This window comes from Pituophis catenifer, unplaced genomic scaffold, assembly GCF_029215685.1.
Source record: "Pituophis catenifer annectens isolate HBS135680 unplaced genomic scaffold, rPitCat1.0.hap2 SCAF_3, whole genome shotgun sequence".
Classification (NCBI taxonomy): domain Eukaryota; kingdom Metazoa; phylum Chordata; class Lepidosauria; order Squamata; family Colubridae; genus Pituophis; species Pituophis catenifer.
The window spans coordinates 177,114,256-177,186,344 of record NW_027256883.1 but is presented as its reverse complement, the minus strand read 5'-3'; the positions used below and the strand labels follow the sequence as shown (position 1 = coordinate 177,186,344).

General features: G+C 37.9%; 1 protein-coding gene across 1 annotated transcript; it reads right to left on the bottom strand.

Annotated features, from left to right (window-relative positions):
- Positions 1 to 16,978: 16,978 nt before the first annotated feature.
- LRIG2 (leucine rich repeats and immunoglobulin like domains 2) lies at positions 16,979 to 45,625 on the bottom strand. The gene is made up of 16 exons (XM_070941575.1): positions 45,551 to 45,625; positions 44,937 to 45,071; positions 42,867 to 43,010; positions 41,267 to 41,410; positions 40,681 to 40,824; positions 40,350 to 40,493; positions 34,606 to 34,686; positions 32,588 to 32,659; positions 32,385 to 32,453; positions 30,870 to 31,033; positions 29,266 to 29,586; positions 26,983 to 27,264; positions 26,094 to 26,543; positions 25,384 to 25,533; positions 23,686 to 23,970; positions 16,979 to 21,232 (listed from the first exon to the last, which is right to left on the bottom strand). The coding sequence occupies exons 1-16, from the start codon at positions 45,619 to 45,621 to the stop codon at positions 21,003 to 21,005; spliced, it is 2,886 nt and encodes a 961-aa protein (XP_070797676.1). The 5' UTR covers positions 45,622 to 45,625; the 3' UTR covers positions 16,979 to 21,002.
- Between the last annotated feature and the right edge of the window lie 26,464 nt (positions 45,626 to 72,089).

Here is a 72,089-nt window from a genome sequence, read left to right as displayed (position 1 = left end):
GAAGCAACTTTATATAACAGGATGCTTTGAGTCATAATAAGCAAATACTGTATTCCTTAATGTTAAAGAATTAGCTTTATGCCAAACTTTCAAGTACTTCAAGGATAATATAAATCAGGTAACAATGGAATAGAACAACAGCAAATATTTTAAAATTGCACATACAGCCTCCCCTCAAAATAAAAATTGGAAATCTAATGCTGTCATAATGTCCTTAGACAATCTAGGTTACATGGCAGGACAAACAAGGCCTATTTGCTGAAGAAAAATTAATTGACCTAGTCCTAATCAGAAACTACCCAATTAACAATTATGAAGTCACAATTTTTGGCTCAGTCCCTGGGATTGTTATGATCTAATTACCTATGCAAATAGGTAGTCAGGATGTAACAGTACCAGGGATGGAATCCCCAGGAAGAACTCTTGACTTTCCATATAATAAACACAAACCTGTGTATAAGCAGAATATTATAGCGTTACAAGCAGAACCAGCAGAAAAAGCCTCAAGCCTTCCTCAAAATGTTTAGCATATCTAAAATCAATAAAATCAAAACCAAACAAACCATATTATAGTCTGCTGTGATATGTGAACCAGGCAACAGCTGAAAAGAACTGACACAGGCTCCATGAACGATGGTCACTCTATACAAAAAGGAAATGAAACTATACTTTGAACTTTCCAAATTTGCACCGCAGATAACTTGCTTTTTTTCCCCTATAAAATATGATTTCTGAACCCAAAGTAGCATCTCATGGGAATTGTTAAAATAAACCTTCCTTGTGATCTTCTGATTTTGTAAGGTACTGTTTTTCTCTATTGAAAGGCACCAAATCATTTTCAGTATATTGTGAAACTTTTTTTAACCACTCTATGAATTAAAGATAATGGCCTAATTAGAGAATCACAAGTCGTAGGTGCATTTTTAAAATAACTATCAAGCAGTATAAAGTCTGAGCACTTCAAAGATAAAAATACATATGGAATTTTTATATTGCAATGCATTTTATATAAAAGTACTGTGCTGATTTATTGATCTACTTGAATAGTATTCAAAGGCATCCACAAGAACCTGAGATTTTGACAAAATTATAAAATGTGATGTTATAATGTCAAGACACAAACTCTCTCCTTCTTCCCTTATGTACTTACATATAATGTCGCCATGCAAATATGAAAGGGGAGAAGTTTGTGTCATAACATTGCAATGCACATTATGTCTTTTGCACATGTATACAGCTGCTACACAGATGTCCATGGTGACATTACACTGGAATAACTAGGACAGAGGTAGGGAAATCTTACTTCACAACATCAAAAGTATTCAAATTAACCTAAATCATATGTATATGCCTACCCCCAAAGAAAGGAAGCAGGCTTGGACTATACCGTAGTAGCATTTTACCGGAGGATGACTGGCATCTGTTAATATCATAGTTCTCCTTTGCCACCAAAAGAACAGATAACCAATTCTTTTTAATTATAAAGACATACAAATAGCATTTACATGTCAAAGTAATAATATGTATTCTTAGATTTGACATTGGTATGTATCAGGCAGGTATCACGAAGGAGATCACACTGGTTTATATAGCTTCTTTAAAACATATTCACTATCAGAGTTGTGGAAAATAGGTGGGGGGGGATTGCCTCAGAATTTGTGAAAGCATAAATGAAGACTGACTTTGCTCTGGATCATTAAAGCTTATCCAGCTGCTCAAAATCTGCTCCTGGCTGTCTACTTGCACGGGAGGAATGCTGAGACATGACATTTTACTGGGAACTAAGAACTGGTCTTAGATCTTGGGGCATGTAATTCCACGTATTTATTTCCAGCCTCGTGGCTTCAGAAAGACCTCAGAATTGTCCCTGAAGAGACAAAAGAGCACCAGAACAGCCCTGGATGTCTGTATTAAAGTAAGAAAAAGTTTCTGGATACATGTCCAAGAATTATTAATGATTTAAACTGCTCTTAGGTCAAAATATAAAGCAGAATAAACTGCATTTGTAACAAGGAGCATCACTGTTCCTGAGCTGTTAGGAGAATGATATAGTAAATTCTCTTTGCTCTTCTATAGCAGAGTTCCTGGAACTTTAGGAATCATTAAAAGGAACTCATTCTTTTAAGCAATATTTGCTTGATAGTACAGTATTGTACAGATGTAATCTGTTCAACTCTTGTCTCACAACTCCGTTTGCTTCTTCTGTTATGGATGATTCTACAACAATAAAATAAAATCAGCAAATATTGTTCATTATGAAAGTTCCAGGAATCCTTGCAGCTTACAGAAGTTTACATACAGTGGCATCCTGGAAAGGGGGAGTGGGGAGAGGGAAGGACTGAAGAAGGGGTTCTGGTTATTCTGAAGTTCTGTGCAAGTCTGACAGCACAAATCAGTGCTCATGATGGACCATGACAGTGAGTTTCAAAGGGATGCTTTGGAAAGCCTTCATAAAGCTTCTGAGGCCTTCTAACGCACTGTGGGAATAGAGTGCACTATTTGGAGAATGGTGCAAGTGCACTCAGGAAGAAGGCCTAGCAGGGCCAGCAGCTGCTTTGTATAGGCGGGCCAACTGGCAGAGCAGTATGGGCAGTATGGGCTTTGTGCTGTGTCACTAAGATGGCTGACCACAGTGTGGGTCTTAAGATGGCATTCGTTGGCAGTTGCAGGGCTGGGATGAAATTGAGACCTGGGGTGGTGGCAGCCAGCTGAGAATGCTGAGGGTCCCAGACCTCTACAGCTCATTGCCACTGAGAAGTTCTGGTATGTAGAGTGGCCAAAAGGCAGAAATAGGGAAGAGGATATACCAGTAGGGGTGTGTGTGTGTGTGTGTGTGTGTGTGTGTGTGTGTGTGTGTGTAGGGGGTAGAATTCAAGAGAAGGTAGAGAAGATAGTCCCTTAATTTACTGAGGGTCTGGGACAAATCAAGTCAGGAATGACTTGGATAAGTGCCTAATAAGCACTGGGATTCTGTTAATGATAGCAAAAGCAGTGCTGGTATTGCCATTGCTAAACAGTCTGGCATTGTGATATTTCACTTAATGACCACATTGCTTAGTGACAGAAATTCTGGTTCCAAGTTCCATCTTAACTTGAGGATCACCTATATGCCTTAACAATATAGACTAGGGATGTCAAACTCGATTTCATTGAAGGCCGCATCAGCATTATGCTTGACCTCAGGGGGCTGGGGTGGGTGGTGGCCTGCTCAATGTCACTCATGTCGGAGGCGCCTGTGGTGACCTGAGTGCTCTGCCAGTGAAAACGGGCATCCCTAACTCCATTTCTGGCTGCGACGGCCTCCTTCAGTGAAAACAGAGCTTGGGAGGGCCGCTTCGCTGGAAGAGGCACCGCGGACTAGTCCTTCACTATTTCCAGGGTGGCCCTGTGGGCCAGATCCAGTCTGCGGGCCTTGAATTTGACACCTCTGATATAGATGATATAAATTCTTGTATGTTCATGTCTTTCCCTCCCTCCCTGTTTTTGCCTGCTAATATCCTGCTTTTGCCAGTTAACTTTCTTGCTATTTGCTAAGTTTAATATCTAAACATCAAGCTATATATTTTGTTAGCTGTAGCGAACAGTATATGTGCTTGCTTTGCTTTGGAGATAGAAATTGTTTGGGAGTTTGCTGGATGCAAACTCACAGTAATTTTTCCACTTTGCCTTCATGAAAGTTATTGCTAAGGGAAAAGTTATCAAACCAGCTGCTCTCTATCTATCTCACATTTACCTGGTGTGGTGTCTTTGGCTGGGAAGAAAGAGTAAATTGCAAAAAAGATTGCTTCAGTCTAACAGCTGTGGTGTTCTACCAGGAAGAAGGAAAATGAAGAAGGCTGGTATCTCTAGCCCACGTTGCTTAGGCCTGCAGAATTTATGTAGGCAAGGAAGATTTCAGTCTTCCTTCACATGCAACCTTGTTGGCCTAATGCTATAGGCCAATGTTTCATATAGTTTGGTCTGAGGATCCCTGGGGGGTCCCCAAGAACATTTTGTGGATCTATTAAATCAACATTATTTGCCAGATACTGAAGCTATTTTCAAAGATTTGAAACAATTTCACTCTTCTCTTTTTTTATTTGTTTAAAATAGTGTTTTTTTTTCATGAAAAATATTGTATCTATGTTAATATCTAATGAGTTTAGTATTGTTATTACTAAATTAATAAATATTCTAGAAATGCATCAATTTTACTTTTTAATATGGTAAATATTGATAAATAAAACTCATACAAACAAAAGCTCCTTTAGGGTCCTTCAAATTTATAAAAGCGGGAAGGGGTCCCGATAGCAAAAACTTTAAGAAATGTTGGTATAAACCAAAATATATAGCAAATCACTCTATAGTAACTCTCCACTGAGTTACCTGATCCACCCATAAGCCTCTTTGTTTTCTCCAGATAGCATAAGCAGGAGGCTTTGTTGCTCAGAATCTGCTACATTGATCAGTAAAGAGATAACATTTTTTTTCTCCTCGGTTTGGACAAAGTGGCTGTCAGCCAGTGAAATAAACACAGTGTGAAATGTTATTGGGAGAAAAGAGAAACAGCCTTCTACTAGCTGTAATTCAGGATCCCTGTGGTAGTGAGAGCAAAGCATGGAATGCAGATGAGGGCTAAAAGTGGCATTGCTTGGCTGACCCTTTAACAGAACCCCATCAATATATATTTATGGTTTAATCAGCAAGCGTCCTTTTAAGGAAGAAAATCAATGGCAGCTCACCAGAAAGAAAATGAGATAAACAAGAAACGCTTGTTGTGTCCCTTTTCCTTCAAGTTACCAATTCCAGAATGTAAGTGAACAACAAGGCAACTCTCATGAATGAAATGAGAAATATTGTGATTCAAAATTTCAGCCCTGCATAGGCTAGATATTGATTCTTATAACAAAATCCTGTTATAAGCCTAACAAGCTGAGGGGTATGAATAGAGCTTGAGATAGACAGCACTTCAATTTTCATAATTATTATGTTTATATATTTTATATTAATTTTACTAAAAATTACAATTAATTTTTTTTAAAAAATAATATAAACAAAAATAAAAGAATAAGAAAAACAATGTATAGAAAGAAAAAACAGAAAAGAAAGAAAAATGAGAATATATTAAAGAAAAAGAATATATATATATATATATATATATATATATATATATATATATATATATATATATATGACTTTATAATCCATCTTCATTGTAACAATAATAAATAACCTCAAGTAATGATCTAGAACCATGATGCGTGCCAGAGGTGGCAGGCAGAGCCTTCTCTGTGGGTACGTGCGTGGCGGCCAGCTGCACTTCTGGGTTCCGGTGCGTGGATGCGTACCTGCCAGCTGGTCTTTGCGTGAAGACCAGCTGCCTGGCACACATACACCTGCCGGAACCTGGAGTGCGCATGCGTTCCGGACCAGCTGTCTGGTACACATGCGTACAATGGAACCCAGAAGTGCAGCTGGCTACTCTGTGGACATATGCACACCGGCCAGCTGCTGTCCTCCAGGTTCCGGTGCACACATGTGTGCCAGACAACTGGTCTTCGAACAAAGACCAGCTGGGTGTCGCACATGCGCACGACAGAACCCGGAAGTGCAGCTGGCCACGGCATGCATGTGCACCAGCCAGCTGCTCTCTTCCTGGTTCTGGTGCTCTGGTGTGCGCTCGCTCCAGTTTCTCCACTCGGTGCCGAAAAGATTAACCATCACTGATCTAAAACTTAATTTCTTTTAATTTTTTTGTTGCCTTCTTACAAAATTCTTCAAAGCTTTAACAAACCTCTTTTGTAAATCCAATATAGGAAAATTATCCATGGCACTATGTTTGTTATTTTAATTTTAATTTTAATAATTAACACAGCTTTTTATTAAGCTTGATGGGTGTGAAGCTGATTGTCACTGATCAGGAAAATGTTATTGGGTATATAGGAATAGCCAATCTATGGCTGCCTGTTACAAAAGAAATGTGAATATTATATTGACTATATTTAGGGAACAAATAAAAACAAACTGACAACATAACACTCTTAAATAAATCAATGTGTCAGACCTGCTTCAGCCTGAACCTCTAAATAAGAATGATCCTTAACTCTTTGTTGAGAAAATATAGTTTAATAGAGGTCAAGTGAATTACAATAATGCAAAACTGGAAATGAAATTTTCATGCCAAAATCACTAAGTTTTACTCCCCCCCTCCTTGTCTCTCGCCGCCCACCAATCAAGTTCTTGAAGGTTGTTCTATAACAGCCAGTCTGAGCCCACGTTGGTATGCAGCTCCCTCTTTCTAGCTGGGTGACCTTGGAGCAGCATCTCAAGGTGGCTTCTATTTCATTTTCCCCAAGCACCCCCATCATTCCCCCTTCCCACAGTTTGATGGTTACCACATAATAGTGAGGCACAAGCAAGCATAGGTGGCAGCTGACTCAGTGTTATGAGCACTTTTAGAATAATGTGCAGGGTATTGAACCCCCTAAACTTTATTGAAATATTGAAAAGCTAAAATAATGAGTTCCAAAAATGATAAAAAAAAGCTGAAAACAAATCCTTAATAAAGAAAAATGTAGAACACTGAATTTTTCAATCTCAAAAAAAGCCCAAATAAATAAATAGCAATTTACATATAACATTATACAGCATGGAAAAGTGCAGTGGGACTTTTCCTCCCATTTTATAATGCTAGATTTGATGAAACAGAATGTGACACTTATGCTAGACAAAATGTTTTTCATATACATTTATATACATAGTGAAGATACTGAGTTGACTATAATAAAATATGTAATAGCCCCCACGTCAAAGGCCATTAATAAAAAAATGTGAATAAGAAAGGGTATTGAATTTATGTCCTACTTGAGGGCTTCTTATTAGGAAAATCTGGTTGATCACTTTGAGAACAGAAAGCTAGATTAGGTAAGATTTTGGTTTATCCAGATGAATTTATCTTAAGCTTTTAAGAATCAACTCTCGTAGTCTCTGCAGTGTGTTACACAGTTCTGTCTCAGGCATAATGGAAACACTGCCAACTGTTAATTGCACAGGAAAGCCTAAGAATACACAGAAGTCCCAGCTTTGAGATTTTAGAGTCTTACATTTCATTAAAGGAGAAGCAATAGAAAAAGAGAAATGGCTACAATAATTAGCAGGAGGAATATGGACTTGATTCACATTTTAGAAAAGAGAAGATTAATTTAGAGATTAGGCCAGAAGTTAATGAAAAGGGTGGGCTAGAGAAGAGAATTAATTACATTAAACGTATCATTAATTGTTCCCAGTAATGGCCTAATAACAATATTTTTACTTCAAACATGCAGAATGAGCCTTAAAATGGCATTTAAAGCTAAGCAATAGTTACTCAAATTCATTTTCTTGATGAAAAAAGAGGACGGACAAAACATCTATTAATATAATTTCATATTGTGGGAAAAAGAAAACCGTATTTGAGTATTCAATATGATCAGAAAAATTAAAATTGCTGTACCATCTACAATCTAAACTAACAAGTCAAGGTAGGGAAAGTACACAGAGCATGGCCTCTGGAATTGTTTCCAACTTGTTAACAGTTGGAAGGAACCTTGGAAGTCTTCTAGTCCAACCCTCTGCTCAAGCAGGAGACCCTATACCATTTCAAACAAATGACTGTCCAATCTCTTTTTAAAAACCTCCAGTGATGGTACATCCACACTTCTAAGGGCAACTCAGAGAGGGCTCGCAACTTGGGCGTCCTCTTGGACGCACAGCTGTCTTTAGAAGAGCATATGACGGCCGTGGCTAGGAGGGCTTTTTATCAGGTTCGCCTGATTCACCAGTTGCGTCCCTTTCTAGATCAGGACTCCTTACGCACGGTCACTCAGGCACTCGTCACTTCTCGCCTAGACTACTGTAATGCTCCCTACATGGGGCTCCCCTTGAGGAGCACCCGGAGGCTCCAACTGGTGCAGAATGCGGCCACGCGGGGGATTATGGGAGCGATGGGGCGCTCCCATGTGACACCTCTCCTGCGCGAGCTGCATTGGCTCCCGGTGGTCTTCCGGGTGTGCTTCAAGGTGTTGGTTACCACCTTTAAAGCGCTCCATGGCTTAGGGCCTGGGTACTTACAGGGCCGCCTTCTGCCACCGATAGCCTCCCACCGGCCAATACACTCCCACAGAGAGGGACTCCTCAGGGTGCCGTCAGGCAGGCAATATCAGCTGGCGACCCCCAGGGGGAGGGCCTTCTCTGTGGCAGCACCTGTCCTTTGGAACAACCTGCCCCCAGAGATACGTAGGATCCCAGATCTCGGTGCTTTTCGCCGTGCCCTTAAAACTTTTTTATTTCATCAAGCTGGCCTGGCTTGACCCCCCCCCCCTTAGATATTTTTAAATATTTTTAATTATAAATTGATTTTAGTTGGGGTGTTTAAAATTTTATATTGAGCCAAAACTTGTTTAATTCTTTTAAAATTAATCTTAAATGTTACATATGATGTTTTTATTCTTGGCTGTTCACCGTCCAGAAGTCCAGTAGGAGAAGGGCGGTATAAAAATCAAATTAAATAAATAAATAAATAAATAAATAAATAAATAAATAAATAAATAAAATAAACTCAGGCTACTGATTAATCTCACTGTCAGGAAATTTCTTCTTATTTCTAGGTAGGTTTTGATAGGTTTCCATCTGTTATTTCTTGTCTTGCCCTCAGGATGTTTTGGAGAATAAGCTGTAAATTGCAATGGCAATGGATTCCTGAAAACAGTGTTTAGATTTGGTGACTGGAAGGAAAAGGCTGAGGAAAAATGCATTTGTGGCATTTAGCTAATGCTCTCTAGGATTGGCTTAATAGCAATAGCAGGTAGCTGAAAGATGTAACACTTATAAGACTTTCCTGGCTGGCTGCATAGAGTACTACTACTACATGTGCAGAGAAGTGTTAGAATGGAAGAAAAATAAATTTTTACAAGACTATAAACATCAGAACAGAATGTAGATGTGTGATTCAGTCTTTTGCACACTCAGTTAAAAGCTTGACATTGACAGCTAAAATAAAATATGGCAAAAGACTGTGGTGTTGGGCGCAAAAATGAAGCGCAAAATCTTTGAAACCACCACATATGTTTAGCTGTAAAGCTACGAAAAGCAAACCAGTTTTGTGGGGAGTGCCAGGAATGTAAAGCTATGCTGATAATAAATCCAAAGTTTGAAAGGAATATTTTGATCCTGTTTGGGGTTCAGTCTTTAGTACCCAGTCATCTTTCAAATGACTAAAATAGAAGAAAAAAAAAGATGCCATATAAAATATTTGTGCTTTCACATTAGTGTTACAGATATAACCAAGTAATTGCTGATTTTTATAAATTCACCCAAGCCACAGTACTGTTGAGAAAGAAGGAAGTTCTTTTTTTTTTTTTGTATACATAACCCTCTTCAAAATGTTTTTCAGTATGTTGATAATTCTCAAGCAAATACCTAAACTAGGATGCCTTAACAATAGTAGCTAAGATCACCTCATAATTAAATTATTGCAACCCGTCTCGGAAACTACAATTTGTGCATAATGCAATGGTTAGAATACTAGTTTGGGAAACACAGTGTTGCAGTATTCACCTCCATCTTGAAAACTCTGTACTGACTCCATATAGGTTTCTGGACCCAGTTCACAATTCTGGGTATCACCTCTGAAGCTCTATATAGTCTGGCAGTACAATATATTAGGGCCACATATAATTCTGCCTACCTAGTCCAATCAGTAAGGAAAGACCTGCTAAGGATTCCCTCTCCCACTGCCTCCTCCGCCACCCCAGAAATGAAGGGGCATAGCCTAGGAGGCAGGCTTTCTCAGTAGTAGCCCCACATTCGTGAAAACATCCCCACTGTGATTGGCGCCTTGGATTTCATTTACGAAAGACCTTAAAACCACCCTGCTTTAGGGGTGGGTCCTCAAATCCGAGATAATTGGAGTTGTTGTTTAGATTGTATTGCTTTTAATTGCTCAGATAATCTGGTCGGATGGAAGGAGTTTAGATTTTTTGGGTTTGCTTATGGGCACTGCCCAAGCTTGCCTTATAATGGGACAGTATAACTTTTGTAATATAAATATAAAAATACAATGCTAAACATAAACATCTGTCATTTTCCAGAGGCAATAATTAATATGTGTTGACTGATCTGCCACAGCATGTAGTAAATTCAGCTGTTTGTTTAATCGGAAACATTCCATTAAAGAGATGATAGCCAATAGGATCACTCCGGAGGTACAAGTGTTGAATTATGATATTACGTTTATGTTTCCAAGGACAAATGTTTGTTGACGTATCTGTTTGATCTTGGTAATGTTATGTATGTTTTAATTTGCAGTACTCATTCTTGACATGTTTTCGCATTGAATGAGCTTTGCTAGTCATAGCTACTACAGGAATGGAAATCATAAACTAGATGACAGCAGGTTGGAAAAGGTTGCTTTAGAAATTGGCAATCTCTGCCTCCAAGATCACAACAAAATTGTAGAGAAAATATAAAATAAACTGCTATTGTGCTTGTTCTGGACCATGTCTACTAGGCTTCATATAGCATGATAGTGACTGGTGGCAAAATACAACCTCACTTCAGCACAAATGTCAACTTGTAATCAGGTAGCTAGATCCTTCGTTTCCATTATTATACAAAGTAGCTCTTGATTACAAAGCCTGCAACTCTTCAGGATGGATGAAAGTGTAATATTTTGGAGACAGGAGATGAATGAATTCATTATATAAATTTTATTAGCTAAAGCCAAAGAACGAGGAGGGAAAGGTGGAGATAACAGACATGAAAAGCCCAGAGTCATTAGGATAAGTAACTAATACTGCTCTAATTTAGGATTTCATCAGTGCCGGCAATTTAGATTAGATTAGATTAGAATTCTTTATTGGCCAAGTGTGATTGGACACACAAGGAATTTGTCTTGGTGTATATGCTCTCAGTGTACATAAAAGAAAAGATACATTCATCAAAAATCATAAGGTACAAGACTTAATGGTAGTCATAGGGAACAAATAAGCAATCAAATCATATTAGGAAACAGTCAATATAAATCGTAAGGATACCAGCAACAAGGTTACAGTCATACAGTCATAAGTGGGAAGAGATAGGTGATAGGAATGATGAGAAGAGTAATAGTAATGCAGACTTAGTAACTAGTTTACAGTGTTGAGGGAATTATTTGTTTAGCAGAGGGATGGCGTTCAGGAAAAAACTGTTCTTATGTCTAGTTGTTCTGGTGGGCAGTGCTCTATAGCGTCGTTTTGAGGCTGAAGAGTTGAAACAGTTTATGTCCAGGATGTAGGGATCTGTAAATATTTTCACAGCCCTCTTTTTGACTTGCGGTATACAGTGGAAGGCAGGTTGGTAGTAATTGTTTTTTCTGCAGTTCTAATTATCTTCTGAAGTCTGTGTCTGTCTTGTTGGGTTGCAGAACCAAACCAGACAGTTATAGAGGTGCAGATGACAGACTCAATAATTCCTCTGTAGAACTGTATCAGCAATTACAATTATTACTATTCTGTGGAAATGGCCTACTGGATATTCAATATGTGTTTATGTTCTTGTTATTTTGCCTTCCAGCTGCATTTGCCAAAACAGAGCAAGCCACTGTAGCCTTTTTTTTTTTTTTTGACAGCTATTTCAGCAGTGCTGTGCTGCCATCTAGGGACCTATGCATATAATATGCAATCTACATACTCAGGAGAAAAATAAACCCTTTTGCTGGAAGATAGACTTCCTCCACCTGTAGCTACTCATTAATATTTAAAGATTGGTGTTTGATGAAGATTGCAAAGAGGCCGCAAACTGTTTAGGGAGGCAGCATTTGATTCCAGCAGTCGGAAATTAAGGATAAGAGAAATGCTTCCAACACAGTATCTAATTATCTTTCAACTCTCAAATGATTAAGGCAGTAATCACATAAAGATAAAGCTACCAAAAGGAGGTAAGTTATTAAGGAAACCACAGGGAAGAAGCATTTGTTTTCTATCACCATGTTTATCTCCCCTGAAAACTCATATCCTTCTTACTGGCCACCCAAGACAGCAGAATTAATTTTTAAATATGCTTGGAGCTGAGACTCAAATATTCATAATTTTATCTTCGGTAGAATAAGAATTCATCCTTATTCCTTGCTTAAGTTAACCAATAGTTTAGCTTTGCTTTTCTATCTGTGGGGTTTTTTTAATATTCAAAACAAGGAGGGAAATTTACTGACTACTTAGAGTCGCATGCAAACAATTAAAATCTTGCTTCTGTTCAAATATTTTCATAAATCCCTAAAGCAGTACATGCACTTAAAATTTCTCCATGAGTACAAAATTTAAGGCAATGTCTTGATACAAATTTAAATGCATGCTTACTATTTACCTGCAGTTATGTACTGATTCAATAAAAAAAGAAAATCAGTATGGCAGGTGCAGAAATTCAGACAAACTTCCAAATGATTCCTTGCTTAACAAAAGGTCATAAAATCAGGTGCGACTTACTTAACAACGCCTTGCTTAGCAATGGAAATTGTGCTCCCATGTCAAAGGCTACCAATATATCCTAAAATTAAATACATTTTAAGTTTTTTTTGTTATTTACTATGTGATAAGTCACTCCTATGGAATAAATCCAGAACATACGTTTATAACATCCAGAATATTGTTATAATGAATGCTTATGAAGATGCATCTATTTCAGGTCTATAAGAGTCTTACTGTAGCTATGGGCCAAAAAATGACTGACTCATTAGGTCTATACTTAGCCAAATGAAAACAATTCCCATGGTGCACAAATAACTCTGACCTTTCTAACTCTTCTAGTTGTAATTGTTCTTTTTATTTTAAATAACAAAAGGATCCTCTAAGCAGCACTCTGAACATTTGGAAATGAAAATAGTTCACTCTTATGACTACAGGAGCAGTCTGTGAAAAATTCTCTAAACACTTTCACTTACAGGTTCAGCTGTAAGAAACACAAAATGGAACTCATGAGTAACTGAAGGAGTCAAGGCAAGATCTGGAAGACCAAGAATTATCTTTTGCTAGAATTGCCTCAAAATTCTATTTTAAGGGTCATATAAGCCCCCTCCCAAAAGAAAAACAACCCTTCCCCCAAAAAACCACAACCCACAAACTATTGAAAATTCTGAGAAGTGGAGTTAACTGACTTTGGACTCCAAACACCATTGCTCATACAATATTGGGACAGTTGTCAGAAGCAAACCTTTTCTCTGATCTCATCCCAAAAGTCATCAACTACTCTATGAAAAAGAAAATTTTGATAAAATTGAAACATTTTGGAAGAAAATTCTTTGGACTAATGGGAAAAAAAATCAGACGGTTTAGGAACATACAAGAGAAAACAAAGGTGACACTTTTGAAGAAAAGAACATTTTGGTAACTGCTAAATATGGAGATTTTCTATTATGCTTCACAGTTGTGTGGCAGCAAAGCTGCAAGAAATATTATGTGGATGGAAGAAATAATGGATTCAAATCAATATCAACATACCCTAGAAGTAATATCCTGCAGTCAATGTAGGAATTAAAGCTGAAAGGAGGTATATTTTAGTAAGATGATCCAAAAACACTTCCAAAATCAATTCTGAAGTTCCTAAAGGAAAGAAAGCTGAAGTTATGAACTAGCCTTCTTAGGCACCAGATAGGGGTCAGAACCCACTCCCCAATTTTTCCACACTGTTTGCTAAATTACAACACAGTGCAGGGCAGAATGAAAAGGATAGGATTGTCAGAAAAATACTGAATACTTACAACTTATATAGTGCCTGTAACATTTTCAAAATGTATCTAAAGAATTATTTCAATAGGCCTTACAATGGCTAACCTGAAAGGAGAAGCTTGTATTTCTAACATATTGCAGATGAAAAAGAGAAGGAGAAGGATAATGCTTGTGCTTCTACTTGTTAAAATCCTATATTTGATTAATGGTTGCTGCCATTTGAACTGGAATTTCTTAGCTCAGTGTTTCTCAACCTTGACAACTTTAAGATGGGTGGACTTCAACTCCCAGAATTCCCCAGCCAGCACAGGAAATTCAGTTAACATAATATTGATGCTCTTGCATGCATGTCAGTGTGTGGGTTTCCTTGCTGATTTTAATATTCTGTCACATCACCGGTTGTAAGTTCTTGGAAGAAATTATTCTGAAAACAAATTGAATTTTCTCCTTTTTAGAAGTTATTCCCTTTGTCACTCTGTGGAAGGAAAAGTTGGATTTTGAAGAAGTAGGATAAGAACAGTACTGATGCTTTTGAGCTCGGGAGAGAATACCTGATGCTTTTGAGCTCCTGAGAATACTATGGTCAGTCAAGAAAACAAACAAATGGATTATCAAACCAATCAACCAAAGCTATCACTTGAGACACAAATGACCAGTCTCAAATTATCCTGCTTTGGACCTACCTCTATGGAGAAAGCTCTGATACTGAGAAAGATGAAAGGAAAGAGAATGACTAGCAGCAAAGTGTTGCTTACAACAGGGATGGTAAGAAGAGCTAAAAGTCCAGGTTAGGGACCGATCACCATGGAGCAAAATCTATGTGGTTGCTAAGGTTCAATTACTTGATAGCATATAATTAAATTAAATTAGTGTGTAATTTGAACCCGACAGTAAATAATTTGGTGTTCTAATCAGGAAGCATGAAGCTGAGCAAAGCTTTGACTGGTCACATTAGTACGAGAAACTTCTGAGAATTTTCTAAAGCTTCCCTAACCTTGAAGGGTCCAAATACTAATTGGCAATCTTTAGAATGTAAATTCCATTTAATTTGCTTTTATAAATGCAGTATTTCCTAAAAGGGAAGCTGAATATGAAAATTGAACTATTGTAGTTTATTCTTGAACTTTTTTTAAAAAAAAAAGATTATTGCTTTACTTAATATCCTATTACGCTACATACCATCACACTTCCACCAGTGCATAATCATGCACACTGTTTTGCCTTCCTCAAAGCACCCTGACCACATTTAATACACTTTTATACAGGCAATGAACTGCCTGCTGAAGTTTGTAATCTATGCATTCAAATTGGTTAGGTGGGAATATACTGCATGATAGGAATTGAGTGCAAGATCATTACTTAAACTATGTACTCAATTCCTGAGGAACTTGCAGAGATGGCTTCTGAATTAGATATATTAAAGTGAATATGGGACAAAGATTTTTATTATTTCTTATATTTTGAACAATTCATTTTAGATAAGCTATAATCTTGTCCAAAGCTATTACGGATGTCTGCGTGTGTCTGCTTTCTTTATAAGGATAAGGAACTGACTTTTTAAAGTATCCAGTGGTTTGAGTGCTATGCCAGCAAATCCTTTAATACTCAGATTCATGTATTGTTATATAAAAAAAGCTTTTTAAGTACTTATACTTGCTCACGTGGAAAGAAGATTGACACACATCTTAGTTTCATCATACTTTCTCTATTACATGGATTAGCCAGTTTCTATCTATGGCAGTTCTCTTAATCTAATGTACAGTATAACCGTATGCCCATAAAATTTGTAGCCAATACTTCTCATGAAAATCAGTAATTTAACAGATGAAAGAACTATAAATCTAACCCTAATAGAATTAGGTCAAAATAGTAATATTTATTCATTTCTGCATGATATGAAAAATAAGAAAATAAGAGTAAGAGTTGGAAGAGACCTTGGAGGTCTTCTAGTCCAATCCTCTGTTCAGGTAGAAAACCCTATACCTGTGATCAGTGCTGGGTTCCTCCCGGTTCGGCCCGGTTCGGCCGAGCTGGTAGCGGTGACGATATGACGTCACCGAACCGGTTCTCTTTGTTCAGGAGCTGGGCCCTCCTGCCCCCCCCCGTGTTATTCTTACCTTTTATTTGGCCCCGCCCCCAATCTATTCGCTGCCTCCTGAATCCCAGCTGATCGGCTAGAAGGAAAAAAACTGTTTAAACTCTTGCCGCGGGCCTTCAAAGGGCCGCCCTACAGCTGATCAGTGTTAAAAGGCAGTGTGGTAGTAGACCAGTGCGCTTGAAAAACAAATGGGTAGATCTGTGCCTCCAAAAATAAATGGGTAGACCGGTGCCTCCAAAAACAAATGGGTAGACTGGAACGCTCCAAGAACAAATGAGTAGACCGGTACAGCTCTGCAAGCAGTTAAAAGCCTGGTAGACCAGTAGCTCTGCTAAATTCTAAAGAATTGTCACATGACCATCAAACCACGCCCACAAAATAAGCCACGCCCACAGAACCAGTAGTAAAAATTTTTAGAACCCACCCCTGCCTGTGATGGCAAACCTATGGTACACGTGCCAGAGATGGCACGCAGGGCCCTTTCTGATGGCACGCAAGCCATCACCCCAGTTCAGCTCCACTGCGCATGAAAGCGCATCCTCCGCTGCCCAGCTGGTCTTCGGGTCTCTGCTGCGCATACATGGGGGCTGCACGTGCATGCAGGGGGCTGCACATACATTGCATTTTGGTGGTTCGGGCATGCGCATTCGTGCGCACCCATGCACTTTGGTCATTCATTCCGGAAAAGATTAACCATCACTGTTCTAGAGTCTCAACATTCTTTTTACATTGTGGAAACCAAAATAGAATGCAGTATTCCAAGTGTGGTCCTACCAAGGCAATATAGACTGGCATTAAAACTTCATGTGAGCTTGATGCTATGCCTCTATTAATGAAGCCTAGGACTGCATTGGCAGCTGCAGCACACTGCTGGCTCATATTTAAGTGATTGTCCACTGGGACTCCAAGACCCCTCTCACAATTACTACAATTGAGTCAGATACTACCTGTACTATATCTGTGCATTTGGTTTTTCTTGCCTAAATGTAGAACCTTACTTTTTCACCATTTAATTTCATTTTGTTAGGTAATTCTAGTTATGCTACAAGTTCAAGGCAACCACTTACAAGCCCAGATGTTCAAACATGGAGCACAAGTAATGCAGGCTATGCAATTGTTCAGAAGACTTCCCACCTCACAATTAGATCATGACAAACCAAAAAAGTTAATTGTTTATTCCTTTATTGGATAAAGTATATTACAACAGACATATTATACATGCTGTACAAAATATACATTCTGATTACGTGAGAAAATATAAATAGTTACAAGGAAAGAACAGCTATAAGAAAACATTGATTTGCACTGCCCTGGATATTTACAGCTATAATTACTTTGGCATTGGAACATGTATCAGTAATTTTCTTCCCTGCAAACTGCAAAAAAAAAAAAAAAAAAAAAAAAAAACCCTTTTAAAAAGCACACAAAAGTGAAGTGTTTCAAAATTGCCTAAATTCTAATCCCAGACACAATTCCTCATAGATTTTGCTTTCAACATTGGAAAAAGTATTTGCTTGCTAAGAAGTCATCTCCCCAAAACATAGCTTAAGAGAAGCTATATAATGTTTAAATTCTTTGCTCTACAATTTACTTTTAGACATCCTTGTGCTCATAAATATCCTCAATACTTTATTCATTCCAGATTTCCAGTCTGATTGCTGAATCCTTCCTAGCCCCAAAGCTGTATGAATTGTTTTACATAAAGTTATGCAGGGAGTCCTTGTATATACAAAGATGAAATGAAGTTCTGGTCTTACATACTTTTCCAGCTTTGGCATCTCAGATTCTCCACAAGCTGTCTCAATTTCCCATAACCTGTTTTCATCACTTAGTGAAGGAAAATTATCTCAAGTGCTAACTTCACATTAGGTAAAAATAGAAATGCTTTAACTATCTGGTAGGTGTGCACCCTGAAGAAGATGCAAAACCAGCAACAAGAAATTTTAACGCATAACTTTCTGTTGAATTATTTTAGCACCCATCAACTTTTTATTCAGATTACAAAAAACAATTCTTGCTTCCTCTCCGAGACACAAAACATGGTTTTAGTGCAGCCTGACTCTTATCCCTCTCAGTGTACCTATATTTTAAAGGGTTTTTAACTGGAACCTTTCTCTTACATAATTCTAAAACTCAACACTTAAAATGATAATAAAGTGCCTCTGTTATCTGGTTAACAGAATGCTTACGCATTTCATCACCTTCCTGGCCATTCTGTACATTCAATGTCTCCCTTTTTACTGCTAAAGTTCAGGTATGGTTCTTACAGACAATAAGGCAGCAAGCATGAAAATTGTAGCTGCGAGCAAGATTAATCAAAAGCTAATTTTTTTGTGGTTCAGTACTTTGAAGCAAACATCTTGGATAAAAGAAGATGATTATTTTGTGCCCTAAAAAGCTGAGCTTTATCTACTTGCTGACAATAATCTGCCTTGACTTTTGTATTTTCAGCACTGCTACAGATCTCAGACAAGAGATCCCTGTAAGATTTGGGACACTGATTTTATGAAGAAATAAACAATATGTAAGTTGGCACTTTCCACTGGTACAAAAACCAAAAGAGCAAGCAACCACTACTTAATGAGTTCATTCTTTCATAGCTTAGTTACCTGGCTGGCTACTTTTTGTAAGTGGGACAAGCCCATTGGGATTCTTAAGTTACAAAGGAATTTTACACAGGAATTTTACTGCTTCCAGCCAGAAATTCTGGCCTTATATAATAAGAGTCTTAACAAAAACACTAAAATTCCAGCTAGTAAAAAGAGGCCTTTTCCAGTTAAATATTACTCATGAACTTAGTACATATTATTTCCATTAATGGGGATATAGTCACTGATTGATTCATTTATTAAACAATAAACTAACATACAAATAAAGCAAATAAAACCCAGTGCAATATAGCAATAGCAATAGCACTTAGACTTGTATACTGCTTCATAGTGCTTTACAGCCTTTTCTAAGGTGTTTACAGAGTCAATATATTGCCCCCAACAATATGGGTCCTCATTTTACTGATCTTGGAAGAATGGAAGGCTAACTGAACCTTGAGCCGGTGAGAAATGAACTGCTGACAGTTGGCAGTCAGCAGACGTAGCCTGCAAAACTGCATTCTAACCATTGCGCCACCACAACTCAAAACACCAAAAGCTCTCCGGAAAAGCTCAGCCTTCAGTTTTTTTCTAGAAGGCAGCAATTTTGAAGACAAATGAACTATATTTGCCTCAATAACTTTTCATGCCAACATTTTACTATAGAATCATTCAAATGGTTTACAAAACATCTTTTACTGAACTCTGAAAAAAGATACTGCATGAAAACCAGACTGTGGCTAATTTGCAAATTAGACTACAATCCTATTACTTACTTGAGAGTAAACCTACTGCACTTAATGGGACTTAAATCTGAATAAATATGTATGGGATTATATTGATAGCTATTATTTTTCCTACATTTTGTTGAAATACAAGTATTTGCCATAGCTGATACAGAGTTTATGAGATGTCTTTTAGCTGCAATCCAGAACTCTGAATTATTATAGCAGGAAAAATTAGCAAGCAGAGTATCTCAAGAATAGCAGATTAGCAAGAATATTATCTCAGTATAAAAAGGAATCTGTAGACTATTGAGGTATACCAGTGATGGCTAATCTTTTTAGCACTGAGTGCCCAAAGCACATGCACATGCGACCCCCCCACCTGTGCCCCGTGCATGCGCGGCAAAGACCCAAAAGCCAGCTGGCCGGCAGGAGGCGCGCACGCATGCACAGCAGAGCTGAGTTGGGATGATGGCTCGCGTGCCCGCAGAGAGGCTCGTGCCATAGGTTCGCCATCACGGGTCTATACCCTTTGTTATTCTGACATGATCTTCCTTTACTAGCTGTTCCACTGTTACAATTATAGTGTTGTATAACATTTCATTTTGATGTACAAAACGTGTCAAATTCCTCCCAGTCCTGTTGTGTCAAAGGTTTCTTCTATACAGTATTTCTCAATCTTGGCAACTTGGACTTCAATTCCCAGAATTCCTCAGCCAGCTTTGGGGAATATGGGGAAGCCAGCATAGCTGGCTGGGGAATCCTGGGAGTTGAAATTCACTCATCTTAAAGTTGCCAAGATTGAGAAACACTGTTCTTTGACTAACCATTGATGTTCAACTCATTTAATTCTTCACATCTTACACACTCATTGTTTAATTTCTCAGCTATGGGTGTGAACAGAGGTAATCAGTTTAACTTTTCTAAGCTTGAAAAAAGTAAAATCATTTCAGCATCCATTAAATTTTAAAAATGACTTCACATTAAAATAGTTCAGATATCCAATAATACATCAACTTAACCATCGCTCACATCATATATATCTTTTCCTGTATTAAAAACCAAGGGTGATTCACAAGAAATTATCCTTATACACAATTTTCCATTCATCAATTACTGCCCATACATAAAACTAGAAAGTGGAAGTGCCACCAAAGAATGAAAGTCTCCAGTTAATGGCACATCATTTGATAACTCCAATCATGGAGTGCAAAAAAAAATTAATTATGAACCATCCCATCTGCATCATTCTTAGTAAACATTAATTTCTGATTTCTGGGAAAACAAGTCAGAGAAGTCAGAATGATGTGATATTTGGCATAATTTTTTTAAAAAACTTACATTTCAGTCTCTCATCTCTATTAGTGTATACAAAATATTTATATTATGTGTATATATTTACATCTGAATACTTCAGAGAGAGAAAAAGTAAATAGAGTTTGTGATTGGACATACTGAGTTCCCCTAGTTGTCAGATGGATAAAAAAAACACAAAACAAAGCAAAGTTTCGTATTGATGAATACCAAGGAATCTTGCTAAGTGGCTCTTTTAAAGTTATTTTTTTTTCAGCAGGAAAGATAGCATACGTGAACCATTCTTGGGAATGTTTCCAAGACAACAGACACTTTTTAATCACACTTCCACCACTGTGTTGCATCTTCTTTTTTTCACCATCTGTTTAAGACTAAGCTTTAATATATGCTACTTATTGGAAAATAGCAGAAGGAAGTGAGTTTGCCCTCCAGCATGTAGTCAGTGGTCTGTTCCATTAAAGCCTCTGTTGGAAGCATGAAACTTTTTTTGCCATGAGTCAAAATATGAGGTAGCAAAAATACTAACAAATGCTTCAAGCTGCTAATGTTTCTTATTTCATTTTTATGTAGCTTCACGATGTTCTTGCACGTCCTGAGTCCTGTTAAAATCAAAGTTGTATTGATGTAATCTGTGATGAAGCCTAGGAGGAATAATCTGCTCTGGCTCTTTCTCTGAGATGCCTTCATTTCGCAGAACCTCTGGCACCTCATGGGTCTTAGATGGAGATGAACAATGAGGGTGTAACAACCCCAGATCATTATTGATACCCCATAAAGACTGTTGAAAAAGATCTGTGGAAGGAAAAGTTAGAAATTTGAATCTGTAAACAACCTCAGCACTAAGATTCTCAACAAACCCCAATTTCATCTATAACAATACATTGAAATCATATATTCACTATTTTTCTATGTTTAGGGATAACTTTGTACATTTTATAAAAAGCTATATATTCAGATATATCTACAAAAACATAAGCTAACCAAAGTGTATTCCAAATTAATACACTTCTTAAGAAGCACATTTATCTAACAATATTTATAGAACAATCTTGGCTTCAGTGTTATTAAGGTAACTTTACTAGACCTTTTTTAGTCAAATTTCTATTTTATTTCTTGCAATAAATGCTACAAGGCACATTTGGAAGGTATTGTGTAATTCTCATTCTTATTCACATGTGAGTTTACACTGTGGGATAGTCCCAGTTTGAAAACTGGAGCTTAATCTTTTTTAATTGGGAGGGGGCAGATTCAATTATTTATTTATTTATTTATTTATTAGATTTTTATACCGCCCCCTCTCCCGAAGGACTCGGGGCGGTGCACAGCCAAAGTTAAAAAACATACAATATAAACAATTAAAATACGTTTAAAACAGAATTAAATCTAAAATGGCTCCCCAATTTAAAATGCCTTACCCATACCCCTATAAAAAAGACGAATTTAAAATTTAAAAATTTAAAATTTCCACATTTAAAAAGGGGGAAGATTTAGGCCAGGCCAGCTTGATAAAATAGAAAAGTCTTAAGCGCGCGGCGGAAGGTGCGCAGATCCGGGATCCTACGTATCTCCGGGGGGAGCTCGTTCCAAATCGTAGGTGCCCCCACAGAGAAGGCTCTCCCCCTAGGGGCCGACAGCCGACATTGTTTGGCCGACGGCACCCGGAGGAGCCCCTCTCTATGGGAGCGTACTGGCCGGTGGGAGGCTATTGGTGGTAGCAGGCGGTCCCGTAAATAACCAGGTCCTAAGCCATGGAGCGCTTTAAAGGTGATAACCAGAACCTTGAAGCGCACTCGGAAGACCACCGGGAGCCAGTGCAGCTCGCGCAGGAGAGGTGTCACATGGGAACTCCATGTCGCTCCCATCACCACCCGCGCGGCCGCACTCTGCGCCAGTTGGAGCCTCCGAGTGCACCTCAAGGGGAGCCCCATGTAGAGAGCGTTGCAGTAATCCAGACGAGAAGTAACGAGGGCATGGGTGACTGTGTGTAGGGATGAGCTAATGATATTAATTTCTGATTGATCTAGGCATAAAAAATATTGAAAGAATATCTCAGGTTGTCTAAAACTATGGAGTAGCAACATATTAAATTAAAATATCTTTTAACTTCCCTATTTGGTATTTTTTTTAAAGGATGAATGGTATTTGCAAGAAAGTCGGACAAAAAAATGGAATATATCAGATTTAAAAATGAATTATTTAAGCTTTATGAGCTTAACATGAAAACAACCCAAAATTTTCATGTTTATTGACTTCAGAAAACGTTTTAAAAGGTATGGCCATTGACTTCATTATGTTGGAAAGTAAAATTATGGAAAGGACACATATGTTTTCCTATTTTGCTTAATATCCATTGTTAATATGATTTTAGGAAATAACAAGATGGTTATTAAGTGATTTTAAATTATATATCAACTATTTCAAATACATTATATGTAGAACAATGGAGTTATCAACTATGGGGTACAACCAAAAATATTTACTCTTTTACAATGGCAGGATAGAACCATCCTAGATTTACAATCTTGGATTGATGAAATGTATTCATTGACTTCTTATGAACTGGCTCTCTAGAGAGATAATGGAAAACTAATTAATATTGTTCCGTATGGTCATAGTTAAATGTTACGTTTAAAAGCAGTTGTCTTCTGTATAGATACATATATTATGTTTTTACCTTTTTCATTGTTTTCTTTTTGTATCTTTTTTGTTTCTTTTTATACAGGAAATAAATAAATAAATAAAAATATACTTATGGAAATATGAAAGACAATGTTTAAATAACTTATACTTTTGGCTTCATAAATAAATTACATGTAGATATATTTTGAATAATGGATCTTGGAGATTGGAGATCAACAATAAGAGTACAATCTGAGAGCCACTTAGATCTAGTGGTTAAGGCAACAAGCTAGGAATTGGGAGACCATGAATTCGAGTTCCACCTTAAGCATGAAAACCAGTTGGGTGATTTCAGGCCAATAACTCCCTTAACTAAACCCATCTCACAGCTTTCTTGTAGCAAGAAGAGGGAGGGAGTACTAGATATGTTCAATGCCTTGAATTATTTATAAAAATAATAAAGGGGAGATAAAAATAAATAAAAAACAAAATTCTGATAAAGGCAGATTCACAGTGTGTATTTTGCAATGTAGCTATTAAGTATTTTGCAAGAGCCAATTCATTATTCAGGTGAAAATGAAATCATTTAAATTTCAACCAAAAAAAGCAGGGCGGGGGGCACTTACCACTGCCACAGGACTGAGAACATGGTTTCCTCTCATGTAGCCTGTCTTGAGTGCTAACAAACACAGCCCTATCTTGGCCATCTGAAAGGCTATTAATAGTTGTGGTTTCATGCTGAGGGCATCCAGGATAGGGCTCTTTAGACATCTGTACCATTAGGCTGGACAGTGATTGATCCAGTGGATCATCTTCAGTGTTGTATGTATAAGGACAGTACTCCCTGTTTCGGGAATAGATATTGGCATTGTCGTAACAATCTGAGCAGATCACCAATGGCTCTGTGCCACCTAATGAAAAAATAACAATGACAAGTTGGAAAACTCTGGCATGATCGCTTCCACTAGGAAAACAAGTGACAAACACTTTACTATCTATGGGAAAACCTTTGAGGATATGGAGTTTTGCAAACAAAAGCCAGAAGAAATAGAATCATACATTTGGAAGGGACTTCAGATGTAATTTAGTCCAATAATTCAACCCCTGCTCGGTGCAGGAGCGGCTTGCTCATAATGAGCATTTAACGAGTCTAACAGCAGGAGGGTTGGGGAGGGAGGAGAACCCAATTCCAGCATTCTCTCTGTCATCTGAATTAAAAGGGGGAACTAGTAAGCCCTTGTCAATTTATTCCAGGTCTTGCCCTCAGGCTTAAGAGATGCTTTCTCCCAGCACTTGGCTTTATAGGTGCTATTAGGAGAGCTTCAATTAGTTAAAAGTAGGATTGGATGTTAGTCCAAGAAAACTGGAAGGCACAACTTGGAAATAAGAGGGGAGAGAAGGAATTGTTTCTCTACCTACTCTCTCCCATTTCGTGACTGTAAGGAATTGGTTCTGGGTTTGCTTGCTTCTTTGCTGGACTTGTTCATACAAATGCAATTTTCCCTTCTCTGCCTCTTCTCCCTCTAGCCTTCTTTTTCACCAAACAATCCTAGGTTCCTGATTTTAAATCATTTCTATGACAGTATTTTTTTTTAAAAAAGAAAGTGCATATACAAAGAAAAAAACCCCAACCAATGGACTCATTTTTTAAAAGCTTCGTTCTGTCATTAATCCTGCAGCGATGACGAAATGATTGTGGAGGGTAGAGCAAATGATATCTAAGTTGATGAAAGGAGTGCATCAATAAAGAAAACATTTTCACACCTGACACCCAATGGGTTCGCCTACCCGTGTTGCAAACTCAGAAGTAGCCCTCAACTAACATCCATTCATTTAGTGACTATTTGAAGTTACAACAGCACTGAAAAAAGATACCGTTTTTCACACGTTTTATAAACGTTGCAGCATCCCCATGGTCATGTGATCAAAATTTGAATGCTTGGCAACTGATTCATATTTATGATAACTGCAGTGTCCCGGGATCATGTGATTCCCTTTTGCAACTTTCTTACAAGCAAAGTCAATGGAGAAGCCAGATTCACTTAACAACCGTCTTAGTATCTTAACTGCAGTGAGTCAGTTAACAACTGTGGTAAGCAAGGTCACAAAATGGGGCAAAATTCATTTAACTATAGGTAGTCAAGGACTACTTATAGTATGTGCTACATAAGAGATTAATTATGTATTTAATCTTGCTTTGATCAATTGTAACTCAGTTCACATTCTTTGAAAAATTTCAACAATCAAGCATTTGGTGGGTCACAGTAAATTGGCTGTGGAAAATAATCTAATTTTTGCTTAAGAATAAGACACATAGGACTTACCATCTGGGCCTTTGTGTAGGTAACTACTGGAGGGAGGCATAAGTTGCTGATTGCTTCCTGCCTCAGAATTACTGTAGCCTTCCTGTGGCTCTGACAGAGTCCCTTGAGAAGATAAGTAGCTAGGAATATCAGGAGGCAAATTTACCTCTTCTGAAAAAGGGGGAAAAATCCAATAGTTAACCATTATATTTTCAATATGGCATTAGACTATCTAGCAACTAGGTATCTATTATTATGGCTAGAAGAATAAAATTTCTTGAAAGCATTTTCATTTATTTTTTTTCTAATGCTAATTTACTTCCATTTATTAAACTATAAAAAATTAATAGTTTTCATACTTAATTCCACACTATAACACTATTTTTTCTGAAGATATGACATAATGTAATTTTTGAAAAATGCTATGCAATAAACTCAAACACTGCAAGCTTATCACAAACAACAGGGACAAATTTGTGCATATTTATTTATAGCTTTCTTAATTTTCAATATTTTAACTTTATATATAATCCCTCCTAGAGGCTGTACATATGATAATGAAAGGCTCTAGCATTACCTCTCTGACAGACATTTGATAGTTCATGAAAAAGGTATTTCTGGATATGCCAACAGATGTCTACTGAGCCACTTTAGATGGAATAACTCAATTCCTTTTACCAATTGTCATGCTAACTATGAAATGAATAAGATTAAATTTTCAGTTTTCCCACCTGTGTTAGTGATGCTATAATCTTCACTTTTTCTTCTCATGTGATAGATAACAATAACCCAAACGAGAGAGGTGCCTACGACACAGCAGACCACAACAATGATCACAATCCCAACTGTCGTCCAGCCATCGTCTCCAATTCCAATGCCACTTTGGGAGGAGTCACAGTTGGGTGAGGATAAGACATATAGATAAATATGGCCACGCACTGTCCCAAGTGTATTAGACATAATGCAAGTATATTTTCCAGCATCCTCTAATCCCGCATCTACTATGATGAGCAGTTGATTGGCAGCCGCAAAGAAATGCCGTTCTGTCACTGTCAGAGGGCCATCATCTTTGGTCCAGTTTAGGCGAGGGGCAGGGCTGCCACTAGCAATGCATTGCAGAACTGCTGTTTCACCTTGAGCTACAGTCCTGTCTTCCAGAGGCCTAACAAATGAAGGTGTTTCTGGAAAAACAAACATGATACTTAAAATATGTGCAAACACACAGACTAAATGGCATCAAAATATCTTCACACCAGGGATTCATGGGGAAAATATTTCCATAAATATTTGGAGATGTTCAATTTGATTTTGGGATTAGATCACATTTAAATTCAAACCAAATTAACAGTATTGTTTTTCACTGCTTAAACCTAAGGTCAGCATTTTCTGATACCGCACTACGTCGGTATTATTTTTTAATAATTTTATATAAAGCTGTCATGACGGTTAACCATCAATCCTAACATTCCTCTCTTCCAAAAGTGCCCAAGACCTAACACACAATAACTGATTTTAACTTTCTCAGAGGGAAAACAGCTTCTGAGCTTATACCTGTAGAGACAAACCACCTGAAATATATCCAAGTATGAAAATGACTCATGTAGCTTCAAGTCTGCTTACCTAACACAGTCAATGTTACATTTGCTGATATACTGCCAGCCACATTTTGTGCCATACAACTATAAATCCCCATATCTTCAATTTTCACATTTACTATGAAGAAGACATCATCTTCGGGCATCACGTGCATGCGCCTTTCACGAGCTGCAGGGAAATCTGTGCCGCCATCTTTTTGCCAGGATATCTGGGGTGGTGGATGGCCTTCTGCAGCACATTCCAATTTAGCCATGGCTCTAGTACGTACTGTCAAATCCATGGGAGTTTTCACAAAAGAAGGCAGCTCTGAATGAAAATGCAATAGAATTAATATGGGAATTTTCCTTATACAGAAAATACAGAATCCACAAATCTCCCCTTGTTAAAAGTTTTAAACATTTTTTTAAACTTAGATTTATACCAAATATTTGGGAAACTATCTGGATTTTAGGAGAGAAAAAATAAAAATTATCCTCGAGTTTCTGACTCAAAAGATAGTTGTTTGTCCACTAAAAAACAAAAGCAAGCCCACAACCATCACAAACTAGGATTAATCAATCTGGCCTTGTTTCAAGATCTAATTTACTCCCAAGGTTTAATAATGATTTGGAGGGGCAAACAAAAAAGTAAAATGATTTTCAGTTTCTCTGGAACAACCCATGTTGTCTTCACTTTTTAAAAATCTTTTCATCCTTCAAGGTTAAGAAAGTAAGTAATTTTTTTTTTTTAAATTTTGATTTATATGCCGCCCTTCTCCGGAGACTCAGGGCGGCTTACAATGCGTTAAGCAATAGCCTTCATACTTTTGTTTATTTATACAAAGTCAGCTTATTGCCCCCACAAACTGGGTCCTCAATTTACCCACCTTAGAAAGGATGGAAGGCTGAGTCGACCTTGAGCCTGGTAAGAATTCAACTCGCAGAAATTGCAGGCAGCTGGATGTTAAATGCTGCCTTAGGAGGCATTAGCCTCCTACGCCACTCTGTAATTTCATTACAGTAAACACAATAACACATCCTCAATCTGGACAACCTTACTGGAATGATGCGATTTAGTACATTAAGAATTAAAGGACAAATGTTTTCTATATGGCCTCATCCTTTACATCAGGTGAATGACTGTCCAAAAGTATTTGGGTACCTGAATGCTGGCATTGCAGGGAAACTGGGTGTATTCTATCTCCAGATGGGAGGAAATTTTAAAATAAAAAAGCCAATTCACAGAAATTGGACTGAACCAGCCAAGAAGTAAGTTATATGGAAAACATGTATTTCTTAATGTACTAAATCTCATCATTCCAGGCATGCCTTGACATTATCCATGCTGCTTGCATAATTCCTGTTACCACTGTGGTTGTTACCGTGTTACTTGTTGGCACCACTCTACTCCTCCTCCAGCAATTGCACCTGGAAGACTCTTCTGCACAAAGCAGAGACTGCTGCTCTCACTCTTTCTTCCACAATCTCTTTCTAATGCTGCTGCTACCACTAATTCCTCAAGTTACAGCTCTCCTGACTCTAATACAGTAAATATATCAGACAAGAAGCTACAGAAAAACACAAAAGCTGTTGTTGCTGCAGTTGCCCCAGCCATCTCCACCCATGGAACTGCTGTGGCTGCCTCTTCCTCTTGCTCAGTTTGGTCTTCACGGGAACATTGAGCCAAGAAGCAAGCTGGCTGTTGTCTAATTTAGTTAACACAGGTTAAACTGTAACATGGCTTATTTGTTTTGGACTTTGTATGTTATGCAAACTTATCTGTTATGGCTTTTCCCCTAAACCACAGTTAAAAATCCTTAGTATTTATATTGATTTTTGTTTTCCTCTTTTTAAAAAAAAATATGAAGAAAATGGTCCTTTTGCCTAATCTCTATGTAAGAAGTCTTTCATAACTTTTCAGCACCAGCTAATTTTTTTTAACTACTATTTTAGGGAGGAACTGAAAAGGGAAAGACTGTTGGCACACATTTGGAAGCTAAACAAACTCTGCAAATCTTTTTTTTTTCCTGATGAGACCACGGAAGTGAACTGTTGGGGTTGTATCACATACCAGTGAAACTATAGTCAAAGGATATGTAAACACATATTTATTTCTCTTAGATGTCTCTTCTCCCCACACAGCACTACCTGGGAAAAGCGAGATCATTTTTGCCAGAGATCTAAATTGCTTACTTGCAATGGACTATTGGAATTACATGAAAGATAAAGGCCCTCAATCCCTCTTTTATACAGATTAATTTCAATTTCACATCATTAATTTTTTTTTCTTCTTAAAACAAAGCAAAACAAAAGCCACACTTCTGCATACCATTGATAGTCAACTTGGCCTTGTTGGAATAATTGGACCCAAAGTGATTGAAGATGATACACTGGTATTTTCCTTCATCAGTAAAGTTCACATTGAAAACATGCAGGATAGAAGTATATTCCAGGATTTCACCATCTTGTTGTTGGTACCTGACATAATTTTCTATATCTGCATCATATAATATTTCACTGTCCTTTCTCCAGGCAGCAGATATAGGTAAATCACTGCTGCTCACGGCCTTGCAAGTGAGGGTCACATTGATTCCTCTAAGTGCAACTGTAGTCTCAGGATGTGTTCTAATCTGTGGCTTGGGAAAGTCATCTACGAAAAACAAATAAAAATTAGCTACATGTCCTTTTCAAAAGGGAAATGCAGTAAATACTGATATATATTTTAATGTAATTCGTCAGAAGTGAGTAGTGGGCATGAAGCTTTGAAACCAGATGGATATGTGAAACATATCATTGTTACACTACAATGATAGCAAGAGTTACATTATAAGACAACCCAGGCATTTTCAGAAGGTCTCTCATTTCTCATCATATGCTCAAAGGGTTTAAAAACACTTTTTAGTCCATATTTGGCAAGGAAACATCTTGCGGCACTAATCTGTATCTTTTTTACTGCTCCAGATTTTCTTCATTAAGAATCTGAATAATCTATTTTGAAAAATCCATATTGTCCTTGGCAATATAACATACGCTTATTTTCCATTGGCAAGGAAAATATGTAGACAACTATTTAAAAGCTGTTAGAAGGAACAAACATGGAGACAAGGGGTTGGCTGCTGCAAAGTGCCCATCTTCAAAGCTAACACTATACTGTATATTGCTAATGTAATATAAAACTTGCCATAAAAACTTTAGCCAAAAAGTTGCACGTAGCCCATTAAGAGTCTTCCGTAGCTCCCGGAGCTTCCTCACAATTAGTGGGAACAAGAAATTGGGCACGTTTAAATGCTTAAGTCCTGCAGATTTTTAAAATATTCATTTCATCCATTAGAAAAATGTTTTTCAATCTTGGCAATTTTATGATATTCTGTTATTCTGGGAATCAAAGTTCACACTTCTTGTTGCCATGTTTGAAAAACATTGCCTTAGAATCTCTATTTCACCCTGTCAAGTTGACTTTTAGAGACCTTAATATCCCATGCAAGGCCAGGCATGATTCATAAACCAATGGAAGTTACTCCTAAAAAATATTAATAATATTGCTTTGAAAAGAAAGAGAATGCCGAAGTATTAAGGCCATTGTACTTATCATTTTTCTCTATCATTTAAGCTTTCCCTTAACATCCAGGTTGACTTATTTGACGATCTGGCTCTGGTGAAGTTTGTTTACTGAACAAACTAGAAAAAAATGTTCCAGACAACTTCTGAAATCTGAGTCTAGGGTTTCTGAGCCAACATTTGGGCTAGTCATATATGTGCTTAACATATACGTGAAAAATCATGACAATTCACATAAGCCAGATGGGTAAGTTAGTGAGGTCATATTTTTCTTCCTAATTCATACATGCAACCATTTTTCAGGACAGAAATTATCAGTAGGTTTATCATAAGATGACATTATTTTATTTTTAAAAAAGGTAAGAAGACACAAACCACAAACAAAGTCTTCAGTGTTCACACTGAGAATGCTCCTTCCAGCTAGCCATTCAGGATGAGCACAAACGACATTGACAGTGTCCTGCAAATGGCTGTGGAAAAGCCAGTGTGGGAGCCATTTCAACTGGCAATCACATAATAAGCTGCTAGTGTTCAACAACCTGAAAACATAAGGTGCAAGGAAAATGCTGTAAGGTAAAGAAATAACAGCTTGCTTACAGTTACAGGGCATGATTCTTTTCCTTGCTTATTCCTACTAAAAATATTTGAAAATTGTAATTAACATTTCAATATTATATGCTTCATTTTCCTAAAATGTATCATAGATGTAACACCTTCAATATTTTACATTCCTATCAACCAACTCACATGCACAGAGCTAATACCTAATGAGAGAGAATTGTATTTCTAAATATAATCAATATTTAATCATAATTATGATTACAATGTTATTAGAAATAGTAAATCATTACAAAAATAAATAACTAGATAAAACAATCTGCACTAATTTCAAGAGGCTGTGAAGAAAATCTTGTGAAGGAAGTAAACTATCTTATTAAAGCTATATTCATATCAGATTTTTTAAAGTAAACATAATAGCAATACATAGCAAAAAAGTGTGATTCCATATTTATTTTTCTGCAAATGCAATTTGTAAAGACTGAATATTGACTATAGCCTTTAAGCTGAATTAGTTAGTAATGCACTTTAGGATAGCACTGGTTTGAAACAGTGATGGATTTCAAAAATTTTTACTACTGGTTTTATGAGTGTGGCTTGGTGGGCGTGGCATGGCTTGGTGGGTGTGACAGGGGAAGGATACTGTAAAATCTCCATTCCCTCCCCAATCCAGGGGAAGGTTACTGCAAAATCCCCAATTCCTCTTGATCAGCTGGCACTTGGGAGGCAGAGAATAGATGGGGGCGGGGCCAGTCAGAGGTAGTATTTACCGGTTCTCCACAACTGGCCAGAACCTGCTGAAACCCACCTCTGGTTTGAAATACTAAAATGTAGTATGATGTCATTTGGTTTAGCATATCATGTGAACCAAGGCACTATGTCTTGGCTTTAAAAAAATCATCCAACAAAATATAATGAAAGAGAGACAGTCTGAATATATACCATATATATTCTTTCTTAAACACAACCTTGTATATAGCTGGTAAAACAATACATTGGATCCTTTGATGTCTATATGCTGCTGATCTTGATCTGTTTTTATTCTTCAATAGTCATTACAGCTGTTATCTGAAATGTTTAATGCATTCTGCATTTTACTTTTCAGTATTTTTAATATATTGCCTAACTTAAGAAAAGTTTTGCCTGTGAAGTAAGGATTCCCTTTGTCATAGAGAAGATAATTCAAAAGTAGTTTAACTAACCAAATTATTGCTGTAATCAGAAAAAAAAATCCATATCAATTAAAAAGTGTGTTACAAATACAAGTTCATTTCAGTGCAACTAATTTATTAATATTGAATTAATTAACATTTTTCAACATTAGATACTTACAATTCTTTAAGAAGAGGCTGGGAAAAACCACCTTCTTCAATAGATACTATAGCATTGTTGGTCAGATCTCTACAAAATTAAACAAGAACCATGTATTAGTAAATTTGTTTCATGATTTGAATTTTTAAAACTGGGATATATTCTACAGAAAAACAGATTGTTCCCCCCCCCCAAAAAAAAAACACAGCATAAGATATACTTACAGATATTCAAGGGCCTGAAGATCAGAAAGTGCTTTTTTTGTAATTGACTTAATTTGGTTTCCCTGAAGAATCCTTTGGGAAAAAAAATAGCAAAAATATTTATACTAAAGCAAGACAAATATTGGTGTAAAAAAAAATAACTTATGTTCTCTGCCTTTTGTAGCAACATGACTAAGATAACCAATTATCACCAAAAAAATAAACAAAGTGAAAAGTATGTGAATTCTAATTTATTTTAATAAAAAAATAATTTGCAAAAACACATGCAACATTTTAAGCAGACCACACGATGGCGCCAGTCTGCTACAATTTGCAAGTTGTGACAGGATGTAGAAGAGCGAGTGCTATTACATTAGATTTCATCTCAGAAGTTAGTAAAGAAAAAAAGGAATAGTAAGCGTAAGGTTTCATAGAATACCCAACCTGTACAGAGACAATAAGTCTTATGAAATACCACACAGAGAAAAAAATAAAGATTAAAACTCTTAACAGTTTTTATTTCAACTTGTTAGGTATTCCTTAGAGACAAAGTGATTACTGAGGCTAAAGTCCTCTACTTGTTCTCACATTTTTTTTAGCTTCTTGTAGATTCTAACCTTTAATTGGAGACTCAGGAGAACAGTATTCATTCTCTCCTTTTCCTAACTTGGCATCAGTTTCTGCCTTTGTTGTAAAAGAACCAAAATATTTCTTTTTTTTAATTTAGACGATGGAGGGAGGGGAATCTCACTCTGCATGTGACTCAGAGCAGATATTGCTCTTTTGTGATTGCATATAAGGTATATGGCTCATTTTAAGAAAAACTTAATAAAGCAACAAATCCCAACAAGAAACTCCTCTCCAAAATATATTCTAACTAGATAGCAACTATATAATATGACTTATAATTGATTCTCATCTATCAATGAAGCCACACTAAAACTCTTTTCCTTTATAATGTGAGGGTCAAAAGAAGAAGAATCGGTATACATATGGCTACAAAAGTTTTATTTAAAAAAAAAAAAACATGCAGTCTTGCTGTAAATTTCCTTGGGCAGACCTCTATAGCTTTTCCAAGTTAACTTTCATGTAGTGCTAAACCATAATGTAATCTACTTTTTCTATCTTATTATATATGAATGGATACAGTAAACAAAACAATTTTATAGCAATAAACATGGTTAACATAAAAACATATTATGGTTTGTAGTTATTTTACCAAATGCAACTATTTAGTATAATGTGTCCATGGAAGATATGATTAATTTTTATTTCTGACTTACTACTTTTTGAATGTATTAGTTTGCCCTACCCTCTAACCCAGTGCTTCTCACCCTTGGCAACTCTATGGGCTTCAATTCCCAGAATTCCCCAGTCAGCACATGAGATACACTTCTCTAATCCATAGCAGAATATTTAAACAGGACAAATCTGGAACCAACTGTTGGATCAGAATCTGATCCAACATATAATGTTTCCTTCCCTTGCTTGTAATACTGCTTCTAGCAGCACTCTGGATTTTTAAGAAAAGTTCCCAAAACAAATTATACTTTAACTTATTGACTGGAATGGACGTATTTACCTATGATTTACTCAATAAACCATAACTATGTCCAGACAGTATGCCAAGCTAAACTGGGGTTTACAATCACATTTTTGCGATGTCATCATCATTCATTTTAGACATTGGAGGATGAAGGTCTCCTTCCAAATGTTTGCAACAATTTGGTCCTAAGCTTTCTTTTGCCAATTGGGCCTGCAATACTTCCTGATATTGTCTATCCATATGTTACAAATAAAGCCCTGTCTTCTTGAAGGCATAAATTTTTAGGATAGTATTTTTAATAAACTGAATTGAGAATCTTTTTATATCACATTCATAAAACCTGACATGCTCAACTATTTTTTTTTAATACTCTAGTATCAGATCTAAATTTTAAATGATGTGAAGGTTTCTAAAAATATCAGTAAAACAAACTGTCCCATACTTTGAAGGTTTCACTTTTAAATCAATCAATTCTACAACTTTTAAAACTTACAGTTTATTAAGTCTCTCAAGACCTGTAAATGCTTCATTTGCATCTTCTATGGCCCAGGAGATCTCATTATTCCGTAGATCTCTAAAAATATAAATAAATATTCCAAATAAATATTTGACAAGCAAAGGAAAGCAAAGCAAAGCAAAGCAAAACAAAACAAAACAAAACAAAACACATTCTTCTAACCCCAATTACTCCTCTCCCTTTCAGGTTTTGCCATTTTTAAGATTCGGTTTTACAATAAAAAAAAATCCTCATATGGATGTTCACATTTCTGGTTAGTATAAATGCTGGTCTCATGAGATATAATTTGGTTAAAAAAATATGACTGGAAGAACTAATACATGAACATAGCCCCAATGGGAAAGTGGAATTATGGAAAATCACTAGAGCTAAAGCCAGACAGCACTGTTACTCCAGCTGAACAGTATCTATTAGTCTTTAATGGCTTTACTATGTCATTTACCACCAACTGGTGAGCCTCTTCAACTGAATTAATGTTGTACCATTGTTGTAAATGATTTTATGTTAATGAAGCAAGAAGCTTATAACATTAGCAAAGTAAGAGATGAGATACAGGTTGAGTGAAGAATTGCTAGCCAGAAAAAAACAGATTTTCAGAGAGACATGTGAGTGGTTTTATTCCCAAATTCTATTATATGCCAATGAGACTTCCATTTATCCCTTTGTGCTCTACATCCTTCTAAAGGATAGAACAGAAAGTTGTTAAAACCAGTGAACTCCTAAGAGGAAAAGAGGATGCTTAGCTGAAATATAATAATCTTCATAGTGCTAAGGACCAGTCATAAATTTATAACAACTTTCACTTTCCTCTCAGTTTAGTGAATTCAGAAATTTAGTCAATAGTTTATCAATGACAATGCACAAAAAAAATTCAACACAATTTTTAAAAATACACTATTTCTGTCATTTGGTACAGGTAGTCCTCAACTTACGACCACAACTGAGCCCAAGATTTATGTTGCTAAGTGAGAAACTTTTAAGTGAGTTTTGTCCCATTTTACGACTTTTCTTGCCACATTTGTTGAGTAAATTAGTAACACTGTTAAGTGAATCTAGTTATCCCACTGACTTTGCTTGTCAAAAGGTGATCATGACCCCATGACACAGCAACTGTCATAAATGTGAGTCAGCTGACAAGCATCTGAATGTAAATCATATGACCATGGGGATGCTGCAACAGTCATAAGTGTGAAAAATGGTCATAAGTCACTTTTTTCAATGCCATAGTAATCAAATAGTCACTAAGAGAACTGTTTGAAGTCAAAGACTACCTGTATAATATTCCAACATTTTGCACCATCAAAATAACCTCCCTGATGTTGTACTCATGCAAAATGAGAGAATATTTAAGATGTTTACTATTTTCAGGAATTAATTTGTTAACCATATATAAATGGATAACCAATTCCTTAATAAAAGCAGTTTCACAGTAAATAACTCCTCTACCCGTTATAACTTAACAGAAAGCTTATATAGCAAAATAAATGCTATGCTGCATTTTGATTTATAATTATGCAACACATATTCTATATTCCAGCCTGAAATCAGGGCTTTGCAGTTTACACTGCAAAGCCACTGACACAGGAAAAGATCTATTAAAGGACAACTTTTCCAGCTGTTGAAGTTGACACATTCCGATATCATGCATAACTAGAACAAGTTCTTTTGAGTAGGCCCTTACTGGGTGGGCCAATAGGCATTTACATTTCATGCCCAGTTAGGCACAAATACTTGGAGCCCTGTTAATCACTCTCAGACCATTGTCTGTAAACATCCAATGACCCTGAACCAAAAAACTAGCCTGTCAGCAGCTTGATGTGTCTCAAGATTCCAGCAAAATTCACTAATTAATCTGCTGTTCTTTTGTTTTATGCTACTCCAAGTTTAAAATATTAGCTTTAACTAATCCCTTTAAAAGGCTGCATTGAATTTAAAACAGTGTAACTGATTATGCAAGTTTTCTGAAGGCTGTTAACTATTTGGGCAACAGATTATTCTCTTTTCTTCCCCAATAATACTTAATGATAGCTGGGAGTGACAGCCAGCTCCCTTGCTTTCTAGTTTCTCATGCTATATTTTAGTTATTCTCCCTGAGAAAACCTGTTACCCCCAACTCAGTCTCATTTATACTTTGTTATGCAGTTTCCATCTTATACCTAAGAATATACTCTTTCCAAGTACTTCTTTTAAAATGTTTCCAAGGATAATAATATGAAGGTTAACCATGTTCTTTGTGTTTTATATATTCAGAAGAATTTCAAACATTTTACACATCTCTGGAGGCTTTTTTCATCTCTCGGAACCACTTAAAATTGACTGTGCTGTTTTTGCACCAGAAAGAAAAGAAGCAATAAAGAGCCATTCAACGAAAATAACTGGGGGTATGTGGATTAATGTTGCAGAAAAGACAAAAAGCCTTGAGCAGATTTCAGTGGAAAAATTTGAAAGACTGTGTCTCCTATCCTTTTGAAAACTGATGCTTGTATGCTACAATACAAGGGAAATGAGTAATGCTTAATTTCCAGAAAGAGAAATGCCGGAAATTCCTGAGGGATAATACCATTTTCACAATCAACCTTTCTCCACTGATCTTTATGAAGGACAGGTTGCTCTTCGCTGGACTGAAAGGGAAAAGTATTCTGCATACGTTCAGATGCTAGGTTTGTGCACTATTATATATTGGTATCTACTCCAGCCTTCTATCCTAGCACAGAAAGAACTCGGCCTGAAAAAAAAAAGGCTTGCTTAGGAGTTCTTCATGAAGACAGATGGTTAGGTAAAGTAGCATCTATCAATGACTCCACAAGAATTACTCAATATTACTTTATACACAAGATCCATATAAATGCTGAATCCTTTAAAAAAAGCACCTAGAAGTGCTGAAAATAATAAACCTGAGCAATACTGCCCAGCTCTTTGATATAATAAACCTGTCACATTTTACCTTTTGAAATGCATATAAATAATCTAAGGCCAATCGTCAGAAAGTGGACCCACATCTCCTTTGTGTTCTTAATACCATAACCCTCTGATAAGAGTGCTTAAGTTTTGGAATTTCCGGTTGACGTCACGGCAAGACAGTCGGGGAAATAGCGGGCTCTGATGAGTCCCCAAAAAACTCGGCTGCCGAACCGCTGCTGATGGGTCTGCGGACCGAACCTGTCCTGCAGGGACGGGGGAAGAAGGGCGCCTCAGAAGACTGAGAGGAACAGGCAAGTTCCTCGGAGGTCAGAGGGAACCCTCTGTGAGTCGGCAGCGGGGGGCGGCAGCCATGTCGGCTGCCACGAAGCTGGGACAACCGGGCAAGAAAAGTGCTGGAGGAAAGCGAAGTAAAACGGAACCTTTTGAAGCCGGGTGAGTGACAACACCCGGCTTGTAACAATGTTTGGAGCTATATCAGTAACTAGAAGACCCCTAGCCTAAAACAGCAGCTAAGTAACAAAGGGGCTTTGAAATTTTTTTTTAAACTGCAACTTTAAAGAACAAAGACCCGAGAAACAACTAATTTTGGAACAAGGATTAAGAGACTTAATTTAGAAATTTGGTAAAAAGACTAAACACTTTAAAATCTGAATTGGACTAAGGGGGGGGGGGAGAAGAGAAGATTTGATACTTTTTTAACCAAAAGAAGAAAATAAAGTCGATGGTTATATAATAAGAAATAAAATGGAGCATGACTACTGGGAAATGTGAATTATAGAGAGACACCATCTGGCACAAAGAGGAACTTTGTAACCTCCCTTTGTTATGAGAACTTTGAGCTCTACAGAAAAAAAAAATTGCTGAACTGTGGAGGAGGATTTTTCTTTCCTGACTGCAAGCAGCTGGACTTGGGTGAAAAGAAAAGGAATTTACAATGGAACTCCTACAGTTGAACAAATAATAACTTGAATGTTGGCGTAGGAATAGAAGAAGGATTTAGCGCAGCCCCCCAAAAAAGAGATTTGATACATTATATTCGGAATAAAAATATGAAAAGAGATCTAATTGGATTTATGAGAATAAAATTAAAACTTGGAAAATGAAAAGAAATTTATGTTTGCAGACGAGGAAATGAAGATAATGTGATTAAAAATAAAATAAAGTAAAGATGATTGTAATAAATTAAAGGGAGGCTTTTATAGAAATTAAGATTGTTAAATGAAACTAATTAATACATATAAAGATATATTTAATGCAAGAACTATGTTTTAATGGTAAAATGTCAAGATAAAGAATAAGGGTGAATATGATTAACGAGTAAATGAAAATAATGTGATTAAAAATAAAATAAAGTAAAGATGATTGTAATAAATTAAAGAGGGGCTTTTATAGAAATTAAGATTGTTAAATGAAACTAATTAATACATGTAAAGATATGTTTAATGCAAGGACTATGTTTTAATGGTAAAATGTCAAGATAAAGAATAAGGGTGGATATGATTAATTGAAAATGTTAAAAGGAATTTAAAAATATACTTAAAAATATGTTTTAAGCAAGAACCATGTCTCAAGGTTAAAATGTTATGATTGCTATGAAAAAAGATAAAGAAAAATATGACTAAACGAAAAGCAATGCATAGATGGAGGGAAACAACAAAGAAAGGTTTAAGTAGAGATTGTTAAACCAACTATGAACATGCTGTATTTAACAGCCAAAAAGTTATAATATGCTGTATAGAACAGCCAAACAGTCATGCTGGGTATCAGCCAAAATGAAACTTAATATGCCGTGTTAACGGCCAAAAAACAAAAATAGAGATGCTGTGTTCAACAGCCAAACAAACCTGAAGATGCCGTGTAACGGCCAAAAAACAAAACTAATATGCTATGTTCAACATATGTGTTCAACAAACAAACCTGAAGATGCCGTGTAACGGCCAAAAACCAAAACTAATACGCTGTGTTTAACAACCAAACAGGGGCATGCTGGATAACGGCCAAAAAATAAAAATATGCTATATTTAATAGCTAAAACAAAGGATTATGCTGTGATCAACAGTCAAGAAATAGAAATGATTGGTTTAACATCAAAGATAATAAAAAGAGGTGGGATAATCAAAACAAGGAGGTGCATGTTGAGAGTGATAGTTAAGATAAAATGCATGTTAGGTTTAATAATAATTAAATAATTAACGAATGTTTAATTTGTCTAATATAATTGTATGATTTATATTGTCAAAATATCCATCTAAGCAAATGAAAGAGAAAAATGAATTGTTAACTGGATAGGATTTAAGATTTAAGTAACGGGTTTTTGGGGATAATTTATTATTTATTTATTTATTAGTCCAATTTATATGCCGCCCTTCTCCGTAGACTCAGGGAGGCTTACAATGCATTATAGCAATAGCCTACATACTTTTTTGTATATACCTGCTTTTAGGGCTTTCGACACCCCCCCCCCCCCCGAGCGGTGTTGTTCTATACAAAGTTGGCTTATTGCCCCCGCAATCCGGGTCCTATCTATATAACTATAATGGTATAGTTATATAGATAGATTTGAGGGAAATATCTGTTTAAAATATTGAGTTGTGTTAATTGAAAATAAGATTTGTTAATGATTTGTTTCCATTTGTGACCAGAGCAAAAGCTTCGTTTTGAAAAGATGTGTTCTATTTTATTATTTTTTTTTGTTTTAAAAAAATAAAAAATATATATAAAAAAAGAGTGCTTAAGTTTTATTCCTGCTAACTTCCTTCTGATAAATGTTATTTCCCCTCCAAATTATATACACTTACAAAGTCTGTAGATATGAGAGTCCTTTAAAAACCCCATCAGCAATGTAACTGAGTCTATTGTCACTCAAATTTAATTTTTCCAATACATTCACTCCAATAAAAGCAAAGTCATCTAGACGAGTCAGTTGATTGTATGACAGATCTCTGAAATGAAAGGCACAATAAAGAGAAAGATGTAAGTAATAAGATTGTTGAAATGTTGTGACACCACTAATCAATTTGATTTGAGAAGACAGATCCATTTTTATAAGGTATGTTAAGAAACTTTCCCAACTGAGATAGCAATTTATTCCACTAAATTTACCTCAATAAAACAAATGTAAGTACTTACAGTTCAGAAAGACTTTGGCAGAATTCCCATGCATCACGTCCAATCCTGTTAATGGCATTCTGACTGACATAGAGCTTTTGCAGGGCCTTTAAGCCATATAACCATCCCTTATTTACTTCTGTCAGATTATTCTGTTCCAACTCTCTGCAGAATCAAAAGAAAATGTTACATATGTTTTAAATCATGTATTTAAAAGTATGTACAGTATTTAGATGTGTATCATATATATAGCAATTTGCTAGTAGAAATGCAAAGCTATTATTAAATACTATTGTACCTACAGATCCTCAACTAAGCCAAGACAATTTCAAAAGCAAAGAAAGGAAAGGTTATGTAGAAAGCAAAAGGCAATGAATTCAACATTCATTAATTTTTTTACTCTTATTATGAATTGTTATCTGTCACTGTTTTCTGGAAACTTTATAAAGTGTACTATGGAATATTTTAAAAAACCCTATTAAAATTATGATGAAATAATACTGTTCAAATTAATTGGTAAACCAATACATCTATCAGTAAACTTAATCAGCCCTTTCAACTAATGAAATCTAAGATTTTTAATGAAGAGGTTATACAGTATACTCACAATTCTTCCATATTATTCAGTCCAAAAAAGGCACCATCCATCAGATTATTAATTCCATTGCGTTGCATTTTTAATGATTTCAAAGAGTCCAAGCCTTGGAAGGTAAGGCTTTCTATTACTTTAATTCGGTTTCTTTTAAGTTCCCTGAAAATAACATTTTAAATATAAGGTGCCAGAAATCAATCTATCTATCTATCATCTATCTATCATCTATCTATCTATCTATCTATCTATCTATCTTCTATCTATCTATCATCTATCTATCTATCCATCCATCCAACAAATGTAACTTTTTCTATGCTTGCTATTCTAATAAAAACTTTACAAAGATGTGTAGAGAACACAATTTAGCCATCAAAAAGACAAAAACTGAACTACAAAACTAAATGATCAAAGCCATACCTAGTAGTAACATATATTTAAACATATAAATCCTCAGATGACCAATATTTTCACCCTGAACAAAGAGTTTAGGTGGTACACTTTCTACCAGGACTTCAGCGGAAGATTAAAAAAAATCTTTCTTCATATTAACCATTATTTTAATATCATCTCATTATTTTAATGCATGCTAAGGCTATATTTAATTTATAATGCCAGTATATATATTTGGTTTGAAATGAAACCTGTTATTTGAAGAGTAATATATTTATGGTACAATGTGAACTTTATTCCGACAAAGTAATAAAATCTAGGGACTGGTAGGCATCATCTTCAGGTAGACTCAACTTACAACCAGTTACGCCAGACCTCCCTCAGGATACTTAAGACTTGATTATGAAGTTTTAGTGGCCACGACTGCATTTCAGGTGCTTGGCAACTTGCCTACATTTATGGCTATCTGCAGCACCTCACATATGCCCATGTTTTATGATGGTTTTGCCAAAAACCTGGTTCACTTAATGAGCTGATCAGGTCAGTCATGTGGATGACCTGATTTATGACCATCACTACTTATGAGCACAATGGGCAGGCTCTATCATGATCATATGTCAAGGACTACCTGTAATTCAATCCCTGCTCAGAATTCAGAATCATGGAATGTTGGGAACTATTAGTGCTTTAGATTCCTGCACTGAGCAGGGATTCAGTAGTACAGGGGTGTCAAACTCAAGGCCCGGGGGCCGGATTCAGATCTGGCCCACGGGGCCACCCTGGCCTGTGGTGCCCCGTCAGCAAAAATGAAGATCGGGTGGGGAGGGGTGCTTGCCTCTCCCGAGTTCCATTTTTACTGGCAGTGGGTTGCAGGAGGCCATTGTAGCAAAAAACGGAACTCGGGAGCCCATTTTTGCTGGCAGAGTGCTAGGGCCACCACGGGCGCCCAACACGAATGACATGCTGGCCACGCCCAGTCCAGCCATGCCCAGCCTGCCCCCCCCCGAGGTCAAACACAACCCTGAATTGGTCCTCAATGAAATTGAGTTTTACACCGCTGCAGTAGTATAAATAACCCACCACTAGAAATTTATCCAATATTCTTATTAACTTATTTTATTAGACATATACATTTAAAAATCAAATACTTCTCTGGCATGAATTTATGACATTCATTAACATGCTCCATATATGGGCTTCAAACTAACAATGTATAATTACTTACAAGAACTGCACATAAGGTAGCTTCAAAGTCTTCAGTGGAATCATGCTTATTTTGTTTCTGTTCAGTTTCAGAACTATTAAGGAATTGGACAGGTTATCAAAACAGCCTGCTTCCAGAGTAGTTATTCTATTGTTGCTCAAATTCCTATAAAACCAGAGTTTTAGAAAGGCAGTTGTTAAATTCTGATGAAATAATTTAACAAAAAAACCAAAGGCTATCTATTGCATTTTGATTTAGAATTGAAATTTACTTTCATAAAGCTTAGCGTGCTGTTTCACTGACTGTTATAATTAATTACATACAATTAAGTAATGATCTTATATTCACAGTTTGCTAGGTACTACTCCTTGTAGAATTGGTATTTTCCACTGTCACTCAGCAGCCTACTATTTTAAGCAACCTGGACAATCATGTAAGAGAATCTGAAACATACTACAACTTTGAGGAATTGAGACTGAGATAAACATTCCTTTTTCAACCTGTCCACATTCAGGCATTACAACTAAACTGTAACTGAGCTGACTCTATTCCCCCATAGCTGAAGAGTGTTTGTTTCTGCTTTTAATTAATTGTGGCTTGTGTTTTTGGAACCACTAAGTGCAATTAACATTAATCAGTTTATTGTTTGTTTTAAACTAACCACAGTTACTATTAATTACAGCTCTTGGTCCAGACATGCATGTTGCAATTAAAGTTTGAAAGTTTATTAGATTTCTATACCACCCTTCTCCCAGGGGACTCAGCCATATTAAAACACATAAATTTATAAAATTTAAAACCAATTAAAATCAAATATATAAAATTTGGCCCTTAAATTAAAACATACACACGCCCATTTAAAATTCATATTAGGCCAGTCCGGCTTGCTGAAACAGAAGGGTCTTAAGGGCGCGGCAAAAAGTACGCAGGTCGGGGCTAAGATGAAACTCTAGGGCAGCTCATTCCAAAGGGCTGGTGCCCCCACAGAGAAGGCTCTCCCCCTGGGTGTCGCCAGTCGGCATTGTTTGGCCGATGGCACCCTGAGGAGCCCCTCTCTGTGGGAACGTATTGGCCGGTGGGAGGTTGTTGATGGCAGAAGGCAGTCTCGTATGTACCCCAGTCCTAAGCCATGGAGCGCTTTAAAGGTGGTGACCAACACCTTGAATCACACTCGGAAGACCAATGGGAGCCAGTGCAGCTCGCGCAGGAGAGGTGTTACGTGGGTGCGCCGAGTTCATTTAACTAAAAATGAAAGCTTTTTAACTGTCTTGTAGAATAATAGAATAGAATAGAATTCTTTATTGGCCAAGTGTGATTGGACACACAAAGAATGTGTCTTGGTGTATATGCTTTCAGTGTACATAAAATAAAAGATACGTTCATCAAGAATCATAAGGTACAACACTTAATGATAGTCATAGGGAACAAATAAGCAATCAAATCATATTAGGAAACAGTCAATATAAATCGTAAGGATACCAGCAACAAGGTTACAGTCATACAGTCATAAGTGGGAGGAGATGGGTGATAGGATAATAGAATAAACTGAGAATGTATAAACCTGGGAGGATACTATATTCATGCACTGTCTCACTAAGCTACAGTTTAGCATGTTTAGAACCACATTAATATTCCAAATAGTGAAGATCTGCTTGACATTATTGAAGTCGATTTGCCTATCCTATTTCCAATCCCCTATCAGAGTTAATAAATTAACATTAAAAGTTTATACTATTCCTGCAATTGATATTTTGAGGGATACCACCTCCTAATCTGGGAATCCATACAGCCACCTGTATATCCATCCCTCTATTCAGTGATTCCTGAATCTGTTGTGTGAGATGTTACTAAATCTACTCTTCACAGCATGTCTGATTTCATTAGTACCATTGTGAAGTTTGTATTATTTCATTAATATCATCATGACTTTATAAAAATGGCAGAGACAGAATACATGTTATTTGATGCACAGAAATCCATTAACAACCCTTGCACTCTTTTTATATAAAGGAAAACATTTTGAGGACAGATATATGAATTGAAAAATAAACTACTTTCAATGCCTCATGCTAAGTATCTCCATCTACTTACAGGTACTTCAGCTGCATATGTGGGAATGAAGAAACTTTGATTTCTGTGATGAAGTTGGAGCTGAGATCAAGGTTCTCCAGGGAGAAATAAGGTTGTAGCTGTTCAGAGACAATCTCCTGAATTGAATTATGCACTCTAAAACATAAATAAGCACCTTAGAAGCCATACTTATATCATCTCTGAAATTTCAGCTCCTTAAAAAAACAGAAGCTTATTTTGATCATATAAACTGTTTTAAGACAAATCTTATCCTTTTAGTGTACAAGCCTGGATGAGGTTACTGCAAAGTATCAAGGATCACTTCAATTTTCCTTTAGAATTATGGTTCTAGAATGGGTTTCTCTGTTGATCAGCTGGGCTACTATCCAAACAGCTTGATGGATTGCTTGCCAGCATCATTTGATAAGTATTGTAACTCATTTAAATTCTGGTATTACTCTTGTTCTTAATTGCTCTTCCATAGTACTACTAGATATTAATTACATACATTTTTCAATTTACTTTTCAAACATCCCCCATGCTTCATTTTTTATTTGATTAATTATCTAACAGTTTTATTTTCTACACTGCTAAATTTAAAAATCATTCTGAGAAATCTGTGAATATTAACTTACAGTGATAGTAGCGTGATATTAGAAGTTAGTTCACCAAAGTGGGGAATGCCACTTAGTTCATTGTGATTCATCTTCCTGAAAGATTTAGTAGATTCAAAGAGAAGTCAAATCAACATAAATAGAGTAACATTCTTGTTCTATGTGCATTTTTAAAAAAATCTAGAAACTTTCTCAGTAGTGAACTTCATAAAAAGCAAAACAATTCAAAGCACCTAAATACATTTATTTTATTATTTGAATTCAGTCATTCTGGCAAAATAGAAATTTTTGCAAACAAGTCTCTGTGTGCTAAAGTGATACTTCAGAAGAACACTGATATTAAACATGTAAACACTAGTTAATTTTAAATTCTATATTAAATGAAAAACATTTCTATACATGCAAACTAGTTTAAGAACCATAAATTAATCAGCAGAACGTGAAACTAAAAGCGATCATCAATATTGCTATGTTTATAATACATATATACATTTAATGCAACTTTCTAAACCTGGAATTCTATGTAAGCCTGCTAAAGAAACAAACTCTTCAATTTAAGAAATGATTGTACCTTGTAAAATCCAAACTGTCCACTAAATTATTTCTAATGATTAGAAGGAACGTCGGTCTTACCTGATATGATCCTTCTCTGCTAGCCAATAGGACTGAGACTGTCAAAGCTGCAAGGATACACCTACACCAACAGTCCCCAGCTTCTGGCGAGGGAACTGCCACAGCCTCGACATGTCATGGTCAGAGACAAAGCAACAAGCAGTCAAGCAATAGCATACAACCACCCTCCAGCAGACTGAGGCCAGCTCCTAATCAGGGTGGGGCTGGATGCTGCCCCCACTCAACGAGAAGGATCGTATCAGGTAAGACCAACGTTGCTTCTCCATTGTAGTGGGGGCAGCATCCAGGAATGGGACATACCAAAGCAGTGCTGTCCATACGGATGGGCAGAAGCCCGGCCCAAGGTCCCCTCATCAGTGTGCACCCGTTGGAGGACTCGCTTCCCAAAGGCAGCCTCGGCATAGGCATAGACATCAAGCTTATAGTGCCTGATAAAGGGGGACGGGGAGGACCAGGTAGCAGTGCGGCAAACCTCCTCTAGGGAGCCTGTGTAGCCCATGCCGCACTTGTGGCCGCACTCCTAGTGGAGTGTACTGTAATACTCTTGGGCAATGGAAGGGCCTGCATTTCATAGGATTTGGCAATACACACCCTAATCCAGCGTCCCAGGGTGAAGCAGTGACCTTGGCCCACAATGAGGCCGGCTGAAATGAAACAAATAGAGACTCCGTCTTCCTGAAGGAAGAAGTCTGCTTTATATAAATCCGGAGGGGTCTCTCGTAGTGGCTCAAAGGGTTCTCCCATCAGGGCCTGCAGCACCTTGGTAAAGTCCCAAGTTGGAAAGCGGTGAACCACTGGGGGCCTGAGATTTGCCGCACCCGTGAGGAACCTACAAATATTTGGATGGCAAGCCAGAGAGTCCAAGCCCCTGGAGGAGAAAACTGAAGAGAGAGCTGCCACCTGGCGACGGAGCGTGTTGGGGGATAGCCCTTTGTTCAGACCCACTTGCAGAAATTGAAGAATCTGAGGCACTGTCACCAAGGTTGGGTCAAGACCCGACTTACAACACCAGGAGCAAAACGCCCACCATTTGTAAATTTCTAAATAACATATTGGTTCAGTCTTTTGAGATCCAGAATTGCCCTATACCCACCTGAGGCCTTTGGAATTACAAAGAGGATGGAATAAAACCCCATGCCTCGCTCAATCCCTGGAACTGGTTAAACAGCATGTATATCCAAAAGGTGTTGTATAGCAGTTTCCATGAGGTCTCGTTTGACCGGATTACCTGAAACAGGGCAAGAGATGAAAAACCTCGGGGGGTGGGGGGTGGGGTAGAGAGGAACTCTAAGGAGAGGCCCGAACGGACCATCTCCAGGACCCATGCATCCGTTGTGATACCTTCCCAGCGCCTGGCAAAATAGGCCAGGTGTCCCCCAATGGGAGAGTTCATGAGGCAGTTATCGCTGGCGCCGGCACGGACGGCTCCTTCCCCCTCGAAAGGGCTGCCTAGGAGGAAATTGCTTAAATTTCCCTCCTCTATCCTGAGGTTGACTTTGTCTAGGTTGGAAGGAGCACTGCGTCCTACTTGAGCCAACCCACCCCCAGGGCCTCGGAAAGACTGGCTTCTGCAATATGGAGAAGGGTGTGAGTCTGTCCATCATGATAGGGAAGGGAGGACCTTATGTTTGTCTTTAGTTTCCATGAGCAGCGGCTCCAGCGACTCTTCAAACAGTTGCTTCCCCAAGAACGGGGCAGATGCCAACCGCTACATCTGCTTGGCATCCGCCTGCCACTGGAAGCCATGGACGAAGCGATGGCTTTTGATGTGAACCTCACCGCTCCAAGCGTTGCATCTGCAGAAAACTCAAGAGCGGCCGATAACTTATTTAAATCTTGATGGGTTCACACATCTGCAACAGAAATTCTGTCCTACAACTGCCTGAGCCACGATAGAGAAGCCCAATTAAAAAATGAAGCAGCTGTAGAGGCCTTCAAAGCCCACGCTGCACACTGGTAAGCCCTTTTAAGGGCGTGCTCATTGCGTCTGTCCTCCAGTCGGAGAGACTCTTCAGGTACATCTGTCATGACAGACGGAGTCACTAAGGCCACCACAGGCCCATCCACAGTTGGCACCTCAAGTGCCTGAGACAAATCAGCGGCCATATTAAAGTATCGCCTATCAAGCGAGCTGGGAGTTGGTCCCACTCCCAGGGAGGCCCACTGTCGACGTACCATATCTGTGAACAATGGTGGTGCCGGAACCACCTCAGCCTCTGCCTTGGGCTAAGAAAACAAAGAGCCACTATGCTGTCCAGAATCAGGAGCCGGATCCACCGCTGGCAAGTGCCCAGCCAGTCTGACCATGCAGGAAGCCTTACATAATAATGACTTAAACAGCTGAGGCCTGAAAAGGCCAACAAAGGGGGCCTGCTCAGTAACTAAGCCTTCATCCTCTGAGAAGTCAAACTCTCTGTCCATGTCCTCATGAGAACCCTCCTGATCTGAAGAACCAGGGGAATAAGACTCCTGGGAATGTATCACCTCAGCTGAGGTCTGGCCCTTTGTGGGCGCCTGTGAAGTCACTGAATAATCTGAGCGAAGGGAAGCTTCACGGTGACTGTGGCTGTGCTGTAACCCAGCTGCAATTCCCCTCTCAATGGCTTGAGAAATAATGGCGTCCATGTTAGATGGAAACTGGCCGATCTGTTGCCCCTGAACTATTTCCCTGTGAAGCAGGAATACAGGCAGCCTCTGTAGTAGAGGATCTGTGCCTGATAGGCTGTTGCCATGCCACTTGGGCAGAATGGGAATCAGGGAGAAAGCCAAATAGATATAGCCTGTTGTCAGGCAGAATTTCAGGCAAATATTGCTCAGGAGCGCCATGTGGTGACAAAGACTGCAAGCCGGCTGTCATCCTCAGGAATTAACTGTTGCTCCGAAAATTGGCAGGAAATTTTAGTTGAGTGGCTCTGAGGGACTCCACTGTTACTAACCGATGCCCTGGCCACCTGTTTTTCAAATGCCTTTTGGCGCCTGGCAGCATCCTTCTCCTTTGCGGCTCTCTTGGACCTCTTAAGAGAGTTTAGCCACAGCCCTCCTGCTAGCCGACCTAGACTCTGAGGCTAAGGTCCCCTTGGCCACCTTCCTGGGCTCCTCACCCATCTCCAGCGACGATCTCTGAAGGGCAGCCTCTCTGCTGACACCAGGAGTCGCACCCGCCATTTTGTGATCCACCGCTGAACAGCTGGGATCAAAAGTGGCCTCGCCGCGGTGGCTTCCAAGCATGCTCAAGATCGAGTAGAGGCTTGGGAATCAGGCCCCTCATCTCCAACGACCAAAAACGGGGCAAAGGAAGTGTGTCCGAATTGGACAGGGACTCCTCCTTTTGGCGGCGGCTGACTTCTGACAGCTCAGGCTTGCTGACAGCCCAGCCGCCCTTCGGCTCAAAACGGAACGCAAAGCTTCCCTCTGAGCCAGAATCAAAGCGAGCCGATGTCCAGGTTCTGGGTCAGCACTGCGAGCAACCTCGATCTGGCTGCCCAGTCAGGACCACCAGCCGGTGGCCTGACTTGCCGCAAAGCGGCCCTCAGAAGGCTCGTGCTAATAGCACTTCATGCTGACACCTAATCAAACAAAACTGCAAGGAAAGGAAAAACAAAAAAAGTCTAAATTACTATTCCAAACAAACAGCAAGCATTCAGGAATGGTTGACCAAGCAAAGACAGAAGCTGTGGACAGAAGACAGCTGTGGACAGAAGACAGAAGCTGTGGACAGAAGACAGCTTCTGTCCACAGCCAGGACTGAGACAGAAGCTGGGGACCGTTGGTGTAGGTGTGTCCTTGCAGCTTTGACAGTCTCAGTCCTATTGGCTAGCAGACGAGGACAACCCATTCCTGGATGCTGCCCCCACTACAATGGAGAAACACAGGTAGCACCCCCTAGCCAAACTTGGCTAAACTAAAAAGCTAATCAAGGTCAGACTGGGCTGGTAATTTATTGGGGAGCCCCAGGCAACCTCAGGGCTATAGATCTGAGTAAAGCTGGGGCAGAAGGGGACAGAAAGCAAAGACCCTAACCTCTTCCCTATTGTACCAAAGTACCTGTATGCCCTGACCCAAAGTCAGAATTTAAACAAAAAATTATTTTGAACCCAATGCTAGAGAAAAAAGTGCATAGGATCTGTACATCAACATGAAACTCTCTGAAAACATAACATATGACCAAATTTGAGGTAAAGAAAGAAGCTGTGAAAAGAAAGATTGAATTTACAAATAAACCAGATCAACCTGGAGGCTTCACAACAAAGTATATTATAAATCTTTTTGGATTTGTGGACTGGCAGAACGGTGGGAGAGGGGACGGTTCTGTGCGCCTAGCAGGCAAGCACGCATGCAGCTCGATTTGCGTGAGTGGTGGGTACGCTCACCCACTCCTCGCGCAAATGGAGCACATGCACTCGCCCACTGCTCACACAAGTGGGGATACACACGCATGCCCTGGCCTGCCACTTCTGTTTCAAAAGATTCAACGCCAGTAGTGGCCGTGGCTCGGGGAAGCATTCTAAACCCCACTCCCTCCTCTTTTCTAGTCACATGCTTCAGAATGATTATTAAAGACTCAGCAATGATTGCAGAAGCCATAATTTGAACGTCTTATTTTCTTTTTCCATTATATTTGCAACCTATACTGAGGGTGTCTAAGGCAGTTCAGTATTAATATCACAGCTATATGACTGCTCCTATCATATTTAATCCTTTTCCCCCTTCCCTTCTTAAAAGTCTTTCACTGACAATCCTACTAATAAAAGCCTTTTGGTTTTTTTCCTGCTCAATCTATCATTCTCAAATATCACATCACTTGACATATTACAACTCTTAATGCCATATTGCTTAGTTTATTACTTTATGGCTAAAGTAACTTACACTTCTTGCAGCATTTGACCCGATGAATCAATACTCCAATTAGAGGATAATAAGTTGTTATGACTCAAATCTCTGTAAGCAAAAAAGAAAATTATAACATTATTTAAACGGCTTAATATGACATTCATCTCACAAAATCTTGAAACTACCTTCATTTCTAACTTTTCTAGTTGAATATAGAAAAGTATCACAAGAGAATAATAAAGACTCTACTATCTGCATCTATAACACACCCTCTACTTAGGACAATTGAGCCCAAAATTTCTGTTAAGTGAGAGATTTGTTTTGCACCATTTTACAATCTTTCTTGCCACAGTTGTTAAGTGAATCACTGCAGTTGAAAGTTAATAACCTGGTTGTTAAGTGAATCTGGCTACAAAAGGTGATCACATGACCTTGAGACACAGCAATTGTTATAAGTATGAATCAGTTTTCAAACATCTGAATTTTGATCACATGATAATGGGAATGCTACGAAGGTTGTAACTCATAAGTCACTTTTTTCAGTGCCGTTGTAACTTTGAACGGTCACTAAATGAATTGTCGTAAGTTGAGGACTACCTGTATTGAGGTGCTGGATCACATGATATCTGGGCTGAGTTGCCTGATACTCCTCTGGAATGCACCCCCTCCCTCCTGGGGATCCATCGCCTCACTACAATTCATCACCAGTACCGTACATTCCAAAACTTCAAAAACATAAAAATATCAAGCAAAGATTGTTATAAAGTTATAATCTTTACTCATATGCAGACTTAAACACCAGAAATAAGCAGACCAAAAGCACCTGGAAAGTCCATACATTATAGCTTTTCTTCTGACCAACTATGCCCCAGAAACTGTCGTCTACTGTTAGCGACCTTGTGAAACTATTCTTAACCTGTCTTTCAGATCTTCTACCAGTGCCTTTCAATTACAGGAGTGTATAAAGAATGGCAATGAGAAGAATGCCATGGATTAAGACAAAGTAAAGGCTCACAACAGTAGGGAAACCGAACAACTATTTCGTTGCTACCAAATCTTGCTGTCACAGGTTCTTTTATGCATATCCAAGTCAGTGGACTCCATAACCCAAGAAAGCCTACACAGCCACCCAGGTTTAGGCAACACAAGCACTCAAATCTAGTACTCATTGCTCACTGCTCCACTTTTTCCTGCTTCTACTACACCTCCTCCTACAGCTCCTCCAACTATTATTCTTACGAGTCCTATTGCCAGAAAACAGTATCAGATTTTCTATCTCCTTTAGGCTGCTTTACAAGCACGCAAACATCCTTCCATCTTTCCCACACACCAACACACATCTTGTTACCTCTCTGGTCAGCATTTTTAGGCAACAGTTGCTGTGCTGCCTAGGGACAAGCCTTACAGGGATCGGGCAAAAGCAGCACAGGGACTAGCCATTTGGAGGCAGTCTGTCGTCTCACTGGCTTAATTTCTAATAGCCCCTTAAACAAATGTTTTTCATTCTGACCTGCCTCCAATGATAACTTGTATTTCTTTCAAAAAACTCCTGTTAAAAAAAAAGATGCAATTCACATACTTGATCAGTTAGTTCCCCCTCTATTTAACCTTGCTAAATTTAGATTTTTATTTTCTGGTCCATCTTCTGCATCACATGCCCATAAGTATGCAAGTTTCTATTTCCTCATTACCTCAAGGGAATACTTAATCTTTATTTGTCCCACTATCAATTCTTCCTGTGTTCCATTAAACTGTCTCCATCTCCAGTTCCATAATTTGAAATTTTAGTTTATTTTTTCTCTTTCTCAATGTTAAGCTTTCACAGCTGCATATTATTACTGGAAAGACAATTGCTTTAAGTATTCTATTTCATGATTTTGTGTTAATTTGTCACTGGCCTCTTAATTTTGGATAACAAAGTGGTATCAGATACTTATCTCAATTTATAGATGATTTAATCTGTAATTCTGATTTAAACTGCCTTCTCTTCCAGTAATAACATTCTTAGAATATATTCAATATATAAACAGATATGTTTACAACATAAATCTTGCTCATTCCCATTCCTATTCTGAAATATTTTTTTTCTATGGTTTCTGTTCTTATAGAAGCTTCCTATCCAGGATAAATGTTACTTAAAAGACTAATAACTATTTTGGGATACCCGTTAGATTTAAAATATTCTAAATTGTGGTGGGATGATCAAATGCAGGGGTCCCCAATTCCCTGGTCCGCAGCCCATTCAGAACCAGGCTGTGGAAGTGGTGAGCAAGCATGCCTGTGTGCACTCGCATGCATGAAGCTGCATTTGTGAAAGTGGCGCTCATGTGCAAAACCATCCTTCCCCCCCCCACCACCACCAGCCAATTGAACCGGAAAGGTTGGGGAACACTGGTCTAATCTAATCTCAATTGGCTCCTTGGAGGTGAGGGAGTTGAAGCGCCAGAAAAGACGCCTAGAGAGTAGTTGGAGGGCCAGTCTTTCTGAATCTGACCGGACACTAGTAAGATCCCACATTAGGAATTACTTAGTGGCGATAAAAGCAGCGAAATGTAGCTATTTTGCTGCTCTTATTGTGTCATCAGATAATCGCCCGGCCGCCCTCTTTAGGGTGACCCGCTCCCTGCTCCATCAGGAAGCGCGGGAGGACCCCTTGGAGGGTAGAGCCGAGGATTTTGTTCAGTATCTGTATCTGTATCTGTATCTGTATCTGTATGACAAAATCACTCAGATTCAGGAAGATTTGGACTCCGACTGGGTAGTCTCAGGGGGAGAGACAGGGGCAGGTCTTGAGAATGTTATCTAGCATGAGTTTGATCCTGTGACCCCTGAAGACGTGGACAGGATTCTGGGTAGACTGAACGCGACGACTTGTTTATTGGACCCGTGTCCTTCCTGGTTAGTACTGGCTTCCCGGGAAGTGACACGAGGCTGGCTCCAGGGGATTATAAACGCTTCGCTGGGTGAGGGTGACTTTCCCGCCGCCTTGAAAGAGGCGGTGGTGAGGCCTCTCCTCAAGAAGCCTTCCCTGGACCCGGCAATGTTGGTAAATTATCGTCCGGTCTCCAACCTTCGCTTCGTGGCAAAGGTTGTTGAGAGTGTGGTCGCGCAACAGCTCCCCCAGCACCTGGATGAAACGACGTATCTGTCAGGCTTCAGGCCTGGGTACAGCACGGAAACGGCATTGGTCACGTTGGTTGATGATCTCTGGAGGGCTCGGGACAGGGGGTGCTCCTCTGTCCTGGTCCTGTTAGATCTCTCAGTGGCTTTTGATACCATCGACCATGGTATCATGCTGCACCGGTTGGAAGAGTTAGGGGTGGGAGGCACTGTGTTGCGGTGGTTCTCCTCCTTTCTCTCTGACCGGTCGCAGTCTGTGTTGACAGGGGGACAGAGGTCAACCCCGAGGCCCCTCATATGTGGGGTGCCGCAAGGGTCGGTCCTCTCGCCTCTCCTGTTCAACATTTATGTGAAGCCGCTGGGTGAGATCATCCGTGGTTTCGGGATGGAGTACCATCAGTACGCTGATGACACCCAGCTGTACATCTCCACCCCGGATCACCCCAACGATGCCCTTGAAGTGATGTCCCGGTGCCTGGAGGCCGTACGGATCTGGATGGGGAGGAACAGGCTCAGGCTCAACCCATCCAAGACCGAGTGGCTGTGGTTTCCGACGTCCCGATATAGTCAGTTGGTGCCATCACTGACTATTGGGGGCGAATCATTGGCCCCCACGGAAAGGGCTCGCAACTTGGGCATCCTCCTGGATTCACGGCTGTCTTTAGAAGAGCACTTGACAGCGGTGACCGGGAGGATTTTTCATCAGGTTCGCCTGATTCGCCAGTTGCGTCCCTTTCTGGATCGGGACTCTTTACACACGGTCACTCATGCCCTTGTCACCTCCCGCCTGGACTATTGCAACGCTCTCTACATGGGGCTCCCCCTGAGGAGCACCCGGAGGCTCCAACTGGCGGAGTGCGGCCGCGCGGGTGGTAATGGGAGCGACATGGCGTTCCCATGTAACACCCCTCCTGCGTGAGCTGCACTGGCTCCCGGTGGTCTTCCGGATGCACTTCAAGGTTTTGGTTACCACCTTTAAAGCGCTCCATGGCTTAGGACCTGGGTACTTGCGGGACCGCCTACTACCACCAATAGCCTCCCACCGGCCGGTATGCTCCCATAGAGAGGGGCTCCTCCGGGTGCCGTCAGCCAAACAATGCCGACTGGCGGCCCCCAGGGGGAGAGCCTTCTCTGTGGGGGCACCTACTATCTGGAACGAGCTCTCCCCAGAGATACGGAGGATCCCGGATCTGCACACCTTCCGCCGCACTTTAAAGACCTTACTATTTCACCAGGCGGGCCTGGCCTAATTTTCTCCCTCTTTTATAAAAGATTTTTAATTTTCAAATATCTTTTAGTATTTTATACATTCAATTTTAAATTGGTTTTAGAAGTTTGGGGTTTTAAATTTGTCGGGGCCAAAATTATTTAATTTGATTTTATTCTACTTTTAAATTTTGTATGTATGTGTTTTATTGTTTGGCTGTGCACCGCCCTGAGTCCTTCGGGAGTAGGGCGGTATAGAAATCAAATCAAATCAAATCAAATCAAATCAAATCAAATCAAATCAAATCAAATCAAATCAATCAATCAATCAATCAATCAATCATGGAAAGCAAACTGTTCCTGGAGGAGTGGGGACTGCACTGAGACAAAGTGGTGGCCAGATAATAAATGCTGATCAGCAGATTCTCCCTGGAGAAGGAGACTCTAGGAGATTGTCCATCTGCATTCCAGGCAGCTGCTCCTTGTGAGGAGGATGGTGGGTTTGTGGTAAACCTGTGAGCCGAGAGCTTGGATTCAGAGATTTTTAATCGTGTCCATAACACAATGCATCTTGTATTGCAGGGGTGTCAAACTCGATTTCATTGAGGGCCACATCAGGGTTGTGTTTGACTTCAAGGGGCTGGGGTGGGGGTGGCTGGGGTGGGCATGGCCAGCTCGATGTCACTTGTTGAGGCTCCGTTTTCAGCCGCAATGGCCTCCTGCAGCCCTCTGCCAGCAAAAATGGATCCCGGAGGGCCATGCATTGCCCACCCAGGCTCCGTTTTTGGCTGCAATGGCATCCTAGAGCCCTGTGCCAGTGAAAAAGGAGCCTGCACAGAAGCACTGTGGGCTCGTCATTTGCTGTTTCCAGGGTGGCCCTGCGGGCCAGATCTAACCACCCTGCGGGCCAGAACCGGCCTGCGGACCTTGAGTTTGACACCCCATTGTATGGGATGTAAGGTTTGCAAAAGCTTCACTTTATTATCATATATAATCAATTTAAAGTTAAAAAGAGATCTTCCAATTGGTAGGATAAAGGAAAATGTCTTGGTAAATCAACTGTCTTTCTAGATTAAAAAAAAGTGAAATAAATGTTTTAAAACAGTCCCCAACCTTTCTTGCTTAGTGGACCAGCAATGGCAGTGGGGGCGGGAGAGAAGAGGGGATAGTTTTGTGCAAGCATTGCTTTCACAAATGCAGCTTTGTGCATGCTTCCATAGCCTGGTTGCTAAAGTGTTTTGAACTATGACTAAAAAACCACTGAAGAAAGCTTAAATGGAAAAAGGGAGCAATAATGTTGAAAGATTAATTTTTGGTAAAAGTGCTTTTGAAAACATTAGAATTAAATACATAAATGGACCAGACTTTTGTGGAAATGTTGTTTGTTTGATATTAAAGAACTCAGACAATTTGTGGATTTTACAAAACAAAAAGAGAAAGGTAACATGAAACAGACTTTATGACTATCATAGTGTCAAATGAGATTAAGTATTAAGGATATAGAAAGGCAAAACAGACAAAAAGGTGGACAGACTGCTTTTTATTTTTTCCCCTTGTACTTGAGGCATTTTCACTTTTGGATTATAATATTAAAATAGCCATCACCAGGAAAGTAGCAAAAGCAGGAAGAAGGAGAGAATCGTTAGAGCAACCTACAGAAAGGGGATTACCCTGGAGATGTTGCAGAAAATGTTTGAAGAATCATTCACTGGCATCCTTCAGTCTCAAGAGACTATGGTATTGTGCTCTGGAAAGAGGTCCTAAAACAGCATCTAGTGTGACTAAAAAGGCCAATTTGAGAGTGGCAATCCCTTCCACACTGAGGGCAGATACATTCTGTCCCCTGCCCAGCCCCCCGATTTCGCTGGTTCTGGGACTGCCTCTTTGCCTCAGCCTGCTGAACAAGTGTCTCTTCGAATTGGAGAAGACCATGCTGCGTCTTTAGCCTCCAAGCCGAACGATCGGAGGTCAAGGTTTCCTAGTTGTTAATGTCCATTCCCAGGGCCTTTAGGTCCTTCTTGCAGATAACCTTATATCACAGCTGTGGTCTCCTTCTGAGGCGCTTTCCCTGCACTAATTCTCCATACAGGAGATCTTTCGGAATCCGACCATCAGCCATTCTCATGACATGCCCCAGCCAGCATAGATGTCACTGTTTCAATAGTGTATACATGCTAGAAATTCCAGCACGTTCCAAGACTGCGCTATTTGGAACTTTGTCCTGCCAGGTGATGCCAAGAATTCGTCGGTGTTCAACTTTCTCTCCTGCCGTGCGTAGAGGGTCCAAGACTCACTGCAGTACAAGAGTGTGCTCAGGACGCAGGTTCTATAGACCTGGATCTTTGTATGTTCCATCAACTTCTTATTAAGCCATACTCTCTTTGTCAGTCTGGAAAATGTGGTGGCTGCTTTACCAATACGTTTATTCAGCTCAGTATCTAAAGAGAGAGTGTAAGAGATAGTTGAGCCGAGGTACACAAAGTCATGGACGACCTCCAGTTCTTGTGCAGAGATTGTAGTACAGGGAGGTGAATCCACATCCTGACCCATGACTTGTTTTTTTTTCAGGCTGATTGTTAGTCCAAAGTCTTGGTAGGCCTTGCTAAAACTGTCCATAAATTGTTGAAGGTCTTCAGCAGAGTGAGCAGTGATGATGCTGCCGTCACTGTTTGAAGAATATGTCAATAAGATATCTGAATGTTAATTTGGCAACTTGTGAAGAGAGAATGGAAGATTTATAAAGATGAAAATAAAGAAGTAATTAAAAAACTATATTACTCTCCTGAAGTCCCTTCTTCTTTAATTCTATTCTCTGTGAAGTAGGGCGGGGAGAAGTGTCAGGAAGAGAGAGAGAGATGGCCTACAGAAATTGCTTTTCTCTGGAATGCTTTAATAAGCCTTGTTACTTTTCACCCATGTAGCATCTTTCCTGATGTACCATATACATTACATTGCACTCTCCTGTTACCTAATTCCACGGCACCAAAACTGTTGTCAGGAAGACTCACCCAAAAGCAAAAACAAATGATTTAGAGGTAGAAATAACAAAAAAACATACTGTATTGAAAATACAGTCAGTCATAGGGCTCCCTGCTGGCAACAACATTGAAAACAGGTAGATAACAAAGGCAAAACAAAAAATATATAAACAGGTAAACTGAGAAGGGGTAATTTAATCTCTTAGCACCCTTTCCTTGGAGTGCTTTGATAAGATATTAGATTGACCTACTGTTACTTTTCACACTTGTAGTATCCTTCCTGATGTTATCAACATAGACCATAAATATTGGTATTTATGTTGCAGTCCTGTTATCTAATTCTAGATGCTTAAGGGCAAACATCTGGGTTCTGCTAAATGTCTCCATTCTAGAGCCACAGCACTAGGAGTTAGATTATAAATTTACACTCCTGCTACTAAAACACAATTCTATATGCTTAATGTGATTCAGAATCTCTATTCCACCATCATACTAATAAACGCTTTCATTTTCAAATAAGAATACTTTGAATGGTTCTAATCATATTGGATTTTTTTTTTACAAAAGTAGTTGCACTCGCAGAATGATTACTCATTATTTTGTGTATAGAAATGAAAAGGATAGTATCTTGTAATATGAAGACATTAAGAAACAAATTGATAATCCTAATCCCGCTGATAGGTTTCCCTTCCTCCCCGACCTTCCACACATAGCAGAGTTTCAAGCTGTCAGGGCAAACAAAAATTCCTTATCAGTTCATACTGAGATTAAAAGCAGCGTTTTGTAGACTTTCTGTTCTTTAGTTAAGCCAAGTATGTCAATTTCAGTTTGTGATAAAAATTTGGCAAGCTATAGATAAATTGCCATGGCACAAACATACTGACAGTCATGGTGGAAAAACATGAACTAGCAGAGCAAGAGACAATCATTTAAATCTGTATCATGAATTGCCTTTAAACCTACACAGAATACTGTTTCTTTATGAAAGCAGCTAAATCTCAACAATATATTGTAGATAGTCCTTGATTTACAACTACAATTGAGTCCAGAATTATGGCCACAATTTGATTGGAAGCATTGCATGACCAGATCTGATTTTGTTGAATTTCTTGCAGTGGTCATTAAGGAAACACCCCAGTCATGAACACTGCAGTCATTAAGCAAATCCATTTTTTCCAAAAGGCATTTTTTGTCACAAACTGGAAATAATATTGGAAACCAGTAAAAAAAATAGTCATTATAATAGTCACATGATACTGAGATGTTGCAAACAATCGTAAAGGTGAACCAGCCATAAAGGTGAACTGTCATAACTACAAAAACTGTCATAAGTAATTTTAGGGAAGTCCATTATAACTTTGGTCATTAAACAACCCGTTCCAAGTTAAGGATTAATTATAGGCAACTTGGAAAATTTGATATAAAAAAATGAAGCACAGAAATAAGAATTTGGCCAAAAGGGAATAACACTTCCCAGTTACAAATATATTTAAATGTATCAAGCCATTGGAAAGTGAAATCTGAAACTCCCCAATGGAACTAAAAAACAGTTCACAAGAGATACTTTAGTTCTAATAGTACTTTGGAAACCAAAGGATAACACATATTTTGATTTATTTCACTGACCAAACATATTTCCAATTTCCAATAAATTGCTAAGAATATTGTCTATTAGATTTTTCTTGAGTTTTCTAATATTAGTAGATTATTTGAAAAAAAAAATTAAAACCTTTATTGAGCATTTCTATGCATTCTAGTCTTCAGGGATTCAACTGTAGAAAGCAATGAATTATTAAAATATCAATATCATGTAGAGTTGTAAATAATTCAAAGAAAATATGAAGAAACATTCTTAAATAAATTAACCCGACACTTGAAAAGTGTGCATTATCTTTTTTCCCTTGGTAGTCAAAACAAAGATGGACAGAAATGCTTGATATTAAAATTTATGTTAGCACGCTTGGAATTCTAATTACATGTTAATGGTTTCACTAAAAACTCTTTTAGAGGCTTTTACATGAATGTGCCATCAAATGTTACAATTGCTGCAGCAGCAGGTTTTGATTTTTATATATTTTTGTTCCCATATAGTTATCACAGAAGCTTTACTTTTATTACAGTCATGTCAAACACAGACCACACTATTGGAGGACTAGAGACTTGTTCGCTAGAATGCATCTCTGAAAACTCAAACTTGATCATTTTCTTTTGTTAGAAGCCTAGATTAATCAACATACAGTAGTTCTCTGATGTCAAAAGTATCCTCTTTCAAAGTCAAACTAACACAGTAGGTTTCTAACATAACTTAGTCAGCAAAATACCTTGCCTGATGCCTGTTATTAGATCATCATTTCCAGATTCAACAGAAATGCCTTTTTAATAGCATTGTTCCAAGGCAGCAGTTGCTATTGCTGCCACAGAGATGTTATCTGTTGATGGACTTTTGCAATAATCTTATTAAGAAGCAGTTTGCACAATGAACAAGCCTCAAAAGCCTACTACATGGCATTCATTACTTAGGTACTGGTTTATTAGATATATGCAATCACTGGAGTCTTTTTCTTCTTATGTTTTCTTGGGTCTCCTAATGGGAACAGCAAGCATTGGAATTTATGGTGGTATCATTTTAATCCATATAAGTCAGTGTTTCCCAACCTTAGAAAATTCTAAATATATAGACTTAGATTCTCAGCAATGAACATGTGGCTAGAGAATTCTGAGAATCAAAATCTACACATGTAGAAGTTGTCTAGGTTTTCTTTCAATTGACAAGCTAATATTAATACTAATTTTATTTCAATTGACAAGGCAAATCTCTGCCAAATTTGTCATTATTAGTATTTGGAATATAACCAGCAACAGTAAATTATTCATTTTTTAAATTTCTAGAAATTCTTATATTTAAAATTTGAGATGGGCAGCAGGGAGCTTGCTGGCTGCTGGAAAAAAAAGCCTAGAAACTAGTGGATTGGGATTTCAATGAACTAGGGCTGCATAAAAATCTTGAATTTGGCATATTGGAAGTTTTGCTAATATTTTTCAAATAATAAGATCAATAAAATATAGTTGAGGGAACCTAAATTGTTTAATCTATCAGGAAATAGATAATTGCTGACATTTTATAGGAATGGGACATTAGAAGGGAGTAACGTTTCAGGCGAGGAAAAGGAAGGAAGGAGGGAGGGAGGTAGGGAGGTTTTGGATTTGAAGAAAAGTAGTAAAACTCACAAAATGCCAGATAAAGATAGGTATGTATGTATGATTGTTTCTACCGGTATGTATTATTATAAAGGTATGATACTTGAGTAATTTTAAAGGATTCTTGAAGAGTTGGGAGAGAAACGTACAGTTAAAGAGTCTAGAGTTGCCCCAAACAGCGAGATGGACAGTATATAAAATTAATTAATTAAAGTGACAGCAATAAGTATTGCATCTGATGGAAACAACTTGATGAATTAAAGATCAAGATTTTTAGAAGAAAAAAGGGAATTCAAAATTGACTTGTTTATCAATAGTAAAATAAAAAATACTGTTATAAAATGCTGGAAATCTTTAATAGTCCTTTTCCCTATACCTGGACATAAATGACAATATTTTTTAATTTATGAATGGAAAGGGTAGGAATATGGGGAAAAAGAGCATTATGTTAATAATTTCATCAAGGATAGGGAAATAATGAAATTGCTTATAGTTGATGCAAAGAAAATCAAGAGCCACTTCCTTAAATACTGTTTTTGTTTTCTTTTTTATCTCCCTTTTTTTCTTTTTGCACTTTAGTTTTTCTATTTTTCTATTCATTTGTATTATCTTTGTTAGTATTGTTAAAATCTTTAATAAAAAATATTTTAATAAAAAAAAGATCTGTGAATGAAACCATATTTTGTTAGTCTTAATAACAGTCTTCTAAATACTTTGAATTATTGGAAAAATATGCAACATTTCATTTATTGGTAAACCAGAACTCAGGACTTTAGCATCCTTTGTCATGTGAATTCATGACAAAGGATGCATATTTCTTTTCTTCTTCACAGATACACCATAAGTTAATACTGTATAAATCAGGAGCGAAATCTAATTTTACACCAGGATTTTCATTATCAAACACTGTTTGTTCTAAAACTGAACTTTTTCTTTTGTTTTTGAACCGTTTGTGCATTTTAATGTAAATGTAAAACAATATTCTTTGTGAGAATGTGAATTTAGAGGTTATGCTACTTGGAATAGCCATTGAAAACTTGAAAACCATTTGGATTAGACTAAGTATGAACAAGAGGTGTTCCATTTCAAGTTAGAACACTCTTTACATTTCAAATTCAGAACAGCTTGGGACATTTGTTAAATCCCTAATGACACCCTCACCTATGACCATGAAATGTCCACAGCTGATTCTTGGTACATAAGAGTGTATTGGAAACAAGTGAAATGCACAAGGTTAAGTGTTATAATCATGGTACATTTTGTTAATTGTAAGAGTCAGTGCATGAGATGGGTGGCTACATAAATATGATAAATAAAAAATAAAAATGGTTTTCAATAAAGAACTACTCAATAAGAATTACTTAGACACATTGTTCTGATAGGAATCTGATCTTTAGACCAGGCTTTTGCAACTAGGAATTCACAATACATCTCTAGAGGTTGCATAAAATCATGACTGAAAAAAAATTCTTTTTAACTTTGTGTGCCACAAAATGCTAATGCTCCCAGTGGTAGAAATATTTATGCACCATGATTCAGCTGCCAGCTGCTGCTTTGCTGTTGTAAATGTAAAATATGGATTGTGTAGAGTAGATGCGAATAGTATTTTGAATTGGGGAAGAAAGGAGGAGAAATTATTTCAAGGGTTCCATCAGGGTAAAAAGGTTGAGAAAGGCCGCTTTAGATTGGATATTACTAACTCCAGTGTTCTCTTTGTTATTTGTCTTGTTATCTGGTTTGTTATTTTAATGAACTAGAAAGTTTACCATAAAATCTTTAAAAAAGCCAAAATAGTAGTTAATATCACTGACATTTTAAAAAATTCTTTAATTAAGCAAAACTTCCTTACATGGTTGTTACATTTCAAAGTATGTTGGCAAGGAAAGTATTAGTTTGGCAATGATGAAATAATTCATCTTAATTGCTTTGTAATTTCCATGAACAACATATAAACAAAGTGTGGTATGTTTATTCACAAACTATTAATTTTTAAGTTTCCAGATATAACATGAAAACTATTTTGGACAAAAACAAAGACTGTTGCTAGCCTAGAAGTGGGGAAATTGGAGACTAAGGATTGTAATGTAAGTTTATTGTACCTTTATCCTTAGTGTATATTTTGCCTTCTTGTTCCCAAATGCAAAATGTACCTATGGACAAAGCTGCAAGTCAACAACAACAGATATATATTTTTACTTTATCAACAAACTATGCTGAAAGGTGAGAACTTTGTAGTTATTTGAGTATGCAGCGTTTTCATTTTTTGTCAAGAACATTTAATTTTTAAAATAATCCTGTTTTTTCTGTAAACTGCACCGTAGATCATACTAAAAACTCAATACCTCCCAATATAATGTATGATTCCATGAACAATAGAGAACCCAAGACACACATATATAAATAAATAATCTTATTTAGGTCACAAAGGTGGCAAAATTAGGACAAGTCCAATGTTCCGTTGTTCACTCACATCTCCAAGAACAAAGGAATTGAAACAAACTCTTGTTAAAATCTTTCTGATGTGTGCAACCTATGAAACTTTTAAAAACCATATTAACATCACAGAAAACTAATTTCATATAATTTAAAGAAACCCTTAACTGGTTTACTAGAACAGGATTTTCCAGTTCAGTATGTCAAAGGTTGTGTACATAATTAATACCCATTTCATTAATTTTCTGTAAAAAAAGATTATGTTATATTAATTCTTTAACTAGTGTGGAATGTCAGAAACAATAATAGCATCTGGACTAACAAGATTGATCCAGTGTAATCTAACTGAATAAATTGCCATTTTTTAAAAAATCTGCAACTCCCCCCTTAAAAGGATTCTTCAGAATTTAGTTCATCCACATATTACGAGAACCCCCGTTTACTTAAAGCATCAACGTTTCTACAAACATTTCTTCACTTTTATATTGGTGACCCAATATTTTCCATTTATTGGTAATTTGCAAATTTGAACTGCTATCATAAAAGTTGTAAGGATTCTATGAAATATTTATTTAAATAAAATTATTTTTGATAAGGGTTTATGATTGTTCTGTACAAAAAAAATGTGCATGTGACCCCATCATATAAAACACACTGTACTGATTATGAAAGAATGAGTCAGCCAATTTGATTACATTAGAGAGAAGGCAGGGTATAATTTGCAAGAAGAAAATACAATTGATTTTAAAGGGCACTGGTATTTCTGATGTCAGATTTGTGCCCATTTATTAAATCAAATAGAAATTAGCAGTTTATTCAACACAAATCTGACACTAAAATGGTAGTATAAAAAAAAGAATCAACTGAAAAACATTTCCAACTCCCAGGACATCCTGCTACAATCCTTACAGTGATTACTTGAATACGGAAAGGAATTAGCAAGAATAATTTGCATAATGGTGAACAAGAATTCATTAGGTTTAATATAAAACCATGCAAATTAAACAGAGGTGAAGATTCCTGACTAAATATCAATACAGAATAAATGTAGTAAATATTAGTACAACCAATACAACATACTGATCAGTACAATACTACTTGGTTAATACTGACCAATTTTGTTTTTCTATTATTCTCCTTTGTCTTTCTCACATGGTATTTACCAAATTTGACTTACTTTGGCACTCTTTCAAATATGCTTAGAATGTAATCCCAGTTTGGCATTATTTAACAACCCAGTTTTTTCACTGTTTGTCTGTGAATTTAATTTACAAACAAGAAGCACCAGTTTGAGTGCAAATCCAGAGGGCAGCAAAGGCAATCTTGCTTCTCTTTTTATGTATAAATCTGTCCATTTATTCACATCATTTTCATTAGAAATTTGGAGGATATGAACTAGGAAACAGGAAATGAAGAAAAATTATAAAAAAATAACATTAACCAGATTAGAAGCTAAACTTCATACATGCCTCAAACATGAATGTTATATTTCATCTTAGCTAAGAGGCTGAGAAATAATGACTACTGCTTTTGTTTTGTTTTGTTTCCCGTACACTACATTTTAAAATGTATAAATGAAGCATATAGTGAAGAATACCAACTATTTAGCCAAAAGGTGAAGGGATATATATAGAAAATGTTCAGGCAGCTTCAGATTTTATTTGTTTAAAAAAACAATTAGAAAGTGAAACTCTTCATAGCACTAAACACCAAAAGTAACTGCTGTAGTAAAATTATATGAAAAAATGAATACAACAGAATATAACAGATTAACAGAGTTGGAAGACACCTTGTAGATCATCTAGTCCAATCCCCTGCCCAAGCAGGAGACCCTACACCCGTGATGCAAACCTATGGCACGTGTGCCAGAAGTGGCACACAGAGCCATCTCTCTGGGCATGCAATCTGTCGCCTGTTGCTCTTCTGGGTTCTGGCATGCTGGCCAGCTGGTCTTCACGCATGAGCATGTGCCGGAAACTGGAACAACAGCCGCCCGGTGCACTTTCATGTGCCGGAAAAATGATCTTCCTGTTTCTGGCACGCACAGGTGGACCAACCAGCTAGTCTTCACGTGCACATGCGCACCAGAAACCAGGTGGCCGGTGCCCATGCCAGAAACTGGAAAATCATCTTCCTGGCGCATGCAGGCGCACTGGGCAGCTGCTCTTCTGGTTTCTGGCACATGTGTGTGCGCTCCCATTTTGGCACTTGGTGCCGAAAAGGTTCACCAACACTGCCCTACACCATTTCTGACAAATGGCAGTCCAATCTCTTCTTGAAAGCCTCCAGCGATGAAGCTCCCATAACTTCCAAAGGCAAGCTATTCAATTGGTTGATTGTTGTCTGCACTTTTTCTAGAGTCTCAACATGCTTTTTATAATGTGGTGACCAAAACTGGATGCAGTATTCTAGATGTGGCCTTACTTACTTTATAGAGTGGCATTAGTATGACCTTGATTGTATCCCTTTGTTAATACAATTTAGGATTGCACTGGCTTTTTTGGCTGCCGATACATACATACATACATACACACACACACACACACACACACACATATGTAAAGTCTCCTCTAAGATGAGTTCAACTGCTGATGATTTCATAGATATATCTATATATTTCACTTAGCAATAATATGGAAATTGCCTGCTTATAGGATTTCTTAAATCTCATTTTATAATCTATTTTATAATATTGGAATATCCTGGCAGTCTCTTATCTAAGTATTTATCAGGCCTAATGCTACCTACTCTGTATTTCTGAGGTAATCCAAGTTAGATAGGTGCTGCTATCTAGCTGTGCAGATAATCGAGTTGTCCATTCATTCAGCAATGCCTCCAAGTTATGATTATACTGAATGAGGAGCACCTACGAGGGGTCCTCAGTCACATTAACATGATTGTCAATGTTCCCTGCTGGCTTCCTACAAGCAAAGTCAATGGAAAAGTTGGCACGAAGTTGGAAGTCGTGGTCACATGAGATCCTTGCTTTAACCACCTCCATAGTCCTTGCTTAATAATGGCAACTGGGACTGCCATCAGTAAGTAATGTGGTCCCACTAGTAAACTAGATTTCTACAACAAAAGTGCATTAATGTTTCTGTGTAAGTCATCAGGAGCATCAGACTTCCTTCATTATGCACAGCAAGAGGCTACTAAACAGTAGACCAACTAGTTTTCATGAGTAAAGAACTAAGACTACCTAGGAAAGATCAGAAACAAATTTATTTCATAATCAGCCTCAGAACCAAGAGTCACCATCCTCCACAAAATACTATTCACATAAACAGGTATATTCCATCACATTTTACATATAATTTGCATATTTGTTGCAACAGAAATATGAAATCAGCATCACTTTGCCCTGCTCTACTTGTCTTAATATTTTGTCTTCATAAAGTGAATACTTGTCGCATAATCTATCCCACCCATGACAAAACTAGGCAGATCAATAATAGTTTTAAACCTGTTTGACAGCCATTCCACTCCTCAATAAATCACAGAACTAGTATCAATTTTTCAAGACTCATTTGAGAAAGTTTTAAATGACAGTAAATTAATCTACAGCATGCATATGGAGGCTTGTAATGGAACTCTGTAAAAGAACACATTCTATGAGGAACTGTCCAAAAATTTATATTTTAGGAATCAGAAGCCATGAAGAGAATACTTATGTGAGAAGACTGAACAATGAACCACTGAAACAGGTTGACACAATGTATATAACTATGTATAATAATTAATAATAAATAATAAAAAGTTCAAACAAAAAGAAAAACTTATAATATATAATATTATAATATAAAAAGAAAAACTTGAGCTAGTTTCTCACTCCAAGATGTAATTAAATAATATTCCAAATATCTGTCCAATATATTTAGAAAGAATTAATAAGATTGAAATATCTAAAAAAAAAAAAATCAATGTCACTTACAAACAAGCCCTGCTGTATTGAACAAAACGATTGCTTAATCTAGCGTTCTGTTCCCAATTATCCACAAGATGAGTATGGGAATCTTACAAACATAAGATTGGTCGGCTACTTCTACCCAGCAGCTAGTATAGTATATGAAAGGACAGTTCTGTATAACTATCATTATTAGTTGCCACTCATAATCTTATACTCCATAAATTAGTCTAATCTTCTTTTAAAATTGCCTTAATGACCATAATTTATTCTAAGAAAGGAAATTATTTTATTGTTATTAAGACTAATTTTCTTTTACTTGCCACAGATCTTGTACAATTCAACTTAGTTTAATTAGGCTCTAGTATTGGAGAGAGAAAGAAAAGAAGAATGTGTGAATTTTTGCCAAGCCATGAATAATGTTATATTCCTCAGTTATCTCCCTCTTTAGCTGCACTTTTAAAAAAAAGTCACTTCTGCATTTGGGAGTTACCTTTGCCAGCACTTTTTTTTAGCCATACAATATTTTTTGGAGTAAAACTGCACACAATATTCTAAATTTGATAACTTCATAGATTTTTAATAACAAAAATAGGTTTTAAATCCATTTTAATACTTTTGCTAATATTTTTTTCTTACATGCCGGTAGCTGTGACATACGGTACTAGATTGAGGTACCATGACCTCAAGTTTCATTCTCTGGAGGTTTACAATGAGTGTGTAAATGAAATTATAGTCAAGAGGTGTGGGCATAATAATATCACTACAGAGGATGTACATGAGCTTTCTTAAAGTTCTGTAATTTTAATCATTAATTTTCTGAAGATAAACATAAACAGACAAGTGCTACTGCAGATGACAATTTATTATTCAGAGTTCTGAAAACAAAACAAAACCAGAATTGGGGAATACTCCAAAGCAACAGGAAAAACAGAGTAAAATGACAAATGCGGCTCAGTTTAATGAAATATTATCCATTTGATAAAGCTAAATAAAGAAATGTCTAATTCACATGAAAAGCAAAGGATTTATTAAATTATTCTAAACCAGTACAATTTTCTTAGGGATTTGTTGGGAGGGTTGCGGGGGGCACAATTTACAGAACTTTTTGAGCTCTCACTGTCAATAGTCCTGTATCTAATAGCCTTGGAGTATGCATTTCAAAATAATTCTGAAAAGTCTCCCTTATTCTGGGCTTTAGAAACCTTGTTTTGCGTGGTGACTTCTTGACTTCTGGCAAATATATGGATAAGTCCATGAAATTTTCTTGACAACTTTTTCTACAAGTTGTTTACTATTGTCATCTTCCTAAAGCTGAGATCATTAAGGCCCAAGATCATTAAGTGTGAATGCAGGACTAGAACTCGGGTCCCATTAGCCTCAGTCTTAACTGGCTCTCGGAAATCTGATAGATGTTTTAAGATTAGAGTGCAGATTTTAACATCCAACCAAAATAACACACCCCATCAAAATTTTACTGTCATTTAATAGCCAGTAAGGTTCAAGCAAACCTACTGAAACTAGGTCACTGGAAGAGACAAATTGCACAAGTTATCCGGGAAAACTATGTTGCAGGATTTCTCTCCCTCCCTGGAACTTTTAAAATACTGTGAGTTGATCATCATAACTCTATAAATTTAAAGACTTCAAAACACAACCTTAAGCGGAGAATTAGGGGAGGGGTAAAGGGAAGAGAAAACTAGGCAGATGTTTTGATACACAGCAACCCAGCATCTCTGATTCTTATATACATATACATATACATATACATATACATATACATATACATATACATATACATATACATATACATATACATATACATGCATACATACATACATACATACATACATACATACATACATATTAACTCGCTTTGTCTCCCAGTTCAGATAACAGAGGTCTTCAAACTTGGCAGCTTTAAGACTTGGGGACTTCAACTCCCAGAATTCTCCAGTCAGCATAGCATAGCATAGCTGGCTGGAGAATTCTGGGAGTTGAAGTCCCCAAGTCTTAAAGCAGCCAAGTTTGAAGACCTTTGAGATAAAACGAACGCAAATCTTAGCAAAGAAAACTCTTTAAACAATCAGAACTCCGCAGCAAATCTACAGCTCTCGAGAGGGAGAAGCACCTACCAGATCCCCTAACTCGGCCCTGAAGCAGCCAAGGGAAACCTTCCAGAGACCCCGCTGACAAACGGACAGAGGCGCAAGACCCCGCGAGCCGACAAGAACGATACTTACAGCGCGGTGATGCTGCGAGGCAAAAGTGGCAACAGGCCTGGTTCTAAGGTCCGACCGGACAGGCGGAGGCGGCTACAATCCAACACACCTCGCCGGCAAGAACAAGGCGCGGCGGCGGGGCAAGGTTCCCCCGCAGCCTCCCGCAGCAGCGCTACCAGCATCAAAGGTAACAGCGGCCCGAACGCCCCTGGGCCAATCTCTTCGCCCCGCCGCATTCTCCTTCACCCTCTTGCGCGGGGGGGGGGGATTCTGCCGCCCTGGAGATCTCGTCAGGCCGCGCAGTTGTGAACTCTGCCTTCGCGCACCGCGCCCGCCTTCGCGCAGGCCGAACCGGGAGGAGCCAAGCGGGGGCCTGCTTGAGCGCACGCGCACCAAACGGAGCCGACGGGAGGAGCGTTCGGGAGGGCGGGGGAGGGCCCTACGGGAGTTGGGCGGAGCTTCCTCGTTGACAGTTGGAAGGACGGAGGTGGGGGAGTTTGTGGGGAAGGTGGAGGATGGGAGAGATTCTCGCGTATGCTCGGATTTCAAATTATGGTTTGCGATGGCTGTTAGTTTGGAGCAAGTGTGAATTGGCTGTAATTTTCTTTCTGCCGTAGAAGAGCCATTTGCTCTCTCTCTCTCTCCTTCTGTCCGTCCCGAGTTTCTCTTTGAGCCTCCCGCATTTCTTTGATGCTTAAACCTATTCAATTAATACCATCCTTTTTATATCTGGATTATGTCTAAAAAAAGTTTGTAACTTTAGCTTTATTATTTAATTTAGCTTTATTATGTATTATTAAGTATTAGCTTTAAGTAGTGCTTGAAAATGAAATAAATCAACATCTGTAGGAATATTCTCCTGCAAAATAAATAAATAAATAAATAAATAAATAAATAAATAAATAAATAAATAAATAAATAAATAAATAACTTTATTGTCATTGTACATGTATATACAGTATACACATACAACGAAAATACCACCATATGTAGAATATACTAAACAAAATATAAGGGTGGGGGAGGGAAGAGTGAGCAGAACAGTTTGGATCTTTACAGTTTTACATTGCTATACTGTTTATCAATTGCACAGCCAAATTTTTCGAAGCCAACATTTTGTACTATTCTAATGCACAAACTGCACAACTATGAATGTAATCTCTGTAGAGGCTATCACATCCTGGCTACAACAAATTGGTTAAAGCATTTCTGTTTGCTGATATTTTGTGGTCCAAGGATTTTCAGACAAGAACTAGTCTCCCCAATTTAAAAGGAAGCATTGCAGTAATGATTCACGCTTCAAATTCACATTAGCACTGGATCCATTAGTTTTTTTCAATTTCATTGTTACAAATATACCGTTTATTGCATGCATAGTCCATCACTCTTACTCTTTTTGGATGCAATTGAAAAACAGATCCCCATCTGATCACCATTCTTATTCATTTGTAGATCTCCCAATAGCTAGACATTAGTAGGTCTCTCATTCTCTAATCTTGTTCTCATCCATGTATTCATATTTTCTTAACAATAATTTTGTCTTCTGGATCCCAGATGACTTTAATTTCAAATGTTGCATGGGTTTTCTTCTTCTAGACTTTCTCCCAATTTCATTATTGCCAGTCACTAAAGCAGTGTTTCTTAGCTTTGGCAGTTTTGAAAATGTGTGGACTTCTCAAAATTCTCCAGTCAACTTTCTGGGAGTTGAAGTCCACAGATCTTCAAGTAGCCAAAGCTGAAAAACACTGCACTAGATCATAATATATAGCTATTACTAACCTATGGATTCCTGTTTACATATGGCCACACAACTATCTAAATAAGATCAGTTCTGGTTTTTGACATTTAAACTCTTTTAAGTTATAATTAAAACTCACTTTCCTCCCTCCCTCCCTCCCTCCCTCCCTCCCTCCCTCCCTCCTTCCTTCCTTCCTTCCTTCCTTTCTCTGTACCACTTATTTCACTTATAGTTTAAGCTACAGTCATCCCCAATGGACCCATCTTTGATCACAAACAGTAGCTTTTCACATATAGTA

Bases quoted from the DNA above. Each gene is read 5' to 3' on its own strand.
- LRIG2 (XM_070941575.1), bottom strand. From the start codon at position 45,621: ATGAATCACAATGAACTAAGTGGCATTCCCCACTTTGGTGAACTAACT. The intron at 40,825-41,266 runs GTGAGTATACTG...TTGATTCTGCAG, and splicing joins CTGAATAATATGGAAGAATT to AGAGTTGGAACAGAATAATC. The intron at 40,494-40,680 runs GTAAGTACTTAC...CTTTCATTTCAG, and splicing joins TGCCAAAGTCTTTCTGAACT to AGATCTGTCATACAATCAAC.